We start from the raw sequence: 72,089 nt of genomic DNA on the forward strand, positions 1-72,089 counted from the left end.
TCTTACTATAAAAGATGGCTAAATTATGTGAAACCCTGTGATATTGTCAACAAAAATGATGAGTGATCAAGACTACAGAATTTTAGGTAATTTTGTCCATGAACACTTACCCCCACTTCTTTAGGCACCACATAGAGATGCCTCGAGCCTACTAGCTTGAAGAGGGAAAATGTCGAGGTCTCCAAAATAGTGTATGGTGAGGCGTTATTATAGAATGGATGTAAATCAATGTACATTTCCTGTTCCTCTACACTTATATTTATGTCCTCAATCTTGAGATCTCTTCCTGAACCTCATTTTTCAAAGTCACTAGAAGAAAACTTCTGTTTTATGTCTGCAGAAACAATAGTCTATGAAAGCTGAAGCTCTTTCCTCTTTAGCAAAACCAACAAATGTGACATAAGGATAAAGCCATACAAGACTGGTTTTCTTGATAGAGGTCCATCTATGACTGGTAAGCCATTGTGTTTAGTATTCATAAAAATCTGTACAATATTTCCAACTTTCTCTATTCCAGAAAAGGTTATCAGTGGACCTGTAACAACATAACAAGCAGTTAGGTTTCTCATATATGGTTCAGGATGACCTTCTAGGAATGGAAGCCTCTTCAAGTGCACCACTGCATCATACACGCTGATGTTGAAGCAATCAACCGTTGTCTTTGATATTAACAGAACCAACACAATAGAAGGAAGAAATGACAAGTTATTTGTTAACTCCAAAAGGATGACACACAATGAATTTATGAAACTATCATCCTCATTGAGCCCCCAAGCAAAGAGGGTGCACTAAGCATGGCACAAAGCCCCTCATCAATTCTAGTGAAGGAGGAAATCATCTCCCCAACAGAATGGCCATATGCAAAACCTATAAAAATTACTAGTATGAATAGACCCGATGGCAGCACAAGTCCATATGTGATCAGCCCCAATGTAAGCAATAAAAATAGTGACAAAGTAAACCATGAGGGATGATTGATGCAACTCCTTTTCTGTGGCAGAGTTGAATATTCTTTTAACAATACTGTCATTTATGTTGAAAATCAATCTTGCAAGGTCTTTGTAATAACCCTTTGGACAATGGAATCACTTGAAGTTTCCTTTGCTATCAGTGTTAAGACATTCTTCATTTAACATTGCCCCTACAGGACAAGGTGTGTGTTTTGCAAGCCATGGAAGTCCAAAAATGCAACAAGATATAAAGATGGATATAGCACAGGCAAGAAACATTTTGGATGTAGGCCCCTTCCTGTATCGATAACACATACCCATGCAATTCATGAACAGTCTGTGCACAAACTCAATGTATTTTTCAAAATCGAAACATGGTCTATGACTTTAAAAAAATCATAGTATCTAGATATACATACTGATTGATAAGGGAATACAGCCTCAGAGTCTTCACAAGAAGGTAGTTGTAGACAACTCCAACTACTCCTCCAATAACTCCAAGTATCACCACAGGAAGAAAATCTACTATTCGATATGTGATCGACACAACACTGACATCAAACATGATCAGGCCACCAATTCCAAAGAGGCCACAGTTTCTATTTTCACAATAATTTATGAATCCCATCAGCACCACAACAACCACTACTATGGTGAAAAATTTCCTCCAAAGAATAGCACTTGCCACCTGAAAAGGGCTTCAGAACCACCATATCTCACCATTTTTGTTTTGAAAGCATGCTTTCACTGATATCAAACCACAAACTACATGGCGATATCTTCTGTGCTATAAACCATAGTGTTTTTTTTTTTTTTTTCTTTTCTGAAGAAAGATTTGTACCTTCTATTTCATTAAATCTTAAAACAACTTACATAATATACACCATTCCCAAAGGAACTGTGGGCCATAGAACAAGCATCCGCTTATAGCCTATGGCCCTAAGCTAAAGGCTTAAACTACAAATTCCACAAAACTGCTAAGTCCACAAAATGCAAACAAATCAAACCATAAAATTTGGAGTCGGACCCGGTGATGAATTAGGGAAACCCCTAAATGGATTTCGGGTCCAGTAGGGGGGATAACTCTCGAGCATGTGGAGTGTGCGAAAGCCACCGATTTCCATCAAGACATGTAACCTACCTGGAAGATATTTTTTCCTGATCTATGCAATTATCCTTGACCGTCGATCCTCCATGCCAGATCCTACAGCAGAGGATAATATCGCACTGCCAAGTAGCCCGTCGGTTACTCACGTGATAGCCAACCTGGACCCACAAACAAGCTCGCTTGTTCATGACTGTAGATCTATCCTACATGATCCGACGACTGAGGATCATATCACACGGGCCTAACACACCGAAGAATAGCGCACGATGAGGGCGGTATTCCTTCCCCATACTATGCCACGTGTTGCTTGGTGAGTGGAATCGCTCCCAACTCCACAAAACCACTTCCTGCATGAAGGGTGTGTGATGGACACCAAACCACCTCCCAAGCTATATTGAAGCCACCGAAAGGAAAACGGGGGTATTCAGGCTGCCGGGAAAGCCATAAATCTGGCCCCTTTCAACAACCCTTCTCTGTGGTCGAATGAACCCGTGCATAATGAAAACCCATCTAGTTGGCCTACCATCCGCGGAACTGCATCTGCTCAGTAACTCCCATCTGACACTTATGTGAATGTACTATTGAGGGTTCAGGTGGCCAATAGTAACCTGCATCCCCAGAATGATCTTACTTTGGAGAAAATACTACATGAAGAAACCAAATCAACTAGACATCGCCCCTATGTCTTTGTTTGAAACACCATTATATCCTCGTCTGCTTGGTCATGACATTGCGTCTTTAATATATTCAGAGTCATCTTAGGCCAAATCAGCACAACCCTGCTTTTAGTACTGAGTACTCCTTGATTTTCCAATATGCTCGCCAATTTGTTAGTTGTTCTTCTCACATGGTTAAAACTCACAATGCGTAATCCACAGAGATGAAGCTGGATCCTATGAAAGACCTGGAGCAGTCTCCATTGTTTAGAGACTTTTTTCGGCTCTGTGCCATATCTTATTCTTTTGACCAAGTTTATGATTAACTCAGAGTCAGCTTTGACTATAACATTCTGGAGATTATCCTGCTTCAAAAATTCTAAACATTGCTCAAGAGCCATTAATTCCACCATATTGTTAGTGGCTCTTCCCAAATGGCAATGGAAAATGAAAAGGAGACTGCCATTTTCATCCCTTAGCACCCTTCCATAGCTAGCAATACCCAGGTTATCTTTGGAATCCCCATCAATGTTGAATTTCAAAATTCCCTCAAGGGGAGGATGCGAATGATCCTGTTTAGAATCCATCCTCAAAACCTTCCTGTCCAGACCCTGTGGAATAAGCCCCTGCATACCTAACTTAAGAAGTATCTATGATTCAACTTCTGAAGGTGGATTCTTAGGTAAAGTTCGCACTATGGTGCTTACCGTCTCCTTAAGTTGTCTTAAGATTTGCTCGAGAAGGCATTGGGATGAACTTTTTACATTCTTAAAGATTTTGTTCTTCCTTTCTTTCGAGACATTGATTAAGGTATTGATAATGCTTCCTTTGTCCCTGTCTGTCTGCTGGAAGATAGTGGCAAAAGTATTGCACAACCAAGAGGTGAAAATACAATTATTGAGAAGGTGCTCCATTGTTTCCTCTTGGGTTTCACATAGCTGGCATCTGGAAGGGCCCAAAACACCCCTCTTCCGAATGTTATCCCAAGTTAGAATTTTCCTATGATGCACCAACCACATGAAGAGTTTAATCTTCATCCATCCTTGATGTCTCCATATGTTCTACCAAACCCTATCCGATTCATTGGAATCCATCTCAAGGAGTATGTGTTTTGCCTCCTTGAGATTGAAGGTGCCTGCAGAATTGTTGCCCCATCTAAGTTGGTCTTGCCCCCTTGTCACTAATATTTCCCTGTGTTCCAACATTGTTAGAAGTGCCTCAGCTTTGGCTTTCAGTGGGCCATCTTCCCTGTAATCCATCTTCTTCCAGTTTCTCCATTTTCCTTCACTGTTGGTTTGATCCCAAAATCTTTTACCTTAAATAATATTTTGGTATATGTTTCTTTCTTGAGGTCTATAAGGTTCTCCCTTAACAGTGTAGGTTGTTGTTGCCATTTTTCCTCCCAAAACAAAGCAAGATCACCATCTCTGATTTCCCGGAAGCTGTTTTTTTGTACTAATCCTCTATTTCCCCAGGCCTTATTCCAAATATGTGAGCCCTTTATGATTCCAAAAATTCTTATTAGATCATTGTCTGCCGATTGCTAGCATATTTTTCTTTCTAGATTCTAGCCCACTATGCCTCTGGTTCTTTTACCCAACGCCACCATAATTTCACCCCTAAAACTTTACTCAGTGCTTTCGAATCATCCAGTCCAAGACCCCCATAATTTTTAGGTTTGCAAATCTTCTCCCAGGCTACCAAGGCCCATTTCTTTCTTTCCTCCCCCTTGCCCCAAAGAAAGTCTCTTTGAATGGTTCTAAAATGTTGCAGAACTCCTTTAGGAGTTGGAAGGGTTGATAGCATGAAGACAAGAATTGATTGGAGAACAAATTTTGTAAGCACTAACTGACCAGCCAAGTTTAAAGATCTAAAGGTCCATTTCCTAATTTTATCCTGCATCTTATTGATCACCAGCTCCTAGATGCCCTTGTGCAAAGGCTTATTAGTAAGAGGAACTCCCAAATATTTGGAGGGGAGGACATCCCTTTGAAAGCCTAGAATCCTGGAGATATTTTTCTGAATAACAATATTGGTATTAAAGAAAAAAATCTTAGATTTGGAGAGATTAACTTCCATACCTGTAACCATGGCAAAGTCAAACATGATATGCTTGTATGTTAAAGCTTCTTTGACGTGGCGATGCCCTGCAGCATAGTATCATCAACAAATTGTTGATGGGTCAAAGCCTGACCATTCTCTGAAAGTTGGAGGCCTTTGATATTACCAACTTCTTTGGCATGCTTGATATACCGACCCAGTCCTTCCATCATGAGGATGAAGAGAAAGGGTGAGAGCGGATCACCCTGCCTAAGGCCTCTGGAAGGAGTAAAGGTCTTGGAAGGAGAACCATTAACCAGAATTGAGAAGCTGGAAGAAGTTACCAAGGCCATGACCCATCTAACCCAGTTATGATCAAACCCAAAAGCAATAAGGACCTTCCTTATATAGGTCCAATTCAGCTTATCATAAGCTTTGGCTAGGTCCAATTGCATAATCATACCAGCCTTCCTATTTCTTATCAAAGAGTGCACCACCTCATGTGCTTGAATGATGTTATTGAGAATTTTTCTACCCTCCACATATCCAGATTGCTCCACAGAAACTAGAGTAGGAAGAAGTGGTTTGAGTCTGTTGGCAACAACCTTGGATATTATCTTATAAATCACACTGCACAAGGCTATGGGTCTAAACCTATTTGGAGTCTGGGCATTATCTTGTTTGGGGATCAGGGTGATGAAGGAAGTATTGAGTACCTTCAAAATAGTTCTATTCAACCTGGAATCTTCCACTATGTTCAGAATATCCTGTTTAACTATATTCCAACATGCTTTAAAGAAATCCACATTGAAACCATCAGGGCCTGGCACTTTACCATTCTGCATTTCTTTGATGACCTCACTAACCTCCTCTTCTGTCACTGGCCTATTGAGATTAAAATTATCCTCTCTTGTAACCAGTCTAGGAATATGCCCTATTAAATCCCTGATAAAATGCTCTCTGTCTGAAATAGTTTCTTGTGCTATTCCATGAAAGTGTTGAACTAGCACTTCTTCTATTTCTTCATGGGAATTATGAAGATGATTGCCCTCATCCTTGATCGAAGAGATTCTATTATGAGATCTGTTCGCTATGGTAGATCTATGGAAAAATCTGGTGTTACGCTCCCCTTCTTTCAGCCATTGAACTTTGGATTTTTGTCGCCAAAATATTTCCTCTTGTTGACATAAATTCTCCCATTCTTGATGGTGTTTGGTGACTTGGTCATTTCTATCTTTATCAAAGCCATCTGTGATAAGGGTTTGATTGAGTTCCTGCATTTTATCTTCCACAACTTTTTTTGCTGTAAAAATATTACCAAATTCATTCTTGTTCCAATCTTTAAGTCTGAGCTTGATGTGCCTAAGTCTTTTGTGTAGTAGGAACATACTTGTACCCTGAATATGCAGGTCTTCTGTCCACCATTTTGAAATGTTGTTGATGAAGTCCGGGTGGGTGAGCCAGATATTTTCAAATCTGAAAGGTCTGTTCTTAGGGGTACCAATGCCCTAAACCTCCAATTGAATAGGCCAATGGTCTGAGCCTCCAAAGGGTAGAATTATTGCTATCATTTCCTTGTTGGTGAGCATAAGATCCTCTGAGATTATGAATCTGTCTAACTTTGAGGCTACTTGAGACTCTCCTCCTCTTTTATTATTCCAAGTAAAGTGACCATTACTCATGTCAGTGTCAACAAGCTTCATATTATCTATAAAAGTTTGAAAAGCTGTAGAGTCTTTGCTTAAAGTTCTGGTTCCCCCTTTTTTCTCTGAAAGTGATTTGATCATGTTGAAGTCCCCACACAAGATCCATGGTACATCAACATGTTTGTATCTGAGCTCCATAAGAGAATCTAGAAACCTGAGTTTGTCATCCATCCTTTGAGGACCATACACATTCGTGACCAGATAGGTCTCCCTATCTCCCACCGGCTATATAACCACTAATAAATAATTTCTAGATGCCTCAGCATCTATTATACCAATCTTTTGGGGGTTCCAAAGAGTAAGTATGCCCCCTACTGTGTTATCTGCTTTAACTTCTAGAAACTCAAATCAATTGAGCCATTTTTTGTGAATTTCTTTTACCCTTTGAATGTAACATTTAGTTTCCTAGAAAAAGATCATATCCGGAGCTTCTTGTTTCATTCTATTACTAAGAATTCTTTGTTTTCTTTTGCTACCTAGACCTCTGATATTCCAATATGTAAACTTCATTATTAAAGATTCGTAAAGGAGTAGCTGGTTAGATCTTTCATCTTACCTGAATCTATCATTAGCTTTCCACATTCCATCAATAACTTGTTCTACTTTTTCCTACCTCTTTTCTTTCCTGGATTTCTGGGTGCTAGTCCTGGTGTGATTTTCATGGTTTTCACACCTTCGTTTCCTTGCCTTTCATTTTTTGTTTGTCTTTCCAGCCCTTTAGCCTGAGTTTTCCATAGGAACAGCTGTTGTACCCTATTGAACTCTTCTAGCGATAATGAGTCTACCCCACTCATGGTCCCCTATTTCAAGAACCATTCCAGATCTAAGTGTTCCTTGTCAAGAATCTCCTGCAATTCATGATCCTCCATTTCCATCTCACTCCGAGTCATTTCTTGGTCCATCTCCGGTTCTACATTGCTCAACATAGTCTCTTTCTGTTTGTTAATATCCTATGTTTGTATTGTGTCTTCCTCCTTCTCCTTCTCCTCTGGGCCTCCTTTCATTACCTGATCTACTTTTTTTATCTCTTCTTCTTCTTCGAGAACTTGGAACCTATTCAGATTAGTCTGTGGTCCTTCTGTTTGATGTTTCTTTGGCCCCCTCTTGCCCCCTTTTCCTCTATGTACTACTTTGTGAAAGCCTTCAGTATCTCTCATTGTGTTCACTTTACTTCTATTCTCTATTTTACTAAGAGGATAGTCTCTAAATAGGTGCCCATGCTCATGGCATTTCCGGCATCTGAAAGGAATATGTTCATAGTCTACTGTCTGCACCCATTATTCATCAAAAACTTCCAAAATGACCTCCTCTGGTAGATTTCCAGAGAGATCCATCTCCACACATATTCTTGTGAAGGAAGTGTACTTTCTCCTTTTGGTGGCCTCAAAAGATTTGACAAAATGCCCTAATTTGTTTCCTGTAGCAGATAACAATTCTGTTTGCCAGTAATCAAGAGGTAGCGAGTAGAGTCTTACCCAGACCGGGACAAAAGTGAATGTTTCTCTCTCAGGGACAAAATTCATCATCCACGGCCGCATGTAAAGGCCTGCTACTGCATAGAAGTAGGGCTCTCCTTCAAACACCCTGTCTTTGTCCTCAATATTTGTGAAGACTACAGTAAAGAAACCCTTAGACCCAAGATGTAGGTCAATGCTTCCTTTTGGTTTCCAGTTATATTTAATCCATGTCTGTAAAGCCTTCTTAGTGGGCCATAATACCATGAATTTACAAATGATAGCATATGTCTACCTATGGTCCCTATGTGCCTGCAGAGCAGGATCATTTAAAACTACTTTGGGTGTGACCTCGGCTTTGGGTTTACATGGCCCCTTTTGTGCTTTATTATTCGCTCCCTGTTCCTTGTCTTCTACCCCATTTTCCTTATTTTTGTTATTCTCCTTTATCTTGTTTAAATCTTGTTCCTCTTCCATATTCCTTATCCCTTCCCCTGAAGGACCTTTGACACTCTCTATTGGTTTCTTTCCTTGACTAGCCACTACCTGCCTATAGGAGGGAGTGGAGTTCCCTACTCTGCGCACTTCCATGGAAACTCCCGCGAATGCCTGCAAACCTAGCACTTCCAGGAAACTCCTGCCCGTTCCCCTGCAAGGATCCTTTGGATTTTTCAGATAATTATGGAACATTAATTGTTGAAGAATTTCGTGGTCATAAACCATAGTGTTTTTCACTATAGGCATAATCCATGGTTTGATACTACCTAAATGCAGGTCACATCCTTATCTGACATATGCAAAAGGTAAACCCTGATGTGTTGTAACTTGTAACTGGAATAAGGATGCTAAAGCATACATCCAACAATAACTTTAATAGCAAAGGGAATGTTCGCATACCATGTTGCTATTTCTTCTAGTGAAAACTATGTTACCAGAAATGGAACGGAAGCATTCGTTTCTGAAAAAAATGGAAATAAAATGAAACAGGTCAAAAAATGTCGTTTTGTATGGTCGTTTTTGTTTTTCAATACATGAAACAGGTTTCTTGAGAAATGAATGGTTTTTTGAAACGGTTTTCTGAGAAACGTTGTTCTGGTTCATTTGTAATGTTGGTCTCATTCCGATTGGATGTTGAGCCGAATAAAAAAAGAGAAAAGGTTGGTTTTCTGAGAAACATTGCCCTAGTTTGTTTGTAATCTTTGTCTCATTTGATTGGACATTGAGCTGAATTAAAAAAAAAAGGTTGGTTTTTTGGATAGTTTTCAGAGGTGGTTTCATGGTCTGTTGTACTTAGCTTAAAATTTCTTTAACAACATTGTCCATTTAGGGATTTTGTTTGTTAAAATTATATTATTTCGATGTGTTGCCTATTGTTATGTTTTTTTTATGTTTTAATTATTTTTCTTAATTTTTGTGTTGGTTCTATTTAAAAGTGGATTTAATGTAGAGTTTTTATAGTTTTATTGTATTTACTATTTAAAAATTATTTATACAAAACTATGAATTTAAATGTATAAGGTTACATTATATATTATTGTTATTATTATGAAGATTAATTACTATTATAATGGATTAATGATAAAGTTTTGAAAGTTTAATGGTAATTTTTTTAGGTTGTCTTCAAACATTAGTTGTAGCATTTATGGTTCTCAACCCTTCCACTTTTTCTATGGAAAATGCCAGTGGAGGGAGCAACACTCTTTCCTATAGCAAGATAGTTGTAGGTAGTAATAGTTCTAAACAACCCTCTACTTTTGGCTCTATTCCCAATGGAGATCAATTCAATCTTCACCATCCTATTACCCAACTAGGGAAACTACAACCTAGTAGTTGCTTGCCAAATACTACAATATAGCCCAAATTTAAGGTCCGCTAAAGTCATATGGGAGCATATACACGTGATAAGTGAGATCATGTACTCATCTGGAAATTTCTAGGGATATGGCCTTCAAAAAAATCCCACTCCCACTAAGTCCAAATCAAGTGGAAATGGAAAGGCCAAATCAAGCTTGAGTTCAATGCCAAAGGTTTCTTCACTGTTAGAGGATCAAACATGGGTATTTGAGAATGACCCATGTAAGCAACACAATCTTTGTTTCTCACTATGAATATTCAAGAATGGCCTATGTGAGCAACGAAAGCCTATAAGAAACTACCTATGAACCACATTATTGGAGAATGCGGATGATGTATGCTTTGTTTTATGTTTTTCACATTTTTGTTGTTTTTTTTCTCTCCTCGTTTCTTGAATGCGAAACCTCCAAACTTCGTTTCTCATCCCATTGTCATTCCTCGTTTCTCGTTTCTAGTAACATAGAGTGCAAAAAGTACACCACCAATAGGTGCATGGAAAGCTATAGCCACCCCGACAACAGCACCACAGGTAATGAGTTCACGCCTATCTCTGTCATTCTTGAAATAATCCAGCCATCTCCATGTTAGATAACACTACAACACAAAGGGTGGTTTTAAGACAATAGTTAAGACAATTTTTTAGTAAATTGTCTTAACTTGACACAAAAGAAAAATTTTGTATTGTATTAAATATTGTCTTTAAGAGGGTGTCTCAAATCAAATTGTCTTAAAAATAATTGTCTTAAAATATTATCTCTATAAAGACAATATATAACACAAACCTTTTTGTCTCCCTAGAGACAAATTCATTTTCATTTTTGTCTCTCCAGAGACAACAGTTGGGATTAAAGACATATTTTCTTTAAGGAGACAATGTCTTTAATCCTAACTATTGTCTTTCTAGAGACAACAAAAAATTACATTCAAAGACAATACAACATCACTTTTGTCTCTTTAGAGACAATATAAAATAATGAATCTAGAAAAATATCTCACCATTGAAATAAACCAACATTAAAAGTATTTAATTAAAAATAAACTACAATATCATTGATTAATTCATATTAGGACACAATGGAATCGAACCACCAACCTCCTGCTTATAAAGCAGGTACTCTTCCATTGAGCTAGCATCCTTTAAAGATTCACAATAAAAATGGAAATAAAAATAATAGCTATTAAAAACAATTTGGTTAAACAAAATAATAATACAATTAAAATTCACTTAGAGGAAAATTCAACTCAAAAATAACCACCTAAGAAAAAATTAAGAAATTAATAAAATAATGTCATGTAGACAATTTTTTAATATTTCATTTTTATTATTTTACTTTTACCAAAATTACCCAAATAAATGTCACTTTTATCAAAATAACTCTATACATATTTTATATTTAAATTAGTTTATTAACACAAGATTTAATAAAATTTGGTAATTCAAAATTTAATATATTGTTTCAAATTTATTATATAAATTCCTAAATATAAGGGACAAATCTATCATATAAATTCCTAAATATAAGGAATGAATTTAGTCATTGATAAAAAATGATTAAAATTAGTAACATTTGTTTTAACAATATTTCTTTTTTTAATATAAAAACAAATATGCACAAAAAATAACATCATCAAATAAATTTTTCCAAATATTTGAATTGAAAATATTTTATTATCAAAAATTGCTTGTCTTTTCACATTTTTTAACTAATAGCTAATAAACAAGTTAATTTTTTTTAAGATAGTCATCACAAACCCTCTCCCCAGTTTTTGCCATATGTAATGAGGCTAATTGAGATTCCTTTTGTGGTGCAATATGAGGGTCTCTTACATTATATAACCATTTATATTAATATATATTTATATCATGTTATATATATAATTTTCAATTATTATTATTATTGAGAATAAGTTTACATGATTAAAACAACAATTAAGTTTTACAAATAATAATACTTATCTAAATTAATAATAATTCAATCCTAATTTCCATTGCCTGCTAGAGGGTCCCTTTGAAATTTTCTCATATTCCTTTGATTCTGGTTCAAAATTCCTTGAAAAGAGATAAATCTCGAAAAAAAAAAATTAAAATGAAAAGTGGTAAATCTCTTTAAACAAATCTCGTATTCCTCTCATTCTGGTTCAAATTTCATTGCTTCCTCCATGTAGAATAGCGACGTGTCATAGAATATAGCCAAGTGTCGTAGAATCACCTGTACTTTGAAAATTATAAAGTGAGAGAAGCATCATAAATTTTGAAATCTTAAAAAACAGTGAAAAGTTGTAAATCTTGAAAACAAATCTTAAAATGAAAAGTGGTAAATCTCTTAAAAATAATTTCTCATATTCCTCTAATTCTAGTTCAAAATTCCTTGCTTCCTCCGTGTAGAATCCAGAATAGCCCAGTGCCCTAGAATCACCTATAATTTGAAAATTATAAAGTGAGAGAAGCATCATAAATTTTGAAATCTTAAAAAATAGTGAAAAGTAGTAAATCTTGAAAAAAAATCTTAAAATGAAAAGCCGTAAATCTCTTAAAAAATTTATCTCATATTCCTTCGATTCTAGTTCAAAATTCCTTGCTTCCTCTGTATAGAATCTAGAATAGCCAAGTGCTTTGAAAATTATAAAGTGAGAGAAGAATCATAAATTTTGAAATCTTAAAAAACCTTGAAAAGGGGTAAAATCTTGAAAAAGCAATGGAAATGGAAGTTTTTGAAAAAGACAAATATTTAAAATTTTAAAAATATTGCTAATTTTATGAATTATGTTTCTAAATATTTGTGGATAGAAAAATATATTATTAATATTATATAAAATATTATATTATTAATAAATTTCTAAAACATAAAAAGAAAGAAAGAAAGAGTATCAAAATTAAATGTAAAATCTCAATAAATGGAAATGGAAAGTGGTAGTTTTCTGAAAAAAAGATAATATTTAAAATATTTCTAATTTTACGAATTATGTTTCTAAATGTTTGTGCATATAAAAATATATTATTAATATTAGATGAGTTAAAAATTTAATTTTTTTTCTTTAATTAATAATCAACCCATGATTTACCCTTTCTTAAATATTAATTTTATTTCATAAATATTTAAAATTTTAAAAATATTACTAATTTTATGAATTATGGTTCTAAATATTTATGGATAGAAAAATATATTATTAATATTATATAAAATATTATATTATTAATAAATTTCTAAAACATAAAAAGAAAGAAAGAAAGAGTATCAAAATTAAATGTAAAATCTCAATAAATGGAAATGGAAAGTGGTAGTTTTCTTAAACGAAAAAAGATAATATTTAAAATATTTCTAATTTTATGAATTATGTTTCTAAATGTTTGTGCATAGAAAAATATATTATTAATATTAGATGAGTTAGAAATTTTAATTTTTTTCTCTAATTAATAATCAACCCATGATTTACTCTTCCTTAAATATTAATTTTATTTTTAATATTTAATATAGTTTTATGTCATTTCGGCACCATTCATGTTTAAGGTAGGTAAACCATATTATTAAAAAAATTCACCTATACCCAAATTAGATAATTAAAATTTTCCATGTCATATTAGGTACCTATATCTCTTTTTAATTTTAAAAGATTTTGATTGGATTACATATTATGACATGGAAATTCAATGTTAAGTTTTTAAAATCAAATTTCCTCTAATGAAAATAAAATATCAATAACTCACAATTTTGATTAATTTTAGTTCATTTATAATTACAATACAATTTTGAATTAAATAGTTAAAATAAAAATACATCCAAATTAAAATCACAACTGAAATTATATCAAAATCACTCTCAAAATAAATTTAAAAAAAATCACTTTACAAAGTTGTCACAAATCTTAGTAAATTGAAAATGATACTTTTGAATGGAATGGTTGAAAATGCAATAGCTAGATTTACATTAAAGTCGGACCCAAAATAACAAAACAATAAAAGCCCTTGCAACACAAATATGCCAATAACTTTGCAATTTTGAGAGATTTTAAATCTCATAATTTCAGTGTATCTTTTTGATCCAGGTGGATATTGGTGGCCACCCACTAATTCCACTTGGATCCCCTCTAGTGCTTCTTTCAGTTTTTTCATTTTCCTTAATTATAGCACAATTTACTATTTTTAGCAGTTTTTCGATCCTAAATTTCTGGAGTCGTTTTGAGGCCCTAAACGACGTTTTTTTGGGAAATCTACTGCTAGCCATTTTTTTTGTCTAAAAATTGTCTTTTCCGTTGTAGTCCTCGGAGAGATCTTTCCAACGGGCTGTCATGCACGTCAAACGGAGATAGTACAACCAATTTGCGACCCCGGGAAGTTGATGTACCAACTTACCCAAAAACGAGGCCCACAATTTGGCGTTTCATCTTCTAGGGTTAGGTTTTGGAATGTGAAGGGTTTTCCATTGTTTCTCAACAATAAATAGGCCTTCGAGCCTCAATGTAAGACAGTTCAGAGGCATGTAGCCACACATCTCTTCTCAGAGATAAGCTACCATCGCCCTAGCTGGTTTATTTTCATTTCTGGTTATAAGCATATTTCAATATTTTCCATTAATGAAATGAAGTATTATTTCCGCTGCATCTTTGTGTATTTGGTTATCTCAGTAATTTTTTGCGTTCCTATTTAAGTCTAGACCAGTGGTATCAGAGCGGTCTGCTTTTTTCTCTGTTTTTCTTTGAATGTCCCCAACGAGGTCGAGATATAAGGAGTTAGGGCTTGAGCTGGTCGAACCTTTGCAAGACCAGCCTCGCAAATCTTGACGGCCTCCCATGGCGGATGAGAAGAAAGACGAGGGAGTAGGAGATCCTATCAAAATCTTGCTCGAAGAAGCCCTCGAGCGACAACGGAACGCGATGATGGACAACTTTGCCCAAATCCTTCAGTGGCTACCCAAAAGTGACGCATCAGCTTCCAGTAGCTACTCTGGAAACGCCACGCCCTTTAAGGCACAAGTTAATTTTGAAATCCCCATATTTGAGGGTCAAATAGATGCAGATGTCGTAGATAAATGGTTAAATCTGCTAGAGGTTTATTTTTCTGTTCATGAATTTTCGAGTCGGGAAAAGATTGTTTTCGCTCTTCTCAAAGCAGCCCCCCACGTCAAGGACTGGTGGGAAACCTACTGCGAGCAGAAGGATGAAACTACAGGCTCGCTATTTTCAGCCACACCCACCTGGAATTCATTCCGGGATGCCATTAAGGAGCAATACTAGCCTGTTGGAAGCTATGAGGACGAATACATAAAGTGGACCACGCTGCGGCAGGGAAGGGATCAAGGTGTGCCAGAGTTCACCAATCTTTTCCATACCCTTCACACGAAGTTGGGTATCAAGGATTCGGAGCAGCATTTGATACTCAAATACCGCGGCTGCCTACACAAGTACATCCAGGAAGAAATGGAATTCCTGAACATCTCATCGCTCCGCATAGCATACTGATATGCCGTCAAGATTGAGCAGAAGTTTAAACAAAAGAAGCGAGACTTTGGATCTGCAAATCCAAAGCAAGGGAAAGGTGCCCCTTAACCACAGAACAAGGGACAAAGCCAAGGCGTGGCAGCCCAAGACAACCCGCCAAAGCTACAAGCAAAGAACAGTGCCGCAAAGCCGAAAAAGGACACGGGAAAATGGTGTGAGTTCCATGAGAGCTCCACTCACAACACAAGTGAGTGTCGGGCCAAGCAGTCACTGGTGGCTGAACTAAAGGTTTCAGAATCAGATGCATGTTCCGACTCCGAGTCAGAACCCAACAAGGGGAATGACAAAGGGAAGCAGATCATTGATGCGGATCCCAACTCCACTGTTGCTACTGCCAAGATCCAGAAAAATGAACCCGAAGATCCAGAGGAGGAGGAGCGTCTCTTCCACTCCCAGATGTGGGTAAGGGGCTCCCCACTACAGTTCATTGTCGATAGCGGGAGCCAAAAGAACCTCATTTCGGTAGAGGTCATGAAGTGGTTGGGCTTACCGACCACAGCACATCCACAACCGTACACCATCGGGTGGCTGCACCAAGGACGGGATCTTCGCGTGAGCCAACAGTGTCTCATTCCATACAACATCAAGCCCTTCACAGATGAGGTATTGTGTGAAATTGCTCCGCTTGAAGTTTGTGATGTATTATTAGGACAACCATACTTGTGGAAGCGACATGCTGTGTATGAATCAAGGCCCCGTGCTGTTATTATTACTTTGGGAAATCAGTTGTACATGATACCAGAGGTAGCACCGTCTGCTGCCATCTCTTTGATTACTGCAAAACAATGCAGTAAGCTCATTTCCAAAACTGGAAAATTTGTTTTCATAATGATACACCCTCAAGGAAAGAAGAAGACGGTGGCCACAACATCCAGACAGGGCCCCTCTGCACGACAACTACAGATGGACAAGGTCGTGGAGGAGTACAAGGACATCTTCACCTCCCCCATAGGGGTTCCTCTGCACTGTCAAGTCAAGCACTCCATTGATCTGACCCCAGGTGTGTCGTTACCCAATGGACCAATTTATCGACGCTTCGTTCTGGAGAACGATGAAATCAAGAGGCAGATTCAGGAGCTTCTGCAGAATGGCCACATCCGTCCGAGTTCATCGCCTTGTGGGAGCCCAATTGTGTTGGTACAGAAGAAGGATGGGACTTGAAGACTCTGTATTGACTATCGGGCGCTGAACAAGATCACGGCCCGTAATAGGTACCCGATCCCGCAGATTGATGACCTCCTGGACCAACTAAAGGGGGAAAAATATTTCAGCAATATTGATCTGAAGTCAGGATAGCACCAGGTACCAATCGAACCCTCTGATGTGTGGAAGACTGCCTTCAAAGCCAAAGAGGGCCTTTTCGAATGGTTGGTTATGCCTTTCGGGTTGACGAATGCTCCTGCAACCTTCATGAGGCTAATGGATGACATCTTGCGGCCATTCACCAACTCATTTGTAGTGGTATACTTGGATGACATTATGATCTTCAGCCAGAGTTGGGAAGAGCACCTCCACCACATCCGACAAGTTCTCCAAACACTGCGGCACCACAAGCTATGTGCCAATTTGGAGAAATGCAATTTTGGCATGACCCAGGTTCAGTATCTAGGATACATTATTGATTAACAGGGGGTGCATGTGGATCCAGCCAAGATCAAATTCATTCAGGATTGGCCATCTCCGACCACTCTAGCAGAGCTCCGCAGCTTTCTAGGTCTTGCCAACTTCTACCGCAGGTTCGTGTTGGGGTTTTCTCATATCACTTGGCCTTTGAGTCAAGTCACCAAGGGAGGGGCGAAGGAAAAATTCTTTTGGTCTGAATCTCAACGGAAGGCATTCATAGAGTTGAAATATCGCCTCTGCACAGCACCAGTGCTCGCTTTAGCAGATTTACAACAACCATTTGAGGTCAAGACAGATGCCTCTGACTATGCTATTGGGGCAGTCCTTACTCAACACGGGCATCTAGTGGCATATCATAGTGAAACACTTTCAGACACAGTCCGGAAGTATCCCACTTATGATAAAGAGATGTATTCCATTGTGCAGGCCTGTCGACAATGGAAGCATTACATTTTGGGGAAGGAAACGGTCATCCACACAGACCACTGACCCCTGCAGTTGATACAGACCTAAGGGAAATTGCAGAATGATCGCCATCAGAAGTGGTCCACATACCTGCAATAGTTCCATTTGAATATCAAGTATAAGAAGGGCAGCACTAATAATGTTGCAGATTGCCTCAGTCGACCACCGATCATGGCGTTAACCACCGTCCTCAACTCTTGTGGGCACGAGACTTCTGATTGGCCACTGCTCTACAAAAGCAACCCAGAATTCGGCCACACATACCAGAACCTCTTGGAGGGTCAGCATGTTCCAGATTTTCACCTCCCGGACGGCCTGTTATGCCACCTGGGTCACCTTTGTTTTCGTTCAAGTGAGCGTGCCAAGATGATTTGGGAAGCACACTACAATTGGGCTGTTGGACATTTTGGGGTCGAAAAAATAGTGGCAGTACTGCAGAAGTATTTCTATTGGCTGAATCTTCGACAGGATGTCGGGAAGTACATCAGGTCATGCACTGCCTGTGCCATTGCTAAACCGACCATCAAGAAGCAAGGCCTCTATACCCCGCTACCTACCCCTAGTCAGCCTTGGGAATCCATCCCCATGGATTACATGTTAGGCCTTCCTTCCACTAAGCATGGAAATGACTGTGTTTTTGTGGTCGTCGACAGGTTCTCAAAGATGGCCATTATGGCGGCCTGCAAGAAGAATATCACAACAGAAGCCACTGCTAAATTCTTCTTTGAACGAGCGTGGGTACACTTTGGGATCCCACAATCTATCATCTCAGATCGGGACAGCAGGTTCCTCGGTACATTTTGGTCCAATCTCTGGTCGATGCTGGACACCAAACTCACTAAGTCCACAGCCTTCCATCCTCAAACTGATGGCCAGACAGAGGTTGTCAACAGGATGATCGTACACATTCTGCACATGTACAACTCAAAGCATCCACGCACATGGGACGAGAGCCTCCCCTATGTTCAGCATAGCTACAACCAGGCTCTCCACAGCTCGACTGGCCATAGCCCTTTTCAAGTGGGCTTGGGATTCCAGCCACTATGTCCCATCGATGTGGCCATGCCATTTGCAGCTACTCGGGTAGATTCTGCTCATGTCCAGTCCGAAACAGATAAGGCAAATAGCTTCATTGAGCACATCCAACATATTCGCCAGCAGGTCCATGACATTCTGGAGAAATCAAATGCTAAGTACAAGCAACGACATGATCAACATCGGGTGCCACACAAGTTTTAGGTGGGTGACAAAGTCTGGTTGCATTTGCAAAAGGAACACCTTACCAGAGCCTATCGGAAACTCAGACCACTCCAATATGGCCCTTACACCATTACCAAGGCTGTGGGAGACAATGCATTTGAGCTCAGCATTCCCCCATTCCTTGGCCTGCACCCGGTGTTCAATGTCGACCGCCTTCGGCCATACTTTCCACCATTACTAGACACGTCCGACATTGCAGAACAACTCACACCCACAGAGTTAAATCCAGCTTGCATGGAACAAGCTGCAACTGATCGGATCATGGACACACAGATCAAGTACACTCGCCAGCAGAATATCCAACTGTATCGAGTTGTCAAAGCAGGACAACTCCTACACCAGGGCAAGTGGCTCACCAGGGACCAAGTGCAGCAGAAGTTCCCTCATCTCATGGAGGAACTCAACGCAATGGGGACCATTGCTTCCTAAGGGGGGAGGAATGATCCAGGTGGATATTGGCGGCCACCCGCTAATTCCACTTGGATCCCCTCTAGTGATTCTTTCAGTTTTTTCAGTTTCCTTAATTATAGCACAGTTTACTATTTTTAGCAGTTTTTCGGGTCCTAAACTTCCGGAGCCATTTTGAGGCCCTAAACGACGTTTTTTGGGAAATCTACTGCTAGCGATTTTTCTATCTAAAAATCATCTTTTCCATCGTAGTCCTCGGAGATATCTTTCCAACGTGCTATCATGCACGTCAAACGGAGATAGTACGACCAATTCGCGACCCCGGGAAGTTGATGTACCAACTTACCCAAAAACGGGGCCCACAATTTGGCATTTCATCTTCTAGGGTTAGATTTTGGAATGTGAAGGGTTTTTCATTGTTTCTCAACAATAAATAGGCCTTCGAGCCTCATTGTAAGACAGTTCAGAGGCATGTAGCCACACATCTCTTCTCAGAGATAAGCTACCATCGTCCTAGCTAGTTTATTTCCATTTCTGGTTGTAAGCATATTTCAGTATTTTCCATTAATGAAATGAGGTATTATTTCCGCTGCATCTTTGTGTATTTGGTTATCTTGGTAATTTGTTGCGTTCCTATTTAAGTCTGGATCACTTTTGCTCACTTCCTACATCGATTTTTTCCTTCAACCTAGTTTCTTCGATTTTGCATAATGACCATAGCTCATTGAATGGAGTAGCTTCCTTCTTCCCATAGATGCTTTATGTGAAGTTGCTCCATTCCTATAGTAGTGCATTGATCATTATGATAGTCATTTCCTTGTAAGACATTATTTCACTCAACTCATGGAGTTGGTCTCTTATTTATAATACCGTCATGGAGTTGGTCTCTTATTTCTAACACCCTCATAAAGTAGAGGTCATTCCTTCTTCTTTTGATATCTTCATCTTGTAGAGTTCTTGCCTTAACGAGATCACTTCTCTTGCAGTGCTTACAGAGAACAATTCTACAAGTTTGTCATATATTTCTTTTGATATTTCTAGTTTTGATACATAGGGAATGAGGGGATCCTTGATGGATTCTATGAGAATCCTTTGAGCCCTTACTTCCCCTTTCATGTACTTTTTAAGAGATTGAGATTCTTCCTTTGGAGGTTTTGTGATTGAGCCCTTAACATGTTCCACAACTTCATTTTATATGAGGATTAAATCTGTCCTCTTCTTCCATGCAAGAAAGTTTGATGACCCAACCAACCTATTGCTCTCCTTGCAAAAATACATTTTGATAGATTCATATGTGGGCATAAAGATAATTTCTTGTGAAGATACTCCTTGATGACAATATCTTCAATCTGCTTCCTTCTTGCTTTTGATGATGATATGATAATAGAATATTTCTTCTTGAAGAAGATGTATTCCTTCAAATAGTGATCCTTGTCTTAGAGGGAGATCACCTTGACTTCTTGATGATGTTAACAACTTCTTTCTTGCTTCTTTTGGATGAGTAAAATGGGGTTAGCAACCAAAGGCTACCTTCCAAATAATTTAAGGAGAGTAGGGCATATTTAGAGGAGGCCAACTCAAGAACCATAAGCAAGAAAAGGGGGAAGTATCTAACAAATATGGTTAGAGTACACATCAAAATCCCCATCCTTGAATGAAATGGTGGTTTACACAAGGCTCATGAGAGAATATGGGATGGAGGGTAGATTGGCATGGTCAGAAAATGAGAGAAGGGTTTTATCTAGTAAAGGAATATGGGATGGAGGTTATGTCTTTTAGGGAGGCTTTTAGCTTGTTTGACAAGTATGGAGGTGGATGTATCACAAAAAAGGAGCTTGGGAAAATAATGCATTCTTTGGGTCAAAACCCCAATGTATATTGGAAGTGGTCCAAATGTTTTATATTAAATAATCCAGTACCAAATATAATCAACCACAAAAGAGTGGTTCTAATCTACCTGTAAATGCATCATGTTAAATACACAATTCTAAATTGATTTTTCTAAGGAGAATCAACGAAATATATGAGTTAGGCCATCCATCGCCTCCATATAGAGTAAACAACAACCAGGCCCACTCTATCCTTTACAACACAAATTGTCCCATGCCAAGATGAATCTGGAAAGATACATTTAATGATATTCTTAGGCAGAGAAAAAATATGAAGCCAATATACAGAGATTCTCTGAAGGATTGCTCGAACTAGAGTCAGCTTTCCTCCTAGGGAGAGTCACCTGTGTGCCCATGATAAAAGTTTATAGTGGATTTTCTCTATAAGTCAATTCCAATCCTTAATTCCATAATAATTAGGTTGGAGCATAAATATATGATATTTAATCTGCATCCAATGCAGTGAAAATAACAACAAAAATATGATAAATCTCCACTACCAATGCATCATCTGGGTAAGTAGAAATCATATGAGATTTAATATTATTCATAAGGAGTCTAGAGACCGATCAAAAGAGCTCAATCTACCAAAGAGTAACTGTCACTTGTCTACCTACACACCTGTAGCCAAAATTACATTTAATCCATCTACCTACACACCTGCAACCAAAATTACCACACTTGTGAATTTTGTGACTAATTCTTCCACAATCCAATCTTTGATCATCAATGTCTACTTATCGTGAAAGTTGTCATCGATATTTGAAGTAGGAATATTGTCTACTAACGAATATTTTGTAATTTGCCTCTTCCATCCTTGTAGAAATTATGGTGTAGATTTGCAACTACTTGTGAAGTTTTAATCAAAATTACAAGACACAAACTTACTCTACTTCTCTACAAAAGTTAATTCACAATTTAGAACAAAAATTTCAGACATGCAATAATAAATAACACACACGCACACAAAATTTTTCCTTGGGAAAGTAATATGCTAAAAACCCCAATGTTTGCTTGCATTGATATGATGAATATAAATGTATTACAATTGCTTTGCTCAATCGAGCACAACCTGCAAGTGAATAACCTATTTGTCTGCTCACTGAGAGGCTCTAACCCATACCTAGTAAATTTATACCTCTTCTTGAGCCCATATTTCCTTGCACAATTCCTTAAGAAATTAGGTCTCTATTATTTAGGTATTTTTACAAAATGGATTGCACAATTCCCAAGGTTGATCATCTGACTACATGCAACACTTGTACACTCAAGACTAGTCTACAATTGATGTTACACTGCCTTGGAATCTCCACCACAGCTGGGGAACTCAAATTCTCCATGCACTAGATATTTTGGGTTGATTGATCAGTTAACTAGATGATCATTGAGTTTGACTGAAGTCCCACTACACAATTGGCCTTCCACTAGTTCCTCAAGTAGTTGGAACTAGTTTAACTAAAAACAACTTGAGATAACTGACTTTGATTGCTAAAAATTAGCAATCATACATGCTTAACTAAACTCTAACTCCTCCAACTTGAATTTACTGAGTAAACCGGGTGACACAAGCCATGTCACACAATTCAACTGCATCCAAGTTGTCCGTTGATGTGGAAATTCATATTTTCTCAATTTAATCAAGGAAAAATCAAATTGAGAATTTCTTACTGCATTTTTGAAGACTCCCTCTCTGCAAGAAAGGGATTATCAACCACCCCTATCCTACACCTATGGAACTCGAACTTCCCTCTTGACAAAGCTTTTGTCAAAATGTCAACATCTTGCTCCTCTGTCAGAATGGAGTGTAGCAACATCATCTGCCTCTACACACAGTCTCGTATGTGGTTATACTGGATATCTATATGCTTGGATTGATCATGAAATAAATTATTCTCAGATATATTGATGCAACTCTGATTATCACAATTGGATCCATCATCTGACCAAATAGTCCAACAAGTATCTTTCTCATCCATATCGCCTCACGTGTTGCTTGACTTGCAGCCATGTATTATGCTTTTGTCTAGCTGAGCACCACATATATTTGCTTCCTATCGTACCAAGAAACAATTGTGGACCCAACACTGAAAATTCCAATTGATTTACTCTTTCGGTCTGATGGACTTCATGCCCAATCTGCATCTGTGAAGCTGCACAACTTCACTCCCTCTGCTCGTCTGTACCATAGTCCAAACTGGGTAGTGCCTCTGAGGTACAGTAAAACATGCTTAGTTTCCTTCCAAAATAGTTTGGTTTACCTAACCATAGCTTGGCTTATCTGGTTGACTGCACAACACATATCTGGTCATGTGTTCACAAGATACATGAGTGGACCCACTAGCTGCCGATAAATGGTAGCATCCATTTCACCTGAAGTGGCATCCTCCTTCCTCTAGTTGTTCATTAGAGGTGTCTCCATGGGTTTACAACTCTCCATGTAGAATCTCTGTAGTATCTCATTTGCATACTTTCCTTGAGAGACAAACAATTCCCCATCACCTTGCCATACTTCCAACCCAAGAAAGTAGTGCATGAGACCCATGTCCTTCATTTCAAATTCCCTTGCAAGGTCCTCCTTGCAAGATATGATCAACTACTCATCACTAGTTAAAATAAAATTATCAACATATAAGGAAATAATAAGCAATTTACCTTCTATCCATATGTGATGAGGTTTACATCCACTTCACTTATGGTGAAGCTTAAATCGGTGAAATAAATATCGATCTTGGTGTACCAAGAATGAGGTGCTTGTTTGAGATCGTACAACACTCACTTGAGTCTGCACACATGAGACTCTTGATAAAATGTCTCAAAACCTTTTTGTTACTCTATGTACACCTCCTCCTTAATAACCCCATTGAGAAATGTTAATTTTACACCCATCTGGTCGATATTCCACCCCATCTGTGTAGCCAGACCAAGAATTGATCTAATGGATGAGTACCTTGCTACAAGAGAAAAGGTCTCCTCATAGTCAATTCCCTCAACTTGAGAGTACCCCTTGGCCACAAATTTGGCCTTATACTTCTCTATGTTTCCGTTTGTTTCCTGCTTCACCTTGAAGATCCATCTCAAACCCACTATTTATTTATATGCTAGTCTTGGGACCTTTTCCAAAACATTGTTCTTTGCAATGGATTCATATTCCTCCACCATTGCATCAACCCATACAGGTTGCTCTATTTCTTCCTCAAAATAGGATGCCTCAATCTCTATAAGCTTAGTCATAAGAGCCATGTAGCCAATGTACCTCTTGGGTGACCTCCTTTGCTTACACAAATTTGAAGGATATACCACATTCTCACTTGCATCCTGCATAATTCAATCAACTTCCTTAGTTCTTTTTTTCCCTTTTCTAGAGTTTTTACTTTAGTGAATGTCTCCACTCTCTGATACATAATTTATGGTTTCTCTATTGAACTTCCTGAGGTTCCTCGTCTGGAGCTAAAATCTCATCTTTTGGTGGGATCTAAAGCTCCCTCTCAAGAGAGCACCACATAGCTTTTTCCTCATCAAAATTTGCATCCATTCGCACAACTATAATTATGAGTGATGACAAGTACACATGTTAGTTGTGGGGAGTTTCTATGTAACCCACAAATACCCCCAATTATGTGGTCGACTAAAGCTTATTCCTTGATTCTTTGGAGACATGGTAGTAAATAGAGGCTCCAAAAATCTTGAAGTGCGACACATCCGACATTCTCGAGAAATCCTCCATCATTCCAAGAATCCAATGAGGACTTCAATTCTGCAAACAGACTATTGTATTGCATGCCTCAACCCACAAATGTAGAGGTAGGCCTTGGTCATGCAACATCACCCTCGTTGCTCCCAAAATGCTACAGTTCTTTCTCTCACCCACCCCATTCTAATGTGGGTTGTGGGGTGTTTTCAACTCTCATCGAATGCCTTCTTTCGCACATAAATTTTTAAATTCATTCAACACATACTCACCTCCATTATTTCTCTTGAGAGCCTTCACCTTCTTGCTAGTTTCTTTCTCAACTAGTGGCTTGAATTCTATGAATTTGGAGAATGTCTCATCTTTCTTCCGCATGAAGAGATCCAACACTTATGTGAGAAGTCATCAATAAAAATGACAAAATATTTGTGTCTAGCAGTGGAGGTTATCGAGAAAGGTCCACAAACATCAGAGTGGATCCTTTCTTAGACTACATGCACTTTGTTGTCCCGATCATGGAATGTAGTTTTTATGTACTTCCCCAAGGTACATCCTTTGCATACATCTTGTTTCTCAAGTGCTCCTTTAGGGAGGCTAGTGGCTATTTGTTGTATAATATTCAAGGTGCCATGATGCAAATGGCCAAGTATTATGTGCTAAAGTTCACCTACATCGTTGCCCTGCACTTTCTCTTCCTTAGTGCTTAATGAAACACAATCTTCCACATCTAACTTATATAGATTCTTCACACAAACCTCGATATTATTCACCTGTCTCATGGCTATGTGTCTCAGGAATGTTTTTCCTTTGTTGAAGATCACGTCATAACCACGGTCTTCCAAAACTGCAATAGAGATGAGATTTTTCTTTAGGCATAGAACAAACATGACATCCTTGATCCTCAGAGGGTAGCTTGAATCCCTCTGAAAGGTGACTTTACCAATACTGGTCATGTTGTACCTTTTGTCGCTTAATGTGCATCTGGAGATATTTCTCCTCTAGGTCACTGAAAAAATCTCTACACCCTGTCATGTGGAACAATGCATCTGAGTCCAAGTACCACACGCTCCCCATCACTGTGTTGGACATGCATGCGATAAGGGTAAAGTCAAGGTCGAACTGTGAAGCCAAGGCTTCACCCACTACTCCTCCTAAGGTCTTCTTGCTTTCCTTTTTTGTGGGAACTTCGTGGCATAGTGCTCGTATTCATGACAATGGAAGCATTTAATTTTTTCACAAACCTTTCTTCTTCCCCCTTGGCTGGATTCTGGTCTAGTTTGAGATTTCTTCCGTTTTCCCTTCTTTCCCTTTCCAACCAATGCAAAGTTTTCTTCATCCTTGCCCTTGGATGAGGTCCCATCTTTGGTATTCTGCCTTATTTCCTCCTGTACCAAATCGTACCATAAGTGTTCCCTATTCGGTAGTTTCTCCCTCCCATTCACTTAATATTGATAGCTATGCCAACTCTTGGGAAGGCCCAAAAGGGCTATTCTTACCAAGTCATCATTTGAAACAGTAACACCAACTCCTGCAAGCTCATCACAAACTTGTGTGAACCTCCTCAGATATTGCAGGATAAAGTCATTCTTCTACATCTTGATATTTCAAAGTTTATCCTTAAGCACCAACTTTTTGTGGTCACTACTATTCTAGAACAGATTTGTCAGTGCCTACCACATTGCATAAGGATTTTCTTTCCTATGGAGATTGCTGACAATTTGGTCATGTACTCCCTCCAATATTATTCTCCACACCTTGGCTACAACTTTCTTCCACTGAGCAAGGTTTTGGGCATCAGATTTTGTTGGTTTTATAACATCTCTCTTAATGTATTCTAGCAATCCATTGTAATTGAATACCTCCTCCATGCGATCCTTCCAGTCAATGAAATTAGATCTGCCTTCCAAGGCATACTCTAGACTCACCCTGTTGAAGGTCATCTTCTCAGCTCCTAAGAGATCTTGCTACGCTAAACTACAAATTCAAACCTCTTGAGAAACAAATTCGAAATTCCTGCTTCAATGTGAACCTTGCTATGATACAATATAGAAATTATGGTGTAGATTTGCAACTTCTCATGAAGTTTTTTCAAAATCATAAGACACAAACATACTCTACTGCTCTACAGAAGTTAATTCGCAATTCTAAACAAAAAATTTAGACATGAAATAAAAAATAAAACACATGCACAAAATATTTTTCCTGGGGAAAGAAATATGCTAAAAACTCTAATGCCTTCTTGCATCAATCTGATGAATATAGATGTATTACAATTTCTTTACTCAACTATGCACAACCTGTAAGTGAATAACTTATCTCTTTGCGCACTAAGAAGCTCAAACCCAAACTTTGTTGCTTTATACCTCTTCTTGAGCCCTTATTTCCTTGTGTAATTCCTTCAGAAATTAGGCCCCTATTATTTAGGTTTTTTTTCCAAAATGGATTGCGCAATTCCTAAGGTTGATCATGTGACTGCATGCAACACCTGTACACTTAAGACTAGTCTACAACTAATGTTACACTGCCTTAGAATCTCCACCATAGCTGGGGAACTCGAATTCTTTGCATGCCCTAGCTATTTTGGGCTGATTGATCAGTTAACTAGATGATCACTGCATTTGATTGAATTCCCACTACACAACTAGCCTTCCACTAGTTCCTCCAACAGTTAGAACTAGTTTAATTGAAAACAACTTGAGATAATTGACTTTGATTGCTACAAATTAGCAATCACACATGCTTAACTGAACTCTAACTCCTCCAACTCGAATTTATTGAGTAAAATGGGTGACACAAGCCATGTCATACAAGCTAATTGCATCCAAGTTGTCTGCTGATGTGGAAATTCAATTTTTCTCAATTTAATCAAGGCAAAATCAAATTGAGAATTTCTTGCTGCATTTTTCAACAATCCTTTAGGTGAATCTAATCCATGTTGCCAATCCAACACAACAATGTGCTAATAACAACAACCAATGGATATAAGTAGCGTTCAAAATAAATAAAACAGTAAAAAAACGCATATCAAAACACAATCGATGGAGACCCTGAAAATACTTCAACTATGTTACCACCTACCCACATTCATCGAAAGTGCCTCCATCGCTCCTCTCACAACGTACACCTCTATTTTCGGCCTCCATCGCCCTAAATCCCATTAGTTGTTGTCAACCTCCATCGCTCTAAATCCCATTAGTTGTTGTCAACCTCCATCGCTCTACTTCTTGAAGAACCCATCAATAGTGTAAAGACGAACCCCTAATCCTTTACCTTTTCTACTAGCACCTCATATTGAAAATTTTAAGACAAAAGATTTATTTTGTCTTATAAAATTCCCCTCTGTGTAGTAGTGTCGAATGTAAATACATACAAGTTGTCTCTAATCGTATCAACAGAGATTGAAGGGACAAAAGAGTAATTAATGTATGGGAAATCTTTCCAGGGAAAGTTTTCACATTCTTCAGAGTCGGCTACCCCCACAAAATGAAGAGCCCAACAAGTTGTTGTCTTTATATAAGATAACATGACTGGAAAGTGAAATAACAACGTTGGTATAAGTGCGATACAGTAGTAGCCCGCAAGCTGGCGGACTTAGGGTGCATTGTCAGAGTCAATTTTGTAGTTGTTAGATAATATTTTCTTAAATTGATATGTTTTTATCTTAATTGTTAATTGTCTTAAATGGGTTTCATCTTAAGTGGTCATTGTCTCAAATATAAAGTTGTTTTAAATATTTTTGTCTCAATCTGTTTTTGTCTCAAATATAAAGTTGTGTTTTAAAATAATTTTGTCTTAAACTATTTTTGTCTTAAAATAAAGTTTTGTCTTAAAATATTTTTGTCTCAAACTCTTTTTGTCTTAAAATATTTTTGTCTTAAACTGTTTTTGTCTTAAATATAAAGTTTTGTCTTAAAATATTTTTGTCTTACACTGTTTTTGTCTTAAATTTAAAATTTTCTCTTAAAATATATTTTCCTTAAGTTGTTTTTGTCTTAAACATAAATTTGTCTTAAAATATTTTTTTCTCAAATTGTCTTTGTCTTAAATTTTATATTTAAGACAATTCAATTGATATTAAACTTTAATGTAAAATAATTAAAATAAAAAGTGACTTTTTAAGCCAAAATATTTCTTTTGTCTTAAAAAAATGTCTTAAAAGTGCCATTGGTGTAGTAGTGTAATAATTCCTTGAGCCACCGTGCCCTAAAAGAGATGCAATGCAAGACCCTGTGTGAATCAGGGGACCTTCCTTCCCTAGATCCAACCCAGCAGACACAACACATATACTTCCAAATACCTGCACACACCCAAAATATACCACCCATTAACAAACAATTGAAACCCAAAAATGGTTACATTTCAGCATTCACATCTGTAGATAATGGAAAACATAGCTACCATTCTCTGTGACATTCTCCACACACTAACTAGATAAAAGCTCCCATAATTTAGTTAGATTTTTTGTGGGCCTTGGAAACAGGGCTCCATTTGAGCATAATCATGTACAGATCTTTTAATGGGAATTCACTTGAACTTGATATGCAGTAACCACTAGCAGATCCACCCCATTCCGATAAGCCTTGATTTCTGGCACACCAGCCCTTGCTGTTGTTGGTGCAATATAGGCAGTAAGCGCTACCGCCAATAAAATTAGTGCTAGATTAGCACCACCGAACATTGAAAAACCCAAGATATACCTAATGTTTAATACATTTCAACCAATTGTAAAAAACAACCCAAGATATACCTAATGTTTAATACATTTCAACCAATTGTCAAAAAAATAGAACTGAGCACTACACTCTGCGACAACACCTAACAACAAATATTTTTACTCAATTGAACTAGTCGAATTCTAATCTGGTAGAAATTCAATACAAACTAACACAACTTCTCTATCTGGATCAATATAAAAGAATGAATTGATCATTGTAGGAAAAGCGAAATAGGATGATCCATCAATTCAGTGTAACTATGCTTTGAATATGGACACAAGCACAAACCCATTGAACTAGAGTAGAGCTTCATAAATTAAAGAGATTTAATATTGTACCTATTCTATAGTATCAATCTAGAGGCAACAAGCATCTTAAACCTTGCAATGTTCTCTACTGCAAGGTTAACAAATGCTGCAATGACGCCAACGCAGAGGCCAATCAGAAAGGCCAATGCCCATTTGAGCAATATGTACTGAGATATTTTACTTTGTTCTTGATCTCCAATTCTACTTAAACAGGTCATTCTCTATAATTGTGCTCATTCATTCACAAAACAAAACACTGCAAATATAAACAAAGCAAAAGAGAGTAATTTTGGATCAAGATTAGAGAAGAAATAAAATGGATTCTTACTCATAATCCAATCTCTCTAAGGGAGAGTCTGAAAATTGTGATATGCAGTAGACCCAACACGTTCTCCATGTCTTTGTTTGATTAAAGTTTCGCGTAAGCCTTGTTCCAGCACCTTTGAATTTTTCTGGCAATTGATATCCCCATTTCCATCCATTGCTCATTGATTGATATATCCCCAGTGCTCTACTCTCATTATCTTTATCACCAACGATTAAAATCCATAGAAGGTGATAGACACCATGCACATATTCTCTACAAGTGTGGATTGCAACGAGAGGAAGATTGAACTTGCCATCAATAGCTGTAGAAGCCAAGAGATTTCAAGATATTTCAGATCATATGAAGATGAAATTTTATTCTTACAAGAATCAAGCAAGCAATCTCGTCGATCTTTGCATTGGTCCGAAAATTTGGGCATTGAATGCTTTCTAAGGCATTTCAGAAATAAAACATCGAGGACATGGATATCAACTTCATGGTTGGGTTTCCAGATATGAATGACCCATCACCATTTTTGGAATCACGAGCCCAAGTAGATTTTCATGTGATCTAATGTTTGTTTCATGAGGCGTCTTTTAATATATTAAAAAAAGGCGGCTATATTTTAAAATTGTTTTAGGTTTAGTCAAAAAAATTTATTATAAAGGTTAATAGAGAAGCTTATAAAAGGTGTTTGTTGAAGGGCTGGGAGGTTTACTCGACTGGATATTCTTTTTTAAGTTTTCTTTTATATTAAAAAAAAATGTATGGAAGTTTTAAAAAACGTTGTTTTTTTATATTAAAAAAATGGTATAGAATTAAAAAAAAAAAGTTTATTGGAAAGTGTGTTTAGGGTTTTGAAAAGGTTTGTTTATCTACAAATGTTTTTGTTTTTTCAAGCATGTCAGTGTTTTGGGTGAAGAGTATTTTTATTTTTCAGCTAGTGACTGGCTCAAAATAACTTCAATATGCAAACACACACTAAATTTGGACTTCTCCAAATATAGACTGAACTCAACGTAACTCACACTTAACTCAGTTAAATCACACTCTACATCTAGACTACACTTAACTCAACTTATCTCTTCATGCATCACTCGAATTGGATTTTGCTATATCTTCATGTGAGAATAATTACTATTTCCAACAGTCCCCCTTAATTACTACCATATGACTCAACATAACTCCAACATGACTCAACTATGGATGCTAGGATTACAAAAAAAATTGATTCAATCATCACTCAAACATGCCTTCTGGTCTATGCCTCAGCTAGGCTTACAAAAGCTCAATACTATTACAATTTAACATTTTCTTTTTCATTTCTTCCAAATTCTATATTCTTGAAATTGTCTCATTCTTTGTTACATGTTCTTGTTGTAAGCTCCATATTTCTTTACTCATTGTTGCTGCAATTTTTCTTTGACTTGTCTTGAATTTGTGTTGAAAAACAATATCTGGTCATGTCTTCTACAACATCTTCTTCAAAGATTCGTTCAACTATAGACTATTGCCACAACTCTTCATCTTCAAATTGTCTTATTTTCTCTGCTTCTTATGCGTCATATTCTTGAGTTTCCTTTTTCCATATTTCTTGATAGCATAATCTTATCTCTTATTGACTCCATCGCTAAAAAGGTGTTTCAATACATTCTTCCTTGTTCTTAGAAACTTCCATGTCCTTCTCTTCACTTTCATCATGAGGTACTGTTTTTTTTTCCTGTAGACACTCAAGATCATAATTAGGCTTACATGTAAAATCATAATCATGTTCATTTTTCTCATTCACCACTCAATTTAATTCTTTTATTCCAGTTGTTGTTTTAAGAGTCTCGTCATTTTGTTCAATTAGCTTATGAATCCATTCTTCAATGAACTTCTTGTGTTATATGTGTGTTAATTTTGTGTTCCTCGTCTCTACCTAACCAACAATATTCAAATGAAATTGTGGACCATGGACATGTCATATTTTATTATGCTGGGGCGCCTTCAAAAGTTGCTTTGGGAAATACCTGAGCCTGCCATCATGGAAAGATTCACAGGATACCGATGACTACCATAAGTTATAGAGGGAAATTTACTATCAAAATCGTGAATGACCCCAACATAATAGGTTAAGTCACAGCTAGTGAATGATGATGGGCATTGGCTGTTGTTTGAAAATGTGAAAAGATAATCATGGATTTAGAAATGAAAGGAATTTAGTATTTAAAACTCCATTCATGTAAAGAGATTATAAACATATGCAACCATTTTTATTCTTAACAATAAAATCAAAATTTTGATTAAAAAATTAATCTAAAAAATATTTATCAACATAATTAACCCAAAAAAACAACATAATTAACCCAAAAAAAAAAAATAAATAAATAAAATAAAAAAAAAACTTTAGTTCATGCCGCCATCCACCAATCCATTCCAAATCACCCTCAACACTTGAAAATTATATTTTCCCATTGAAATCTAATCCCATTCAAGGCCTTTGAATAAGCTTCCTAACATTTTGTGCAGTTTAAAAAATATTTTAATAATATTAATAAAAGTATATCTTGTCATGGTTGGCTTAGACCCATAAAATTTTATTATTTGATTATCAATTTCAATTTAAGGGTTTGGATATGTACCTTGTAATTTTCCTTTTACTTCTCTTTCATGTGCACCTTACTTTCATATCAACTCAAACTATTCATTCTGCTTTATAATTTATTAAAGATGGACTGTTGAGTGGATCCCATGTCGTTTTGTATATACATTATGAATGCATGTGTACACGACTGATGTATATTCTTATATAATTTATGAAATAAAAACATGAATTTACATGGACAACATGCCTTATATGTAATATATTTAAGTTTATAAGGACTCTTATAAGACACATGAGTACCCGCAGGTCTTGATGGGTTTTATAACAAAACAGGTCACTCGCATAGGACCCTTGGTCTCTACTTGTACTCGTTCAAACTAGCATAGAACCCATCTACTCATATTGAACCCGTGAAGAATCGCATGTGACTCATATAGGACCCGCATAAGGCCCTTGGACCCACTCAAAATTCATTTTGTGGAGATCTATTTTTATTTTTATTTTTATTTTTTATTTTTATTTTTATTTTTATTTATTTATTTATTTTATTCTATTCTATTTATTCTATTTATTTATTTATTATTTTATTTTATTTTATTTTTAATTTTAATTTTAATTTTTTAATTTTTATGCATTTATTTATTTTTTATTTTTATTTTTATTTTTTATTTTTTTCTGTCGAGTCTTATACGGGTCATTCTCGAGTCTTATACGAGTACAAGTCGTGTAACATTGATATATTCAACTTGACTTTTGCTCAACTTATACGGTTTTCAGCATTTAAAATGCACCCTGCCATGCAATGTAATGGTAGCAACTCCAAAGGCCATAAGAATCCAACCTATGATTGATGAGTTCTCAAGAGTCATTCCTAACTAGGGAGCAGAAGCATCATTGAATTGAAAGAATCGTCTCTCTCTCGGGAAATATCATGATAATTGAATCGAGACTGTTCTTAAGGGAGAATAAATGGTAACCATAAATGAGGCCCACAAAGTTGTTACAAATTTAACACTAAAAATCTCAGATTGTCATGCTAAGTTACACTGATTGATCGAGGACAAAAATTTATAAGGAGCAACGCCTCATTATGAAACTGTCAAAGGAACATTATTATGAAAGGGGCACAATTCACTCAATTTTTGAAGGTTTACAATTAAAACAAAGTGACAGGAAGCAATATTTGATTATAGGTAATAGAAAATTATGGAATTTGGTTGTTGGAGAACAAGTTATTTAATTTTTTAGGTTTCTATGAGAAAATGTGTTATAAATATTTTAAATATATATATATATATATATATATATATATATATATATATATATATTTTATTTTTTAATTAAAACTGGGAAATGTATATTAACTAGCTTAGATCCATATTAACCATGGATCTATCAAGTGTGAGGAGGGATCGAATATGTTGAGATGCAAACCTTTTTTTGAGTGCAAAACTTGAGGAAAGGTTTGCACTTCGAGAGATTCATTAGGGGAGTTTTGAGGTAAAAAATGGGTCTCCTAAGGAAATTATAAAATAATAGTGGAAATAATAAAATAAGATTACAGTACATCATCAAATTTTAGAGGGAAAAAAGAAAAAGCTATTTTTTCAACTCATATTTTCAACATATCTCCCTATGGGTTTACTCAAAGTTCGAGTGGCAACACTCATTGGATGCAAAATTTGATTCCTCGTCCAAGGAGTACCCATGTTTCATACTTTCAATGGACTCTGCCACATGAAAAATGGGAAATAAATGAAAAATGTGATTGTAATCACATTTTTTCATGTATTCCTCATTTTTCGTGTAGCAAGATCCATTAAATGTATGCCACATGGGTACTCCTTGGATGATGAATAAAATTTTTCATCTAACGAGCACTCTCACTCGAAATTTGAGTAAAACCTTAGGGAGATAAGTTGAAAATACGAGTTGAAAAAAGTAGTTTTATTATTTTATTATTTTTAATCTTCTTACTTTTTTACTGCAAAAATGGTGAATCATCCCCCATGGTTGACATCATCATCTTGAATCCTATTGGTTTTTATAAAGTTTTTTTTGGTTGTACATTTTTCTTAGGAGGCTCATTTTAGACCTCAAAATTCCCCTAATGGATCCCTCTCAGAGCTTGATAGATTTGGGGTTAAGATGGATCTAGGTTAGTTTTAGTCGTGTAGCCGTGGAAAATTTGTTGAACATCTAATTATTATGATCATTTTAAATATGTTAAATATGTATAATATTAATATGGTCATTTTCATTGTAAATTTACGTAATGACCTCAGTTTGTTGAGATGATAGAGACTATTAATAACTTTAATGATGAAAATTGATGAAATAAAATTTTTGAATGCATAGTGGTAATGTGACAGTGTTGAATGACAAAAAATGTGAATAATAAGAATGTAGTCAATTACAAATAGTCTTCATTGCGATCAATCACAAATTATTTTCTTCTTTTGTTCTTATTGTCACACCTGTTAGTTTTGTCATCTTTTCATATGGATCATATGAAAAGGGTAGTTGAAATCATAGATCATTCAAATAATTAATTTGCACTATTGCAGTAAACGTCATACCTTGTCTCTCTTTTTCTTCAATATTAGTAGTAGTTTTCTCCAAAGTCAATCATTGTGACTTAAGGAATGTTAAGCCTAAAATAAGTTTCAATGGTAGTTCTCTTCTATTATCTTATTTGAATGCAAAGCGACAAACATTGTTGAATGATGGAAAACATTTCAAGTGAACATTTTATTTAAGATTAAAACTTAAGTATTTTATTTACGATTGAATTATTGTAACACATAAATCAATGCACGTCATTAATAATAAAAAAAATTGTATTTAGACTGAAATCAATGCACGTTATTAATTTAATTACTTTGAAATTAATGTACATCATAAATCTAGCTAAATCAAATAAAAAATCAACAACTACACTGAAATCAATGCAGTCTGATTAATTTATGAGTCCAGAAGGGTAAACTCATCGGTCTTTTCATGTTTAAAGAGTCTGAAAAGGACTGAAAAAAGAGCGACTCTTTGCCCTATCTGATTAGTTTAATGAGTCCAGATAGGCAAACTCATCAATTTTTTCATCTTTTAAGAGTATGAAAAGTACCGTAAAAAGAACAACTCTATATCTTGTCTGTGTAATTTAAAGAGTCTAGACTAGACAACTTAGTGGTCTTTTCATATTTAGAGAATCTGAAAAGATCGTAAAGAGAGACTCCATGGTGGTCCCTTTGTCATAGTTGTTAACCAGGTGTGACAAAAGGTTAATAGTATACCCGAATCGGTTACTTTTTTGTAAGCTAATCTATTGAACCCGAATAAATAAAAACCTATTTTCAATAGATGTTGACCACATGTTGTTACGAGTACAAGGTGACGGACTAAACTCATTTTTCGTCGTGAAGTTTTAATGAGTCACGCGACAACAAACTCAATACCTTCATTAAAAATTTTAATGATTCAAATGAAGAAAACTCAGGGTATCTTTTTTAGTTTAGTGAGCGAGAAAAACAGGGAAAAGAATGGCTCATCCCTTCTTCATAGTTTTACGACCTCGAAGGAGGGGGAAAATTCGAGGATTTTTCAATTTAAGAGCGAGAAACGGTCCCAAAAAAGAAAGTGCTCTTGCTGCTGCCGTATATTTTTAATGAGCCCAGTAACAAAAACTCAGGATTTTTCGGTTTAACGAGTGAGAAAAGTACCTAAAAGAATGCTCGGGTCATCTTCATCAGGTTTAACGAGCAGAAAGACTAAGCTCAGTATTTTTCAGTTTAAAGAGCGAGAAAAAAACGCCTAAAAAGAATTCTCCCTTGGTCCTTTTCAGTTTAATGAGATGGAAAAGGATCAAAAAAGAGTTGCTCAGAGCATTGTTGTATAGATTTAACGAGCGCAATGATGAAAATTCGGAAATGTTTCTTATCTTTTAAAGAGAAATAAAATATCACGAAAAGTGCTCTGTCCATTGTCGCAAATATTTAACAAGCTTAACGATGAAAACTCAGAGATGTTTATATTTTTTAAAGAGCAATAAAATATCTCTAAAAGTGCTCTATCTATCGTCGCATAGATTTAACGAGTTCAATGATAAAAACTCGTAGATGTTATATTTTTTAAAGAGTAATAAAATATCTCAAAAAGTGCTCTATTGTCTTTGTAGTATTTTAATGATCCCAAAGAAGGAGACTCGAGGTTTTTCGGATTAATGGGCAAGAAAAATACAATAAAAAGAATGCTTTATCTTCTTCATGGTACTTTAACAAGCCTGAAGAATCAGACTTGAGGATTTTTCGAATTAACGAGCAAGAAAAATACCATAAAAACAATGTTCGACCTTCCTTGATCTCATGCTTGAAAATAGAAGGGTTTATGCCATGCATTTCCTCATAAGACCAAGGAAAAACATCGTAGAAATCCCTAAACGGGGAGGTGAAGCTCATAATTCCCTTAGGATTGCGATTAGCTCCAACCTGCATGTTGTCCACGATGCCTATCATGACAGAAATATTTATGAGCAATGTTTTTGAAATATTTCCCATGTTTCCTTCCACCTCCAAAGTTTGGAGGATCGTACAGGGTGAGGAAATGATTTATGGTATGTCAGGGGAAGGGATTTTAAGAGGCATCATGTCAGAATCAGATATCGAAACATGTTGGTGCGAATCCTCCCAAGGTCACTCTTCTAAACTCATGATCTCTCTAATAGCTTCGTCCATAAGTAGGACTTGATTGAGTGGATCGAAAGAAGGAGCGGTTATCGGAGGGGCAGTTGTACCATTGGCAGAAACCAAAGTGACCGGAGATTCGAATGCAAATTGAATGGCTTGGTAGGCCGATTCAGCTATTGACAACGGCATTTTCTCTCCGTATGTGTCAATGTCTGAAGGAGCTGGTAGGATCCATGGATCGGTCTGTTCATGAGGAATAGACAAAAGCATATTGACCATCTTTGAAACCTTCGATCGTTGAAGAGGTAAACAACCCATGAGGGAAGAAGCCTTCAGTAGACCGATACCTAAACTGACATAAGAGTCAGTTCCACCTCCTACTAAGGGTACTAAGCCACTTGGTAATGGTGAATAATCAGGGGTGCAGAAAGACAACTGATCTACTGTAACTACCTTTCCATCCAATGGGAATTGGATGATGGGAAAGATAGTAGATATGGCAACCGTCATGGCATATGTCCAGCTGTGACCCAGCAAGAGATTATAGTTGAGTTTTTTGTCTACGACTTCTATGTCCACCATTACGGTTTTCCCACACAAAGTGATGGGAAAACTAGCTAGGTATCATTTTTGGATAAAGGTGTAGCCGTCAAAAGCTTTAAGGGAGTTCGATGGCAGGGATAGGGTTGGAGAACCTAGGGCGAGCCAACATGAAGCTGACATGACATGGGTAGAAGCACCTTCGTTGATGATAGTTCTATGTATACCTTTACCTTTCAAAGTTATATGCACCTGGAATGCAAGCTGGTGAGAAAGGGGAGGTTTACACTTGTCCATGTCGAAAATAGCAAGCGTGGAATCCTTTGGGTCGATACCACCAATAGCCGAAAGCAAAGCTTTCCGTTGTGTTGGGCATGTTTGTAATACTTTGAGCGCCGACATAGCTGATGGCACTTGCGCCAAATCCTTTACAATGTTGTAGTGTTGGGTGGCACGTGCAGATGTATTGTGCATTGTACATCAAAGTGCCCATTTTGGGGGTCGAATTACAAAGTCCTCAACTATCATTGGGCGGCGATGGGTTTTGACCTAATGATGGTTCTGCTGCAGGAGCGACAGGAGCTCCATAAGATTTGGCTCTTGTGGTGAGTTCTACTGTTTCAGATGTGAAAATGGTAGAAGATCCTTCAACAGTTGAAGGATGTTGCAAACCATCGTTGCCCCTTGCGGGGCTTGCAGTTGGTTTACAATAAGATTTTGTAGTAGGTGGTGATATGGGTGCCTCTATCCTCCCCTTATTTTCCATCGAACTTTGGGATGTCCATTGGTATTTTATGCAGGATCAACAACCATTGTAAGTTGTGATAGATGGGATCATTTGTCAACTTGTATAAGTCGGGGATATCCAACGTTTCCAAAAACGGCAGAGAGTTAGGTGCCCCTGACTCAGACCATGGTGATGACGGATGACTTGAGGAGCTTTGCGCTCCTCCCATCATTTGGTTCCCCATGGTGTACATGGGTTGTGTGGTGTAGCAGTTGCTTTGAGGTATGGTGTTGTAGAGTGGATTTCCATGAGGATTTGATACTGGGGTATGGAATTGCCCCTAGTATAAGCGGTGCCCCCTTGACTCATTTGAGTATGTGAGTAGGGTGCCCCCATGGACTGGTTGGGAACCCCTTGTGGATTCCTGTCTGACATAGAACTGACCATTTGGCCTTGATTGACAAAGGAAACACTCATGTCAATTAGCGACTGACCATGCATGCCTAAGAATAGAGGGGGAACTATTACGTTCCCTACCGGCATGTGCATATTGGGAACCCCCAAGGTATATGAATCTGGGGGTTTGAACTGTACATTGGCAGCCGACCATGTTGTTGGTAAATGGGAACCACACCCATAGTGCCGCATTGAGTGTTATAAGGAGCACTATATGTGGCACTTGTCGAAGATATATAGTGTGGCACCATAGGGGTGGAACCTAGCATCTGCTAGGTTCCACTCATAGAGGGTGTCGTGTGAGTAGTTGTACCTGGGACAAATGGAATAGTGGGATTCCACATTACCAGTGTTGTGATGACTGTCAACTGGGGGAGTGGTAAAGGACCAAAAGTGTCCCTAAAGTTCCACAACCCGTTAGGCGTCGACTGGATAGATGGGAATGTTCCACCTACTAAAGCAGGAAGTATAGGTACCACGGGAGCCAAGACAGGTTCCAACGGATCCATGAGCGGAGGGTTAAAGGGGGGAAGAAATCCCTCGGTAAAGAAATCCTCTGGCAAACTTGAATCGTCGGTTGTCCAAACAGATCCCCTATAAGATCTAGGAGACTGATCCATCGAAGATGAGGAATCTGGTTCAGTGGAACTCGACGGATCTTCCACAATGAGTGGAGGAAGTCCAAACAATTGTCTAGAGTGACGACGAGGGCTCGATGTAGCCACAATGACCGTTAATTTTAAAAATAAATTTTTATTTTGATATTCTTTAAAGTCTCAAATGATAGCACTCAAGTACCTAAAAATATAAAAAATACACTAAATATGTCAATCAACAAATAGAGGGAAATTACCTCATCTGATAAGCACCAATCGTTGGAGATGAAACCCATTATCTCAATGAATAACAGAGAAGGATGGCCAAATGTACGGTTACATTTACACTAGATCTTCACTCGAACCTCAGATTGAGGGGCCAAGTACTCTCATGAAGATGAGCACCCTCCCAAAAACTGAAGACAGAGTAGATCCGTCCGTGTTAGGTACCAAGACAACTCGTCCCAGTGACCTTGTGTAAGTACCTAGAAGTTTGGCCACTAGAGATACCTCAAATCACAGACATCACCCGGGATCACCCGAGGGGACATAGTCATAAACAGCATGCTGTGTGCGCAGGATACCTCAGTCCCGACTCAGTTCTTAAATCCCCGAAGGGACCCCCAATACATAGAATGCCCAAAGGATTTGTAAGAGAATGTGAGCTACCTTCAATTACAGTGCGATGTTGTCTCGTATTTCGCTTCGTTGTTAATGGAGTGGTCCCGCTAATATGAGTGCATAAGAAATTTTTCGCTCATTAATGACACTAGTTTTGGTTTCCTTGGGCAGTTCACTCACAAGCTTATCCCAAGATCCTAGCCTAGCTAATGTTGGTTTGCTCAAAAGTGTAACTAATTGATTTTAATGTAAATTTTATGTGTACTTTGATTATTGTCTTCGGTAGGGGTGTTGACATATGAAATATGGTGAGACTCTTGACTCAATAAATCATGCAAAACAATGCTCTAATTTTTTTTTTCAATTTTGATGCAAACAAGCTTTATTTTACATATTCATCTTTTTCACATATTCATAGATTCGTTTGTGCATCTATAGTCTTTCAACACATGCATAACCAAAAGATTCTTTTCCAATATTTCCTAACAACTACTAAAAACCAAAATGAAGCAACTCACAACTATTTAAACAGAAGGATGAGTACAAAATGTCAGTATTTCTTTCAGAAAAATGTTTTTTAAGAGAGAAAAACCAAAACTTTTTCCTAAAAATAAATTTCTAAGACACCAATTTTGCTGACATAATATAGTTATAGATCTTATTTCAGCCCATGAGAAGATTTTCCATCCCTTTTGGTCCACAGATACTACTGGAAATGAAGGCAAAGGGAGACTAACGCTCTGTAACAATGGTTACAAAGAGTTAGTAGGGTCACTAACGCTCCCTATACACAGGCATAGTGCTTTATAAAGCTCTGTGTAGCCTGGTAACCTGCGTTAGTGTGGGAAATATTTCACAACAAGGGTTTCCAAGATCAGTTTCTGATATGAATGTATACAAGTAGGATGCAACAAGATATTTGGTGGATCAGAAAAGGATTGCTGAAGAATAGGGAGCTCTTAGAAGGAAGAGAGAACTGAGAAGAGTCAAGGTAAACCAGGAACTAGATGTATAGTCCCCAGCGGAGTCGCCAATTTTGCTATGGGGTAAAATGCACGGTGTATGGAAGATGAAAACTACCCTCAAAGGCCTTCCTGGGACCTTTGACAGATTGTAATATTATCTACAGAATCTACCAAGTTATACACATGTTCATCTATCAAATATAAGTTAACAAAGTATGGAAAGAGGATTACCTCAAGTCTCTTCTAGATTTGTTTGGAGATCGCTATGCAGCCAAGAAGGACTCACTCAAAGCCGGCTCCAAATCAATTCCTGCACAAAGGAAAGGCAAACACAATGACAACGTATAGTCTTGAAAACTAATATGAGAATGCACAATGAACATCTATTTGCATACAACTAAACCACTCATCTAAACAAGTATCGAAATGAACAACTCAATGAACAATGTTACTGACACCATGGAGTAGGGAACACAACTGCAGTTCTGTATTAATAACAGAAGAGTGATTACAACCATCCATTGTATTAGTCTGCCCTTGCCCCTTCTTCTTCTCTCTCTCTCTCTCTTTCAGCTCACTTCTTCAAGTGTATGACAGTTCATAACAGCTTACTAGGCTATCCTTTCAAATGCTCTAACCCCTTTCACAATGGCCCTCTCACTACTTATGTAGCAATCGAGTTAGGGCTGCCAAGCTCCTCATGGATTTCATTAGGGAAAAATAAATGAACCTAGCTATTTTTCCAGCGCTTTACCATTTTCCTTCTTTTTCAGACTAGAATTTCCCCAAATAGTTTGATTTTTGGGAATTTCCCTGCTTTACTTGAGCAAATTTAGGGATAAATATCTAGATATTTATGAGAAGTTTCATTGGCTTGACCCACTGAACATCTCTTAGTTTCACTAATGCTGCCCCTAGTCTAACAACTTGAGTTAGCAGGGTCACTAACACTCCCCTAGGCTTGGTGACAAGCTTTATAAAGCAGGTTAGCAGTGCACAACCAGCATTAGTGTGGATTGATGACCTGCAATTCTGGTATTTGCTTCAATCATGCTGTCTTTCACCTTTGAGTTGATGAGGAGGTCATTTTTTTGTATAACATCCTTTTTGTCTTCGCTGACTCCTCCTCAATGCTGTCAACCTAAGCCTAGAGGATGTCGATTTGATCATTGATCTGCTGCAGCTGGGTATGGTCTGTTGTTATGGATTAAAATGCACGGTGTATGGAGAATGAAAACTACCCTCAAAGGTCTTCTTGGGACCTTCAACAAACTATAAGATTATCTGCAGAAGCTAAGAAGTTATACACATGTTCATCTATCAAATATAAGTTGACAAAGTATGGAAAGAGGATTACCCCAAGTCTCCTTCTAGATTTGTTTGGAGATTTCTATGCAGCCGGGAAGAACTCCTTCAAAGCTAGCTCCAAGACAATTCTTGCACAAAGGAATGGCAAACACAATCATAGCATACAATATTGAAAACTAATATAAGAATGCACAATGAACATATACTTGTATACAACTTAAACTACTCAACTCAACAAGTATCGAAATGAACAACTCAATGAACAATGTTACCGACACTATGGAGTAGGGAACACAACTACAATTCTATATTTATAATGGAAGAGTGATTACAACCATCCATTGTATCAACCTTCCCTTGCCCCTTCTTCCTCTGTCTCTCTCTTTTAGCTCACTTCTTCAAGTGTATGACAATTCACAACAACTTAGTGGGCTATCCTTTCAAATGCTCTGACCCCTTTCACAATGGCCCTCTCACTGCTTATGTAGCAATCGAGTTAGGGCTTCCAAGCTCCTTCTAGAGTTCATTAGGGAAAAAGCAATGAACCTACCTCTTATTCCAGCTCTTTCCCTTTTGCCTCCTTTTTTAGATTGGAATTTCCCCAAATAGTTTGATTTTTGGGACTTTCCCTGCTTTTCTTGAGCAAATACAGGGATAAATATCTAAATATTTGTGAGGAAATTCGTTGGCTTGTCCCTTTGAACATCTCTTAGTTTCACTAACAATCCCCTTGGTCTAACAACTTGAGTTAGCAAGGTGAATAACGCTCCTCTATAAAGCATGTTAGCTCCCCTTAGTAACAAGCTTTATAAAGCAGGTTAGCTCCCCTTGGTAACAAGCTTTATAAAGCAAGTTAGCAGTGCAAAACCAGCGTTAGTGTGGATTCAAGGCCTGCAATTGTGGTCTTTGCTTCAGTCATGCTATCTTTCACCTCTAAGTTGATGAGGAGGTCATTTTGTCCTATAATAGATGCCCCCTAAAGTGTGAGATCAGAGGCAGAGACGATGGCTGAAATACTTTAGTAAAACTGTAATTTTCTATCAAAATTTTTTAGAGAGAGAAGCTTTGGGCGGCAAGGGAAAACCTGATACAACAACATACATATATATAAACTGCTAAAATCATGTCCTGAGTCGGGCATTCCCATGCTCAGTAGCTATGTCAGAGTAATTTTCTCTTGTGAGATATAACAATGCTGGCTGCCGATAAGCACAGAGAGGATCCAGTGTCATAATAGATCATCCTGAAATAGCTGTCTCCAAAGAACAAACATATGCAACTTGGGAGAGGAAACAAGGCTGAATGATGCAAGGCTCTACTGAAGGTCCTGATTTCCACTTCACCGAACAACATAGATCAGTACATGTGATAAGATGTGTTGACGTCGAACATGCACAAATTCATCTGATTACCAGTCAATAATGGAGACCGTTAACAAATGCGAGGAAGGCCACCAATAGTGGTGATGGTCTCCATGATGCACAGTGCAAACTAGCGAGTGTGAAATATTTCTTTGTCGTCAAACACTCGTAGAATCGCTTAACCAAGAGTCAATAATGAAAACCCTTGATCAAACACAAGGTAACATGCCACTAATGTCAACAAGTACCAAGGCACTGAATGTGATTCTGAGTTATCTTCTAGATAGAGTGTTGAAGTCGATAGGAAGAAACATGTCGAAAGGTAGGTAATGGCGTGTCCTACATCCCTCGACACGAAACCGGACAAGAATGATTTTGTTTTTTGAGGAATCTTTTGAGCATTTGGGTCTAAACAACGTAGGGCATTATGAAAGGATATGTATGATCAGTTGATAGAGGAAACAAATGGGAACCCTTGAACAATAGAAGGCACGACAATGGTTTTAACCAGACAACACTAGACTCATGAACACTACAGAGTGTTAGGATACGGAGATGCAATTGCATCAAGGTATATATGCTAAAACTCATAGGTTGGTAGGGTTCATATCGAGAGGCCATCAAAATGAAGGTTTATCTGAGGGAGTTCCATGTTCAAAGGAATTATTGCTGAAAACCATGCTTTCAAATACGGAATACAACTGTGTTACCTACTTTCCCCATCTAATTTTTTAATGAGTCCATATGGGTAAACTCAATGATCTTTTCATGTTTAAAGAGTCTGAAAATGATCGCAAAAACAATGACTCTTTGCCCTATCTAATTATTTTAATGAGTCCAGATAGGCAAACTCGTCGATTTTTTCATGTTTTAAGAGTTTGAAAAGTATCGTAAAAAGAATGACTCTACATCTTGTTTGTGTAATTTAAAGAGTCTAGACTAGACAACTTGGTGGTCTTTTCATGTTTAGAGAATCTGAAAAGATTGTAAAGAGAGACTCCATGGTGGTCCCTTTGTCATAGTTATTAACAGGGTGCGACAAAAGGTTAATAGTATACCCGGATCAGTTACTTTTCTATCTTTTAATCTATTGAACCCGGATAAAGAGAAACCTTTTTCCAATAGATGTCAACCTCATTTTGTTACGAGTATGAGGCGACGGACTAAACTCGTTTTTCGTCGTGAATTTTTAATGAGTCATGTGACGACAAACTCAATACCTTCATCAAAATTTTTAATGAGTCAAATGAAGAAAACTCAAGGTATCTTTTTCAGTTTAGTGAGCGAGAAAAAGAAGGAAAAGAATAGCTCATCCCTTCTTCATAGTTTTACGAGCTCGAAGGAGGGAAAACTTGGGGATTTTTCAATTTAAGAGCGAGAAATGGTCCCAAAAATGAAAGTGCTCTTGTTGCTTCCGTATATTTTTAACGAGCCCGGTAACAAAAACTCAGGATTTTTTAGTTTTAATGAGCAAGAAAACTACCTTAAAGAATGCTCGGGTCATCTTTATCAAGTTTAACGAGCTAAAAGACATAGCTTGGGATTTTTTCAATTTTAAAGAGCGAGAAAAAAGCGCCTAAAAAGAATGCTCCTTTGGTCTTTTTCTGTTTTAATGAGCTGGAAAAAGATCAAAAAAGAGTTGCTCAGAGCATCATTGCATGTATTTAATGAGTGTAATGATGAAAAATCAGAGATGTTTATATTTTTTTAAGAGCAATAAAATATCACAAAAAGTGCTCTGACTATCGTTGCATAGTTTTAACAAGCTCAATGATAAAAACTCGGAGATGTTTATATTTTTTAAAGAGCAATAAAATATCTCAAAAAGTGCTCTATTATATTCTTCGTTGTAGTAGTTTAACGAGCCCAAAGAAGGAGACTTGAGGTTTTTCGGATTAACGAGCAAGAAAAATACCATAAAAAGAATGCTCGATCTTCTTCATGGGAGTTTAACGAGCCTGAAGAAGGAGACTTGAGGCTTTTTTGGATTAACGAGCAAGAAAAATACCATAAAAAGAATGCTTGGTCCTTTTTGATCTCATGCTTGACAATAGAAGGGTCTATGCCATGCATTTCCTCATAAGACCAAGGGAAAACATCGCGGAAGTCCCTAAATGGGTAGGTGAAGCTCACAATTTCCTCGGGATTGTGATTGGCTCCAATCTATATGTTTTCCATGATGCCTATCATGAAAAAAATATCGAGGAGCAATGTTTTTGAAATATTTCCCCCGTTTCCTTCCGAGTCCAAAGGTTGGATAGTCATATATAGTGAGGAAATGATTTCATGTGCGTCGGATGGAAGGATTTGAAGAGACATCATGTCCGAATCAGATATCGAAACATGATGGTGCGAATCCTCCCAAGGTTTCTCTTCTAAACTCGTGATCTCTCTAATAGCTTCGTCCATATGTAGGACTTGATTGAGTGGATCGAAAGAAGGAGCAGTTATGGGAGGGGCAATGGTATCATTGGCCGAAACCAAACTAACCAGAGGTTCGGATGCAATTTGAATGGCTTCGCAGGCCAATTCAGCTGGTGACAATGGCATTTGTTCTCTGTAAGTGTCAATGTTTGAGGGAGTCGGTAGGATCCATGGATCGGTTTGTTCATGAGGAATAGATGAAAGAATATTGACCATTTGTGAAACCTTCAACAACTGAAGAGGAAAAAAACCCATGTGGGAAGAATCCTTCAGTAGACCGGTACCTAAACTAATATAAGAGCCAGTTCCACCTCCTACTAGGGGTACGGAGCCACTTGGTAATGGTGAATAATCAGGGGTGCATAAAGACAATTGATGTACTGTAACTACCTTTCCATCCAATGGGAATTGGATGATGTGAAAGATAGTAGATACGACGATCGTCATGGCATATGTCCAACTGTGACCCAGCAAGAGACTATAGTCGAGTTTTCTTTCTACTACTTATATGTCCACCGTTACAATTTTTCTAGACAAAGTGATGGGGAAACTGGCTAGGTATCCTTTTGGGATAAAGGTGTGGCTATCAAAAGCTTTCAAGGAGTTCGACGATAGGGTTAGGGTTGGAGAACCTAGGGCGAGCCAACATGAAGCAGACATGACGCAGGTAGAAGCACCTTCATCGATGACAGTTTTGTGTATAACTTTACCTTTCGAAGTGATATGCACTTGGAATGCAAGCTGGTGAGAAAGGGGAGGTTTACACTTGTCCATGTTGAAAATAGCAAGCATGGAATCCTCTAGGTCGAGACCACCAATAGCAGAAAGCAAAGCTTTCCATTGTGTTGGGCATGTTTGTAATACTTCGAGCACCGACATAGCCAATGACGCTTGCACCAAATCCTCTACAATGTTGTAGTGTTGGGCAGCATGAGCAGATGTATTGTGCATTGTGCGTCGAAGTGCCTCTTTTGGGGGTCGAATTACAAGGTCCACAACTGGCCTTTCGATCTGTAGATCATTGGGCAGTGGTGGGTTTGGACTGGAGGATGGTTCCGCTGCATGAGTGACAGGAGCTCCATAAGATTTGGATCTTGTGGTGAGATCTGCCATTTCAAATGTGTAAATGGTAGAATATCCTTCACCATCTGAAGGATGTTGCGAACCATCATTGCCCCCTAGCGTGGGTTGTTGTTGATTAGCAATAAGATTTTGCTGCTATTGAGTGGGAAAAGGATTCCTAAGGACAACTGGGGTCTTACCAGTATCCCTTTTGGCAAGGTAATATGTGCATTCCTGAAGCCGTGGACAATGCCAGGTTGCATGGTCTTCAGCACAGAGTTTGCAAGGAAATCTGGCAAGTGTATCCTTTTCATCAGCAATAGGTGCAGCAGCCTTCTGTTTTGAGTTGGGTTGCTTTGTTGACTGCTCCTCAGAAGGAGCGGTCTTTTTCCTATTCTTCTTTTTCTTACCACTAGGATGTTGTGTAGACTGCACAGAGTTTATTGTAGTGGAAGGAAGAGTGGTCGTATTGGTATAGGGGTCCACTACCATCTTGGCAATGGAACCACTAATTTGTTTTACAGTGGCCCCAGAGGTTGCACTGACAATCCCATCGACGTGCACTTCGAGGTGCTGAGTGGCGGAAGCATTGGGGTTACCAGGAGAATTGGGGATTATGTCATAAAGAGTGCCAGACTGTGAATATATCAAATCTAAGTGCTGAGCACGATGTATGGATTTGTCTTCTATGACCGCACCACCTAGAGTGACATCTCTAGCAATTTGTGGAAGTAAGGACCTACAGAACCAGTCCGTTAAGAGAAAATCTAGGATGGAAGCTTTGACTAACCTCCACCTACGTCTCCATTCATGAATATGATCAGAGATGTGGGTGGTGGTATCCTGACGAAATGAAGTGAGGAGCTCTGTCCCAGTCTCATAGTGGATTGGTAACTAGAAATTCTTTAGGAATTCCATCGCTAAAGTGTCAAAGGTGTTTATTGACGTGCGTGGTAACTCAATATACCATTTCGCTGCGTTGCGAGTGAGGGTGCGAGGAAAAAGACGTAACCGGACACTATCATCCACCATAGAGTTTGAAACACACCAGAGATGGTAGGTGGTGATATGGGTGCCCAGATCCTCCCCTTGTTTTCCATCGAACTTTGGGATGTCTGTTGATATCTTATGCGGGATTGGCGGCCATTGTAAGTTGTGGTAGATGGGGTTGTTTCTCAGCTTGTATAAGTCGGGAATATCCAACGTTGCCAAAAAAGGCAGGGAGTTAGGTGCCCCCAACTCGGACCATGGAGATGACGGATGACCTGAGGAGCTCTGTGCTTCTCCCATCATTTGGTTCCCCATAATGTACATGGGTGTAGTAGTTGCTTTGCGGTATGGTGTTGTAGAGTGGATTTCCATGAGGATTTTGATACTTGGGTATGACATTTCCACCAGTATAAGTAGTGCCCCCTTGACTCATTTGAGTCTATGAGTAGGGTGCCCCCATGGATTGGTTGGGAACCCCTTGTGGATTCTCGACCAACACAGAACTAACCATTTGGCTTTGATTGACAGAGGGAACACTCATGTCAATTAGCAATTGTCCATGCATGCCTGAGAACGGAGGGGAAACTATGACATTCCCTACTGTCATGTGCATATTGGGAACCCCCCCAGATATTTGAATCTGGGGGTTGGAACTGTACATTGGCGGCCGACCATATTGTTGGTAAACAAGAACTGCACCCAGAGTGCCACATTGAGTGTTATATGGAGCACTATATGTGGCACTTGTCGAAGGTATGCATTGTGGCACCATAGGAGTGGAACTTGGCATCTATTGGGTTCCACTTATAGAGGGTGTTATGTGAGTTGTCGTACCTGGGACAAACAGGATAGCGGGATTCCACATTATCGGTGTTGTGATGACTGTCGACTGGGGAAGTGGTAGAGGACCAACAGTGTCTCTAAAATTCCACAACCCGTGAGTCATCGACTGGATAGATGGGAAAGTTCCACCTACTGAAGAAGGAAGTATAGGTACCACGGGAACCACGATAGGGTCCAATGGATTTATGAGCGGAGTGTTAAAGTGAGGAAGAAATCCTTCTATGAAGAAATCCTCCAACAAACTTGAATCGTCGATCATCCACACAGATCCCATGTGAGATTTAGGAGACTGATTCCTCGAAGATGAGGAATCCGAGTCAGTGGAACTCAGCGGATCTTCCACAATGAGTGGAGGAAGTCCTAACAATCGTCTGGAGTGACGATGAGGGCTAGATGTAGCCACGGTGACCGTTAAGTTTTATCAAATAAATTTTAATGTGATATTCTTTAAAGTCTCAAAAATGATAGCACTTAGGTACCTAAAAATAAAAAATACACTAAATATATCAATTAGCAAACAGCGGGAAAGTACCTCATCTAATAAGCACCGATCACTGGAGATGAAACCCTATATTTCAATGAATAACAAATAAGGATGGCCAAATGTACAATTACGGGTACTCTAGAGCTTCGTTGGAACCTCAGATTGAGGGGCCAAGTACTCTCATGAAGACGAGCACCCTCCCAAAAACTGAAGACAGAGTAGATCCATCCGTGTTAGGTACCAGGAGAGCTCGTCCCAGTCACCTTGTGTAAGTACCTAGAAGTTTGGCCACTAGAGATACCTCAAATCACAGACATTACCAGGGGGACATAGTCGTAGACAGCACGCTATGTGGGTAGGATACCTGAGTCCCCGACTCAATTCTGAAATCCCTGAGGGGACCCCTAGTACACAAAATGCCCAAAGGATTTGTAAGAGAAGGCGGGCTACCTTCAATTACAGTCCGATGTTGTCTCGTATTTTTCTCCTTTGTTAGTGGAGTGGTCCTGGTAATATGAGTGCAGAAGGAATTTTTCGCTCGTTAACGACACTAGTTTTGGTTTTCAACCTTGGGTAGTTCACTCACATGCTTATCCCAAGATCCTTGGCTAGCCAATGTTGGTTTGCTCAAAAGAGTAACTGATTGATTTTAATGTAAATTTTAAGTGTACTTGATTATTTGTCTTCAGTAGGGGTGTTGACGTATGAATATGGTGAGACTCTTGACTTAATAAATCATGCAGAACAATGCTTTGAAAAAAAAAAAATCAATTTTTTATGCAAACAATTCTTATTCTACATATTCATCTTTTCACATATTCATAGATTCGTATGTGCATCTAAAGCCATTCAACACTCGCATAACCAAAAGATTCTTTTTCCAATATTTCCTAACAACCACTGAAAACCAAAATGAAGCATCTTACAACTATTTCGACAGAAGAATGAATACAATTTATCAGTCTTTCTTTCAAAAAAAAATGTATTTTAAGAGATAAAAAGTAAAACTTTTTCCTAAAAAAAAATTTCAGGACACCAAATTTGCTAACATAATATAGTTGCAGATCTTACTTCATCCCATGAGAAAATTTCCCCCCCTTTCAGTCCACAGACACTACTGGAAATCATGGAAATGGGAGACTAACGCTTTGTTTCAGTGTAAATAGAGAGTTAGTTGGTCCACTAACACTCCCTGTACACAAACACAGTGCTTTATAAAGCTCTGTTTAGCCTGGTAACCTGCGTTAGTGAGGGAAATTGCTCAAATAGAGGGCCTTTAGGATCAGTTTCTGACGAGAATTCAAACTAGTAGGATGTAACAAGATAGTTGGTGGATCAGAAAAGGATTTGAAGAAGTAGGGAGCTCTTAGAAAGAAGAGAGAACAAAGAAGAGTCTGGGTAAACCAGGAACTAGATGTATAGTCCCCAGCGGAGTCACCAATTTTGCTATGGGGTAAATGCATGGCATATGGAGAATGAAAACTACCCTCAAAGGTCTTCTTGGGACCTTCAACAGACTATAAGATTATCTGCAGAAGCTACCAATTTATACACATGTTCATCTATCAAATATAAGTTGACAAAGTATGGAAAGAGGATTACCCCAAGTCTCCTTCTAGACTTGTTTGGAGATCGCTATGCAGCCAAGAAGAACTCCTTCAAAGCCGGCTCCAAGACAATTCCTGCACAAAGGAAAGGAAAACAAAATCACAGCATACAATATTGAAAACTAATATAAGAATGCATAATGAACATATACTTGTATACAACTTAAACTACCGAACTCGACAAGTATCAAAATGAACAACTCAATGAACAATGTTACCGACACTATGGAGTAGGGAACACAACTGCAGTTCTATATTTATAACGGAAGAGTGATTACAACCATCCATTGTAACAGCCTTCCCTTGCCCCTTCTTCCTCTCTCTCTCTCTTTTAGCTCACTTCTTCAAGAGTATGACAATTCACAACATCTTAGTGGGCTATCCTTTCAAATGCTCTAACCCCTTTCACAATGGCCCTCTCACTACTTATGTAGCAATTGAGTTAGGGCTGCCAAGCTCCTTCTAGAGTTCATTACGGAAAAAGCAATGAACCTGCTTCTTATTCCAGCTCTTTCCCTTTTGCCTTCTTTTTGAGATTGGAATTTCTCCAAATAGTTTGATTTTTGGGACTTTCCCTACTTTTCTTAAGCAAATCTAGGGATAAATATCTAGATATTTGTGAGGAAATTCATTGGCTTGTCCCTTTTAACATCTCTTAGTTTCACTAATGCTCCCCCTAGTCTAACAACTTGAGTTAGCAGGGTGACTAACGCTCCTCTATGCTTGGTAACAAGCTTTATAAAGCAGGTTAGCAGTGCAAAACCAGCATTAGCGTGGATTCAAGTCCTGCAATTGTGGTCTTTGCTTCAGTCATGTTTTCTTTCACCTCTGAGTTGATGAGGAGGTCATTTTGTCCTATTGCATCTGTACAATCCCTCGTGTTGGAAAATCATGACTGAATTTGGTCTCTGAGCGGGTAAACCATGTGGTTCTTTAGTGCCAGACTACCTGACCAATCGTGGACCTTGTCGATTAGGGTGTATCCGTTGGCGAGGGCCTCAACCAAGGCTTGCTTCTTCACTTCCAGTTCCCTGACCTTTCCCTCGACCGTTCGTGCATAAATTTCCACTAGATCTGGTAGTGTGTATCTTACTATCTCTAGGTTCAGTCTCATCTTAGCGTTGTTGGCTGCTAGGTGTGTGCACGCCATCTATATGTGATCATAGTAGCCGACCAATGTGTAGGCAGCCATGTCCGTCAATGCTTCAGTATTGGCCTTTGTGAAGGTTGGCCATATTGATCTAAATGTAATCCGATCAACTTGGGCTTGTAATTCCATGTTTTCTTGTTGTAGGTGATCTTGCTCTTCCATCACCATGTGCAACTGGCTCATGTTTTGTTCGTGTTCTTTACCCAGGTCCTCATGGAGGCTCTCAGCCTTGTGTGCTACTTGCTGAATAAATGAAAACAGTTGGGCCGATGACCAAAGATGGAGTGTATCAGCCTGCAATGTGCTCGGTTCTGGGAACTGTTGTTGTAGGGGTAGGCCGCTGGCAATGCATTTTTCATAATCGGAGGCGAGTGAGTGGACTTGCTACGATGGTAGAGTGAACTATGGGGTGGGTGGAATAATGCTAGGGTTTGGTGGCACTGCGAGCTTTATAGCGAGAGTTGGCAAGTACGGTTCAGTCCTTTCCTCCTGCAGAATGGTATCCAGGCGTCTCCCTTCTGGTGGGTCCAACCCAAGCATTGGTGATGCACTTTCCATTGGTGGTGTTCCCATGGTAGGTTTGGTGCCCTCTGTCTAGCCAACTCACTAAACTTTTGCTTCCGCAATAGTCCTTCGCTAGCCGAACGGGAGGATCTTGGACAGGGTCACGGGGTGGAAGCGGTTTGCAGGGATGACTCTCGTGACTGACGTAATGTAGTGGATGCAGTAGCACTGATCTCTTCAACTATGGTGGTTATGGGGATTGATTGCTCGACCTCGACAGTGAGGTCGACGATTGGGGCTGGCGGGATAATTCTCGGCTTTTTAGCAGTCGGATTTTTGACAGACAGGGCTCGGATGACTCACTTTTTCTTAGGTTTGGGGACCATTGTCTAGGAGGGAGCCTAAGTTTCTCCCGAGGGAAGATCCATAGTGAGTGGTGGTGTTACAATGGGGGAAAACATGGTGGAACCTTGAAATTGCTCAGGATAATTGCTCTCACCTAGGTCGAAGCTGGCGATTGTCCATCTGAGTTCAAACATCTTTTCCTCCACCTAGAGCAGCATTGGATGGAGTAATTCATCGGTGAGCTACTTTCGACTACTCTTTGTTCCATCTCCCTCTCACCCCTATTGTATCAAGGCTCTGAAAAGGTACTTTGGTTTCCCTTCTCTTATCTCAAAGGCCACTCCCGGCCAGGACTCCATCTCTCTGTGCAATGCTTCCTCCATCAGGCCAAACCTCTACGGCCTCAACTTAAACGTGCTCAGGCTGACACACCGCAGTATTAGGTATGTGTGCATGTGGGAGGCACCAAACCAGAGCTCGTCTGAGAATTCATCCAATAAAGCCTTGGGTATCCTCTCGGTGGACCGAATGGTGTCCAACATCTGCTCGTACCAGCCCTTGAAATCTCTCTCGTTGATTTCCTTGGTGTTGGGATCCCTTGATGCCTTCCACAGTTCATACAGGAGCGCAATTGGTTGGCCTTCGGCAATGGTTTCCAGTTCCCTTTCTTGTGGTTTCCTCCATTTCCACATTACCAATGCAATTAACAAGTACCCAAACATAAACCCATTGCTCCTCCTGTACACATATTCACAAGCCTCGAACAGTTCATTGAGCATGAAGGCTAACAAGTTGAGTACCTCGCCTTGGCAACAGTGTTCCACAACTGAGATGGCGTCCAAGGTGTTTGTTGCTTGTGAAATGCCACATTATTTTACCTGCAATGAGGTAGCAAGCAAACTTGATATTATCCTTGTTAATCTTGTCTAGCTTTTCACCCCTCCCTCCTCACTCTGTCCTGTATCTAGCATAAATGTTTTCCTCCGTCTACTTCTTTCCCTGCTTGGCCCCTGTTTGGTCAATTTAGTGTGTTCTAAATTGCTGATTAAAATGTCAATCCGGGATTCGTAAACTGACGAAGTGAAGTGTACTATATGTACAAGATAACCATTTTCTTAGCCTTTTGTTGTTTTTGAGTTTTTTTTAGTTTGTTTTAGGATTTATCTTTTATGGATTCCCTAGTGTGTGTGATGGCGAAAATGAAAGTTAAGTATGGATGGTAATGGTGATTTCTACAGTGATTTTCCAAACTTAAAAGTGTTCAAAAATAAATCTCTAAACTAACTGTAATGAAATCAATTCTTAAGAGGAAGTAAATGTATCAAACAGTGAACTAATGACAATGGCCCAATATCCTTGCTGCTGTATGAAAAAGAAAGTAAAAACTGAACTTAAAGCAACTCAAAGACTAAAAGCAAAGCAACTAATTCACACTACTTAAACCCTTCTGATCCTTTACCCTTCAACTCAATCTGCCTTATGGGAAGCAATCATGAACAAGTTAAGCAATATGATATCTAAATTGCAGGAAATTAAATTGCATAAAGGAAACTAATCACACTACTTCAACTCTTCTGATCCTTTACCCTTCAACTCAATCTGCCTTATGGGAAGCAATCATGAACAAGTTAAGCAATATGATATCTAAATTGCAGGAAATTAAATTGCATAAAGGAAACTAATCACACTACTTCAACTCTTCTGATCCTTTACCCTTCAACTCAATCTGCCTTATGGGAAGCAATCATGAACAAGTTAAGCAATATGATATCTAAATTGCAAGAAAGCAAACTAAATCACACTACAATAAGTAATATTCTGATTCCTTACTAATAGAGTCACTTGACTATAGAAAGAAACCATAAACAAATGAGTAGTATGATGTCTAAGTAGCAGAAAAATAAATAAGCAAAACACAATTTGAAAAATGACAGTGCTGGAATTAAACTTCAGAAAATGAAAATTAGCAGGAAGGACAAGATGATCTCATATGTCAGTAGTTATCTAAAAAAATTATGTAAATCTGCCCGGGCTACCTACAACAAAACCTGTAAAAGAAGCACTGATCAGCTAACAGTTAGAAAATAAACATAAAGGAAATATAGACAGCAATGATCATTAGAACAGCACACTATATATACAAGCAATGATTGAAAGAAAACAGTAAATGAAAGCAAGTAGAAACTATACAAGGCTCTAGTGTACAGGGGCCCTCTGCAACCTTGGCCAGTCAATCACTTAGTCACAAATCCGATTCAGAAAAACTGTCTTCTCATGTATTTAAAGTGAAATGCAGTACAGTGGGTGACAACAGTCGAAATTACAATATGAAAGCTAATCCTTCAACGTATATCAACGCGTTATTTATAAGAAAAAGATGCTGCAACTAATTCCTAGATTTATGCTGCTAAAAGACACGTAAATCCCTTGAGCCGAGATCTAGCGTGGTGGTCATGAATTCATGGAGTGGTGGCTGCTTGGTTTAGTTCACGGGCTGCTCTCCAGGTGTGCCAATACCTCCGAAAACTAAGGATCGTGCCCCGCAAACCTTCACGTGGGCAAAACAGAGTCGTGCCACCGCGAAATTCTTCATTTGGCCCTTCCTTTGACCATCGTTGACCGCGACTGTTTATGAATGATTTGGCTGATCTGAGGGGACACACCCCATGTACACGTCACGTGCAGCTTACCCATGTGGTTGGTTTCTCCATTGGACACCTGTAGCATAGCCTTTAACAAAATGGCTGCGGAAACTTGGGCTGGCTGCAGAAAGTGACAAGTTTCCGCAACTGCTTGAACAAAAATCTAAATCAAACAATAGTCATAAGCATAGTTAGGAAACCATTCCATAAGTTCTTTTTAAACTATTATGCAACGATTTGACAGCTTGGTGGATGAAGTAAATGGAAAAAGAAGGCTGAAAGGGTATATAGGGAAGTGCAGGTTTGGGACTCAACATACCCCCACTGTGAAGGTGTTGCATGTCCTCATGCAACCAAAATTTAGTCACCCCTTTCTAATCCATATGTTCTGATGCTTCTGCTAGGACATCTAGCCCTCTTTTCTTCTTCTTTGGTGCTACCACCATTCTTGGTTTCCTTATTAGACACCTGAACTTGAGATTAATCAATGCTCTGCTCAACTTTTTGCACTTTTTCTTCAGCTTCTTGTTTTTCTTTTGCCATAGTCCTAAATGGAGCATAGTGTTATCATGGATAATCTTATCTACCTTGCTCTGCTCTTTGAGTGCTTCATTTTCCTGCTTGATATGCCTATTTAGGACTTCTAATTCAAATACCTCCTGTTTCAAGGACTGAACTTGTGCATCTAGTGGCAGAGTGGTGCTTGGACCTGCAGCTGACTTTTCTAATGATTCCAAGTAGTCATATACTTCCTGTTGATTGGGGTCTACTTCAGGTGTCTTTCTTGGACTGAGTTCAAAATCTGGTGGAGGAGGAGGACTGCTCTCCAACTCTGGCCGAGAAGGGCTTTCATCATGTGTAGGACTGATTTCAATGCTTGGTTGAGGATGAGGTGGACTACGACCAGCTGGAGTTTTCTCAGGTGTCTCTCCACCTAAGTCAATGAAGTGGGGCCGTTTTATTTGCATTTTACTCCCTTTTCCTCTTAACCTTGTGCTTCTCCTTAAGTATGGTGGACTAGTGCTCTTTTCTTGTATACTCTGTTTTCCTTTTGCCTTTTTCTTTGCTATAGCAGCAGCCTGAAGATGTACTAATATTTCTGACAGTGGTTGATAATCCTCCTCTATGGATTGCTCAGGGGATGGATAGACTTCTTGGATGGTTCTTTTGCCTTTTTCTTTCTTCTGTTTCTTGTCTTTAGCTCTATCTTCTTCTTCTTTTTGGTCAGTTTCTTGAGTTTCTATAGTAGGGGAGTCTTGGACTGTAGTGTTCTTTTCTCTCCTCCTACTTTTCCTTGGTGTCCTCGGTGTGCTACTTTCAGAGGCCTCAGATGGCTCTTGGAAGTAGTTTCTTATCAAAAATTGCTCCCATGTATCTTTGTTTTTCCTTAAGTGGTCTTCAATAAGAATTTTTATAAGTCCATGATGGTATAGATGAGGGTCTATATTGCCTATGTGTTTTTGGACTGTAATGCTCATTTTCTTCAAACTCAAGAGCAAGAAATAAGGGAAATTAAGAGCCTAATTTAAGAAATTCATCAGCGGTCTAGCATGGTACATATACATCGAACCAAAGCGTCCTTCACAGGTGACAAATTTTTGGATAACTAATAGTAGGCTAGCCCATTCTTCCTTTAATGCATGAACAGGGATTCCTTTAGTAAACACGGTAGTGTCCATACCTGGGTTTCTTAGCATGATTCTCCATGCCTGTTCATCCACGCTTTTATTTTTGAACCATCTTTCACCTTCCTGAGGTAAGCCTGTAGCAGCTGCTACCGTTGTTTCGGTCACTGTAAGCTTCAAATCTCCAATCTCCACTTTCTGACCATCAAATGACCGTGCAAAAGCCTTGGTTACTTCTTTGTTATAGCCTTTAAACCTTTGAATGAACCGTAACCACTTAGCTTTCTTCAGTAAATCCTTGGCCTGAGGGTAACCTTCTAAGTATTTTGGTCCTTCTAGCTCTGCCCTGAGTAGTTTTCCCATTTCTTTCCCTGTTTCGAATTTCGGCTGAGGATACAATTTTTAACAGAGGACAGTAGCTCGATTGTAGGGTTTATGGTAAAAGGTGATGGTTGCAATCGATAGCAGGTGACGGGAATGCTTCAGATTACAGGTAGAATAGAGGATAGACAGTGGTGAACGGGTTTACAAATTGAAGTGCGTGTATATGAAAGGAAGGTCTTAAATGAAATGGTAAGTGACCGGTAGTGGAGGCGAGATCTTTTTGAATTAACAGCTGCATATGGGAGATCATACATTTTTAATAGATAGCTGCGGAAAATACGGTGAAGAAGAGCCGTAAGGAGATTGGTCACATCTCATGTGCGCAGGTGGCAAATTAAGTGCAGTTAACTTGAGTTTAAACCCGAAAAATCCATCATGAGACCGTTAAGAAATGAATGCTTGGTGTATGGAGTAATGTCGTGGGATAGGAGTGGTAATGGAGCTATCATATCGAATCATTGCACATAGTAGAACTTTTCATGGGTTGATAACTATGCATAATCATGACTTTAATTGCTATTTGATAAAAAAAATTGCTCGTACCTTTGGAAACTTTGTCATTTCTTGCCCATAGCTTTTAGCCAACTGTTCTTTCTTGATATCTTGGAGATGCTCCATGTCTTCATGGTATTTTCTCACTTACACCTGCATTTTCATAATTTCTGTACTAACATTTTGACTGTGTATTTGAAAAACAGAGTGATGGTGGCTGCAAAAATCGTTTCTGGCTGCGGACACTGTTTCTGGCTGCGGAAACTACTTCCAGCTGCGGAAACTGGGACAGCACCCACTTAGCTGAACAAATGTGGTTAGAAAAGAACTAACTGAGTGGAAATAGTTATGAAAGGAACTTTTATTGATGAAATGAGAATGAAATGAGTGGAATGGAATGAAAATGAAGCGAAGAGAAGTGAAGAGAAAATGTGAATGAGATGGAGATGGAGTGAAGATGGAAAGAGAAGGAGAGGATATTTTTTTTTAGAAAATATAGAGTGTCAAGTGTCCTTGATTTTCACTCCATATTTTCTGTATAAGACTGCCAATCTATGATTGGTTTTCAAGCTTATACAATTTTTTTTTTTTTTTTAACTGAAAGAATAAAAGGCTAGGCTGGTGGGGAAGAAGGATTCTTCTCCACCAGCCTTATTGCAGAATTCTCTTGGAACATCTTGACAAATTCTTCTTTTGAGAGTGGCTTATGATAAATTTTCAATCGATGGCCATTCACAAGAAAAGAAATCTGAAATTCATCAATGGTATTGACTCTTACTGCTCCATTACTAAAGACTTTGTCAATTTCATATGGCCCAAGACAATGGGTCTGAAATTTACCTTTAAAGTCTTTGAACTTGGAATCAAACAGTAATGCCCAATCTCCCTCTTGAAACTTTCTCTCTTTGATGTATCTGTCATGCCATTTAGCTCTTTGATGTTCAACTAGATCAGTCTTTAAAATTGCTTCTTGTCTGATTTCATCTAGCTCATTCAGCTGCTCCATTCTGTGCTTTTGGGCTTCTGATAGATTCATCCCCAACTGGACTGCCATCATGAAAGTCTTGACTTGAAACTCAATGGGGAGCAGGACTTCTTTCCCATAAACAAGTTCATATGGAGAATGTCCTGTTGTATTCTTCCATGTAGTTCTGTAGGCCCATAAGGCTTCAGGAAGCCTTTCTGCCCTATCTTTTCTATGTAGATGAATAGTTTTGGTGATGATACTTTCAAGAACTTTGTTTGTAAACTCCACCTGGCCATTTGCTTCCGGATGGTAAGGAGTAGATTTTCTGTGCTTGATTTTGTATTCTTCCATCAGCTTCTCCATCAAGTTAGATGTAAATTGACTTCCCTGATCTGTCATACTTTCTCTTGGGACACCAAAACGAGTAAAAATATCCTCAAAAAGAAATTGAACAACTGAATTTTCATTGGCAAAAGGCAATGCTTTAGCTTCTACCCATTTAGTGACATAATCAGTGCATACCAATATATAGTTTTTCTGTTTAGATGGTGGATTAATAAGTCCAATGAAATCTAAAGCCCATTTTTCAAAGGGTTCGATGAGTACCTATGGTTGTAATGGCATTTCATTTGAAAGAGTTGGTCTCCCAACTCTTTGGCAGCTGTCACACCTTCTGACATATTGTTTTGCATCATTGAAAAGGGAAGGCCAATAATATCCTAAAGAAAGAATTTTATAGGCCGTCCTTTTGTTAGCAAAGTGTCCACCGCATGGTTCATCAAGGCATGCCTTGAGGATGTCAGTCATTTCATCTTCCCGAACACATCTTCTTATCACACAATCTAGCCGTGTTTTAAACAATTCATTAGAAATCCATGAATAACTTGAACTCTCCTGAATAATTTTTCTTTTTTCACCAAGAAATAGATGTGGAGGTAGCTTTCCTATAGCCAAATAGTTAGCAATATCTGCATACCAAGGAGTCTTAGTAGTTATTGCAAATAAATACTCATCTAGAAACTTATCCTCTACAGGAGAATCTTCATTAGTATTTTGGATTCTAGACAAGAAATCAGCTATTGTATTTTGTTTCCCTGGTCTATCCAACATAGTAATATTGAATTCTTGTAAAAGTAAGAGCCATCTTGTAACTCTGCCATTAGTAACAGGTTTATTCATGAGATATCTAATTGCAGAATGATCAGTATGGACAAAAGTTTCATAGCCAATTACATAGTGTCTAAACTTATTGATTGCATGAACAACAACTAAGAACTCTTTCTCAGTCACAATATAGTTTAACTCAGTGGGAGTCAAATTTTTACTGGTGTAGTAAATGGCATAAAGAACTAAATCCTTTTGTCCCAACACAGCTCCTAGAGCTGTATCTGAAGCATCTGTGGAAATATGGAAAGGAATTTTCCAATTTGGCCCTCTCAAAATGGGTGCTTCAGATATTCTTGTTTTCAAAGTTTCAAATGTAGATTGACAATCAGGATCCCATTTGAATTCACAGTCTTTTGTAAGTAACTTGAAGAGTGGAGATGCTATTTTGGTGAAGTTTTCAATAAATCTTCTATAGTATCCAGTAAATCCAAGAAAACTTCTAACATCTTTTTGACAATTTGGAATAGGCAACTTGGAGATGACTTCAACTTTTGATCTATCAACTTTAATCCCATCCCCTGAAATATGATGTCCTAAAACAATCCCTTCAGTAAACATCATAAAGCATTTTTCATGACTTAATGATAGGTTTGTTTCTTTACATCTTATAAGGACTTTTTCCAAATTCTCTAATGCCTCTTCAAACGAATTACCATAAACTATAAAATCATCCATATAAACCTCTACACAATCATGGATCAGATCAGAAAAGATTCCTAGTACTGCCCTTTGAAATGTTGCGGGTGCATTACATAATCCAAAAGGAAGTACTCGGCAAGCAAAAGTTCCCCATGGACAGGTAAATGTGGTCTTGTCCTAATCTTCAAGTGCTACCTGAATCTGATTGTAACCACTAAAACCATCCAAAAATGAAAAATACTTTTTGCCTACTAAAGTATCTAATACCTAATCGATAAAGGGTAAAGGAAAGTGATCCTTCAAAGTTGCTTTGTTAAATTCCCTGTAATCAATGCATACCCTCCATTTACCATTCTTTTTAGGTACTATAACCAAAGGAGAAACCAATCGGCTATCTGAAATTGGATAAATGAAGTTTACATTAAGTAACTTTTGGAGCTCTTCTTTCACTATCTCCCTAAGGTTTGGATTCATCCTTCTCTGAGGTTGTCTCATTGGTCTATTGTTTTCCTCAATGTAGATGTGATGAATGCAAGTCTTAGGGTCAATACCTTTCATATCAGTATATTCCCATGCAAATGCAGTAGAATGTTTTTGCAAGATTTTGGTTAGTTCTTCCTGTTGTGATCTTTCCAAATTTTTGTTGATATTCAGTGTTTTTCCTAGAAAGATCTCAATGGCGGAACTACCAAACTCTTCCATAGAGAAAAGAGACAATTGTCTAGATGATAAATACTCAATGTCGGAATCTAACTGAAATTGTGTGTGGTCATATTCTGAAGATGTTTCAAAGTTTTCTAATGTGTTTAGAATTTGACTATCTTCACTAACTTCAGAAATGGTAAAGACAGGTTGTATAGTATCTTCATCATCAATCCACTCATTATCTCCTATTTCTGTAATTGCTTTTGCTGGAGGATACAGATTGAATTTCTTTGTCGAATTACCATCAGAAATATACATATCTCCAGGCCTACAACTGATGAAAGCATCGGTTGTGGCTAGCCAAGGTCTTCCTAAGATGAGAGGGTGTCCTCCTAAATTACTCTTGGGGGTTAAAATCATAAAATCTACTGGATATTCCCAAGAGTCTAAGGAGACTGAAATGTCTTCTAATACACCATCTGGTTTAATAATTGATCGATCTGCAAGTTGCAGTAAAGTAGGTGTAAAGAGAAGATTAGGAAGTTTTAGTTGTTCCATAGTCTGTCTACTCATAATGTTGATAGCAGCCCCTAAATCAATCAAAGTATTTGGAATTTCTACTCCATTGATATGTGTTTTGACAATTGGACTATCGAGATCTACATATTTCTGCATAGTTAATTTTCCCATCATGATGTCTGGAATTTTCCCTACCAGGTGGATTCTTCTTGTGTCTCTAGGTTTCCTTCTTGGTCTTTTAAGACTCAACTCCTTTATTGTTTTTGCTAGAATAGGAATCTCTCTAATGGCTTGTAACAAGGGAATCTTGATACAACATTCTTCAATTCATCTAGAAAATCATAGTCAGGCAACAAGATTTGTTTTTCCACCCCTTTGTCAATTTGTAATCTTTCAAGAAAAGGAGGTGTGGATGAAGATGCAGGTTGCTCAACTATAGGAGTTGTGGGGGCTAGCTCTTTTTCTTTTTCTTTCTGAGTGTTTGGGTTTTGAAGAGATGCTTCAGAACCCTTATTGGCTTCAAGAGAATCTTCCTCAGAAATGCTTTGATTTTGGGCATCTATAGAATGTTTATCTAAAATTCTACCAGATCTGAGTTGTACATCATTGAGAGGAACAATCATATAGGTAGGAAATTGTTGACCTTCTACCATGTAAGCATTTTGAGGGTTTTTATTATTGGGGTTTGTCAATGGCTGAGAAGGAAGTTGATTTGACTTCTGTTGGAGAAGGAAGTTGATTTGACTTCTGTTGGAATGGAAGCAAGAGTTGAGAATTTGGGTTCTGTTGAGATGATTGTTGTTGTTGAAATGGCAATGATAGTTGTGGGTTTTGATTTGGAAGTTATGGAGCTTGTTGGTTTTGAAAAGATGGAGGATATTGATAAAATTGAGCAAATCTCCCATAAGGATTTTGCATGCCTTGTACCCATGATTGAAAAGAATTTTGAGGTTGGGACCAAGGTTGTTGCCAAGGATTCCAATTTGGTGGGGTTTGAAAGTTCATAGAGTTATTAAACCCTTGGTTTTGTTGCCCCTGCCAAGGTCTCCTTGCAACAAAACAGAGAGACTCAATTGTATTTGGATCTTCTTGGAAGACAGCTTTGAGCCCAGGAATTGAAGGAAAATCCTTGGTCTCATGATTCTCTGAACAAATCGCACATGTTTCTACAACTTTTGCATCCAAGGGACATTCCCTGAGAGCATGTTTTTTCTACATTTTGGGAAAAAGATGGCTAAAGCTTCAGCTTCTGCTTTCTGCTTATTGTGGATCTTAAGAGTGTCTAGTTGCTCACTAAGACCCCCTAAGATATCAATTTTGAATTCATCAAGCATATTGCCAATCTCAGCCCTACTTACTGATCCAATTGCAGATTTGTTTGCTCTGATGAGAGAATGATCTCTTGGCCTTTTTCTAGTTTTAGATTTTCCTCTTGAGAGATGGACACACAGCTCTGCTATATCATGAAGTGGAAGTTGAGATATGTCTCCTTTTCCCATCATGTTCAAAATCTCTATCCATTCATCTCTAATGGCTTTTAATAGAAGGGCTTTCAAGGTTTCCTCATCTAAGTTACTCATTTTTGCTCTTTTCAGATTGTATTGGAATCTTTCAAGTAAATCCTCCAAGTTTTCATCTTCTCTTTGTACCATTTTAAATACTTCATCCTTGTGGTTGGTAGGCATACAATAATCCATGTATCTATCCAGAAACGTTTGTTTCATATCATTCCAAGTCCTAATGGATTGAGTGAGTAATCCCATGAACCATTTCAAAGGAGCTCCTTTCAATGTCGAAGGAAACAGTTTGAGTTTTTGAGAGTCTTCCAGATAATCATAGGTTCGACACACAACCTCAAACTCAAATAGAAATGTTTCAGGATCTTCATTTCTTAACCCATGAAAGTTTGGGAGGACAGATGGTGAAATATTTTTCATTGTTGCTCGAAAATCCTCATCGACTATAGGAAATCCAAATGAGTTATCTCTATCCCTATTTCCCCCATTGTTACCTCTACCTCCTCCATTATTTCCTCCTCCCCCTCCTCTACCTCTACCTCTACCAAATCCGTTAACTCCCTCTTCTATCATAGTAGTTTTCTCAGAGATTTCAGAGTCCTCTGGTTCCTCTACTAATGGCGAACGAGGAGGAATTTCTCCCTCTTATTCCTCAGATGATTCTACTTATTCAATTACAATGTGTCTCCCTGTAGAAGAAAAGAAAGGATATTTTCCTAATTCAGATTCGATGGATGGTGAGGAAGAGTCTCCTAACTCAACTACTGCCTCTTGAATTCCAGGAATCCTAGGGCTAGGAGTGTAGGTTGGAGATGATGGAGGTGTCTCTTGTCTATTCCTTAAGGTAGAAGGAGTTGTGAAAATCGAACTCTTGGCTCTAGCTAAAAACCTTCCCCTAGAATCTCTTGCTCTATGCATATCATTTTTATTTTTCTTCAAGTCAAGCTAATAATTCTCTTTCTGATCTTCCAGGGTACTCTAGGTGCAAGAAGAGAGCATACTCAAGAAACTATTAAACCAATAACTTTCTCTTTTCTAATCCTCCAGATCACACTAAGTGCAAGAGGAGAGCATACTTTGAGAGGTTATCAATTTTCCTTCCTTGAATTTTTTTTTTTTTAAGAAATTGGCTACCTAGTTTCACTTCCCCGGCAATGGCGCCAAAATGTTTGGTCAATTTAGTGTGTTCTAAATTGCTGATTAAAATGTCAATCCGGGATTCGTAAACTGATGAAGTGAAGTGTACTATATGTACAAGATAACCATTTTCTTAGCCTTTTGTTGTTTTTGAGTTTTTTTTTAGTTTGTTTTAGGATTTATCTTTTATGGATTCCCTAGTGTGTGTGATGGCGAAAATGAAAGTTAAGTATGGATGGTAATGGTGATTTCTACAGTGATTTTCCAAACTTAAAAGTGTTCAAAAAGAAAGCTCTAAACTAACTGTAATGAAATCAATTCTTAAGAGGAAGTAAATGTATCAAACAGTGAACTAATGACAATGGCCCAGTATCCTTGCTGCTGTATGAAAAAGAAAGTAAAAACTGAACTTAAAGCAACTCAAAGACTGAAAGCAAAGAAACTAATTCACACTACTTAAACCCTTCTGATCCTTTACCCTTCAACTCAATCTGCCTTATGGGAAGCAATCATGAACAAGTTAAGCAATATGATATCTAAATTGCAGGAAATTAAATTGCATAAAGGAAACTAATCACACTACTTCAATTCTTCCGATCCTTTACCCTTCAACTCAATCTGCCTTATGGGAAGCAATCATGAACAAGTTAAGCAATATGATATCTAAATTGCAGGAAATTAAATTGCATAAAGGAAACTAATCACACTACTTCAACTCTTCTGATCCTTTACCCTTCAACTCAATCTGCCTTATGGGAAGCAATCATGAACAAGTTAAGCAATATGATATCTAAATTGCAAGAAAGAAAACTAAATCACACTACAATAAGTAATATTCTGATTCCTTACTAATAGAGTCACTTGACTATAGAAAGAAACCATAAATAAATGAGTAGTATGATGTCTAAGTAGCAGAAAAATAAATAAGTAAAACACAATTTGAAAAATGACAGTGTTGGAATTAAACTTCAGAAAATGAAAATTAGCAGGAAGGACAAGATGATCTCATATGTCAGTAGTTATCTAAAAAAGTTATGTAAATCTACCCGGGCTACCTACAACAAAACCTGTAAAAGAAGCACTGATCAGCTAACAGTTAGAAAAGAAACATAAAGGAAATATAGACATCAATGATCATTAGAACAACACACTATATATACAAGAAATGATTGAAAGAAAACAGTAAATGAAAGCAAGTAGAAACTATACAAGGCTCTGGTGTACAGGGGCCCTCTGCAACCTCGGCCAGTCAATCACTTAGTCACAAATCCGATTCAGAAAAATTGTCTTCTCATGTATTTAAAGTGAAATGCAGTACAGTGGGTGACAACAGTCGAAATTACAATATGAAAGCTAATCCTTCAGCATATATCAACATGTTATTTATAAGAAAAAGATGTTGCAACTAATTCCTAGATTTATGCTGCTAAAAGACACGTAAATCCCTTGAGCCGAGATCTAGCGTGGTGGTCATGAATTCATGGAGTGGTGGCTGCTTGGTTTAGTTCACGGGCTGCTCTCCAGGTGTGCCAATACCTCCGAAAACTAAGGATCGTGCCCCGCAAAACTTCACGTGGGCAAAACAGAGTCGTGCTACCACGAAATTCTTCATTTGGCCCTTCCTTTGACCATCCTTGACCGCGACTGTTTATGAATGATTTGGCTGATCTGAGGAGACACACCCCATGTACACGTCACGTGCAGCTTACCCATGTGGTTGGTTTCTCCATTGGACACCTGTAGCATAGCCTTTAACAAAATGGCTGTAGAAACTTGGGCTGGCTGCGGAAAGTGACAAGTTTCCGCAGCTGCTTGAACAAAAATCTAAATCAAACAACAGTCATAAGCATAGTTAGGAAACCATTCCATAAGTTCTTTTTAAACTATTATGCAACAATTTGATAGCTTGGTGGACGAAGTAAATGGAAAAAGAAGGTTGAAAGGGTATATAGGGAAGTGCAGGTTTGGGACTCAACAGCCCCGGCCTAGAACATTGTACTGATTTCATTTCCAACTTCGGCCAGCCCTGTGAGTTGACTAATATCCTCCACATGGACAGGATACTCCTTATCCAACCATAGCGACCCTCCATGCATGCTGCTTATCAACAATTTTGTGCACTTCATGGTGGAAAATTAGGTGCCGAATATGGGAAGATTTCTTAAGTGAAATAGCGTGAGCCTCTGTATCCCCTTGAACTCTTCTTTTGATCCTGGAGGTCTTGGTGCCATCCTCCTTTTGAAATTATTTCGCATACAACTCCCTTTTCATGGCTGGAAACTGGAAGCAGTCTGTGAAATCATTGTCGACTAGACTTGACCTGTCATAATTTCCATACAAATCATCCACTGCTTCAATTCGTGCATCCAAAGCATTCTGTGGGACTGATATTATTCCTTTCACCATCGCTTCTATTCTGTGGTAAACTATCTACACTGGAGGTTTCTTGCTTCTCCTCCTCTGCCCCTATTCTTCAGAGTGAACCTGCAATTCTTCTGTGATCTACAATTGAAATTCTAGAGTTCCTTGCATCCTCCTATGATTTAAGTAGCTGAATCTGACACAACATCCCCTCAATGATGAGGCTTTAACAAATAATTACTCTGGCAACCTTCCCATGCATTCTATCTATACGCTGCTTCCATCGGCCGACTTGGACGTGACAACTATGATGTGGACTAGAAAGTATAGTGTGGGCGACATGGCATCTTTATTTTGTCATGATGGGTTTATTTATTAACTAATTTTGCTTAACATGAAAGATTTTGTGACCCTATCTTGACAGTTTCCTTATTAATTACTTAACCGGGAAATAACTATTGGTACAGTGGATGGGACAAGTACTTGTGCGGTCTTCAATTCTAGAAAAGGTTCGGACCTATGTGTATTCTACTGATTAGGATGACATGTGTGACCACTGTCTCTACTGACTAGGCCTACCAGCATGACCACTGATGCTACCCCCCCTCCAACCACAAATGGGTTGCGACATACTAAGTTTTGCCGCAACCTTATTATCTCGATTTTTTTTTTTTTTTTTTTTTAGTTGCAGAAGGGCTTCAGGCATGCGCCATTCACCCATCCCTGTAGTAGGACTCCATCGAGTTGCGCGAGCCTTACCACGCCAAATTATCTTATTTCTGTGACTATGAATGGGCCTAACCAGTGCATTTGCAGTTTCCCTGGGAACTTCTGGAACTTGCTGTCATAAAGGAGCACCTAGTCTCCGACTTCAAATGACTTCTTCCTGATGTGCCTATCATGCCAAGCCTTTTGTCTTCATTTCTCAACTGATTGATGGAACTCTACTAGGAACCGGGTTTCGTTGAGTTTCATCAACTGGCTTAGCCTTCCTCGTAAGGCAATGTTATTCGCCAGTCACGTAGCTTCTGAGATGAGCATGCTGGGCAGTCTAAATTTTGCTGGTACCACCACTTCTCTGCCATACACAAGTTGAAATGGAGTTTTCTTATGCAGTATTTTTACTGTTGTCCTATACACCCATAGAGTCATTGGAATTCTCTCGTCCCAGTCATCCTTGTTGGAAGATATGACTTTTGTTAGCCATTTCTCTAGTATTTTGTTAAATTATTCTACTGCACTGTTGGCTTGCGGGTGATACATACTAATCTTATTATGTTGGACCATAAAAGTCATTAGTAGAGTTTCAATGGTTTCATTCAGAAAGTGTGTTCCCTGGTCATTTGTGATGCTCCTTGGGCATCCAGACCTTGAAATAATATTTTCAAAAATGAACCTTGTTGTTGTTTCTACTGTGTAGTCTTTCACTGGTGCAGCCTCTGCCCATCTTACGAGGTATTCTGTCACTGTTATTATGTATCAGGCTCGTGAATGCCTTTCTGGTGGAGATATTGGTCCAATGAAGTCTACTGCCCACTTATCAAAGATATACACTATATGGACTAGATGTAGTGGTATCTCATCGCGCCGTGAAGGCTTACCGACCCTTTGACAGATATCCCACTCCTTGGAAAATGCTTTAGAATTCTTATGGATAGTGGGCCACCATAATCCTGTGTGGAGTATCTTCCTTGCAGTGGCCTTGCCTCCTACATGGCCTCCTGTGACCCCTACATGGCACTCCCATAGGACGTCCTTTCTTTCATGTTGCAGGACACAACGCCTCAGTGTTTGTTCTAAGCCCATTTTGTAGAGGTGTCCTATGATGAGCTAGTAATCTGCTGCCTTGACCACCAAGTGTCGTCTTTGTGCTGCCGTGTATCCCTCTGGGCACCGACTTGTTGTTAGTAATGCAGCAATCTCTTCTAGGTGGTCGGGAATCACCTCTATCCTAAATAATTCGACATCGGGCAACTGATCATCTATTGCTCCTTCGTTTTCCCCTGTATCCAGATGCGACAAGTGATCTGGTCCTACATTCAGTCTACCAGGCTTAACAACCACTTCAAGTGTGAATTCCTGGAACAGTAAAAGCCACCTGCATATCCTTCCTTCTAGTACTATCTTGTTTACTAAGTATTTTTGCGTGGAATGGTCTATAAAGAATTTGAACGACGCACCCAGTAAGTAGTGCCTGAACTTTTAAAGAGAGTAGACTATTGACAATGCTTCCCATTAGGTCATTGTGTAGTTCCTTTCCATCGTAGGGAGCTTTCTGCTAGTGTAGTATACTAGATGGTCCATCCTTTTCTCCCCTGGTTGTGATAAGACCACTCCTAACGCTATTCCAGATGCATCAATATGTAGGTGGAACATTTTGTTCCAATCTGGGTACACCAATATGGGGGCGCTTACCAATCTTTCCTTCAGTTTATTGAGTGCTGCTTGATAGTCCACAGTCCAGATGAATTCTTCCATCTTCTTTAGCAATTTTTCCATCGGGGCTGTTATGGATGCGTAGTTCCTGATGAACCATTTGTAGTACCCCGTGTGACCCAGAGTTTCCCTTAGTTGTTTCACATTACACGGTGGTTCCATGTGGACAATTGTTGCAACCTTGGCAGGGTCTACACAGACTCCATCCTTGCAGACAATATGGCCTAGTAGAGTTCCAAAGGGAACTGCAAAAATACATTTTTTTAGATTTAAGGAAATCTGCAACTGTCTGCACCTCTTGAACATCACACTTAATAAGCTGGTATGCCTTTTCAATAGGTTGTATACTATCCAATCATCCATGTAAACTTCTAGGAACTTATTAATATAATTCTGGAATGCAGCTATGACAATCCTCGAGAATACTGTTGGTGCATTATTTAGTCCAACTGGCATCACATTGTATGCATAGGACCCCCAATCATTCGTGAAATTTTTTTTCCTTTTGTCTTCATCAGCTATTTGGACCTGGCGGTAACTTGAGAACCCATCTATGAACGAGTATGCTTCATTCCCCACAACATTGTCTAGGACTTCATCACTGAATGGCATGGGGAACAGGTCATGCAAACATGCATTATTCAGGCTTCTGTAATCAACGCGTACTCTAATTTCGGCTACATCCTTCTTGTTCAAAATAACTATGGGGCTTATCCAGTCAGCTTCATCTACTAGGAATATGATTCTTGCATCCAACATTTTTTCAATTTCCCTTTTAACTTTCTCCTTTACCCTTGGGTTCAATCCGTATGGTCTGTGCTTTACCGGTCGAGCGTCTGGTTTCAGAACAATTTTCATTTCTCCCAGGTTACCTTTTATCCACGTAAGTTCTACCACTGAAGCTGGGAATAGGTCCTGGTATTCCTACAATAAATCGAAGATTTCTTTGGTGGTTTGTTCATCCCCGTAATCTCCCACCAATGCTATTTTGGGCTTATCTTCTGTCCCCACATTCATTCTTCTCAGCATCACTGGTAGGAGGTGGGCACTTTTTGTCGAAGGACTCTCCCGAATATCTCTTTCCACTTCTATTTCTCCAAAGGCTAGGTGTCTAAGCTCCTCCAATCCATCCTCCTCTAGTTCTGCATCTATTTTGTCACAGGTCACAAATCCTAGCGATTCCATATCGTACAGGCATTGTAGAAAAATTCCATTGTGCCCTCCTTCAGCTAACATCCCTGGGGTGAACAGAACCCCTTTTATTTCCTGGAGTTCCCCTGTCATTTGTGCCTCATTATCCATGAATGAAAAGTTGTTGACGAATTGTTCCTCCAAGGTACCCCAATTAGCTGTATGTCGTCGTAGCTCCTCTCGAACATACCAAGCCCAGGGGATAGTGTCGAGGGTATGTATAAATGCATGTACCCATTGATTCCTTGGAAATCCCTAGCTCTCCCAGCTAGTCATGAAATCTTTGATGTGCTTCTTGGGAATTGAATCACCTGTGTATTTTCCCTCATCCTGTGGTCGATCTGCCTCTTGGGAAAACCTCTCCTTAATCACTTGTTTAGCACTCGTCCAATATTTTAATGCTTTACAGTGTGTCTCCCACCATCTTGCTGGCATTACCATAAGCCTGATGTGAAGAAACGGAATCCTTTGATCTTCTGTTATTTCCTGGTCCACCCTGTCTAAAAAATAGTCCACCGACTCAAGGCCATAGTACTTCGGGTAGTCGTCTACTCCCATGTCTCCCAAGTTTACTCGAATTATCATTGCACATCGTCAAGTGGTCAGTTCATATCCACCATACTGCCATGCATCCCGTGCAGCTTCTGATCCAGTCTCCGAGCTTTGAATGCTTCTCCAGCTAACTGATCGTTCGGCCATAGGATTTATATAGTCCTCCCTTTTCCTTGTTGTGAGCGTATATAGTTGGTCCAACACCCCTAGTTCATCCCTGTCATCTACTAGCTCTGTAAACCTAGGTCGTTGGTAGGGGTCTAATGGTTGGATCACCCTTAGCCCATCTGCTTCAAAAATCATCAGCTCCTTCTTCAAATCTATGACAGCATAGTTTTCATATGCCCAGTCAATCCCCAAGAGTGCCGGATATGGGTCTTTATCCCCCATAATATCAATTACTTTGAACTCGGTGTGTGTTTTCACCCCTGCCACATCAACCTCTACATTTTACAATCTCTCGATGGGCAATATGTAGTATTGATTCGCCATTCTTAATTGAATTGGTGAGTACTTCAGTTGTGGCTTCCCCATTACCTCCCAAGTCTTCATGGATAGGATGTCTACATCCGATCCTAAGTCTAGCATGGTATCCCTTATCTGGAATCCTGCCACTTGTGCATTGATTCAGAACTCCTT

General features: G+C 38.5%; 1 pseudogene; it reads right to left on the bottom strand.

The window, feature by feature from the left end:
• Window positions 1-350: 350 nt before the first annotated feature.
• LOC149264310 (chloride channel protein CLC-c-like) lies at window positions 351-52,327 on the bottom strand (annotated as a pseudogene).
• Window positions 52,328-72,089: the final 19,762 nt, after the last annotated feature.

This window comes from Pinus tabuliformis, chromosome 6, assembly GCF_031772625.1.
Source record: "Pinus tabuliformis cultivar Carrire ecotype Pingquan chromosome 6, CPIR1, whole genome shotgun sequence".
NCBI lineage: Eukaryota > Viridiplantae > Streptophyta > Pinopsida > Pinales > Pinaceae > Pinus > Pinus tabuliformis.